Raw genomic sequence first — 69854 nt, 5'->3', positions numbered from 1 at the left:
ACCTAATATGAACTAATTAGAGGCCCAGTGCACGAATTTTGTGCACGGGGAAAGAGGTGTCCCTCTGCCCAGCCTGCACCCTTTCCAATCTGGGACACCTCGAGGGATGTCTGACTGCCCGTTTAGGCCTGATACAGGTAGGGTCTGGCCTAAATGGGCAGTCCTTTCACAATCCAGGACTGCTAGTCCCAACAACTCACCTTCCTGCCTTCCTGATTGCCCCTAACTGCTTCTGCCTACCAGCCTGATCACCCCCAACCCCACTCCCCTGCCAGCCTGATCGACACCTAACTGCTCCCCTGCTGGCCTGATTGCCCTAACTGCCCTCCCCTGCAGGCCTGGTCTCCCCAACTGCTCTCCCCTGCAGGCCTGGGTCCTCCCAAACTGCCCTTCCCTGCAGACCTGGTCGCCCCTAATTTCCCTCCTCTGCCAGCCTGCTCACCCATAACTGTCCTCTCCTGCAGGCTTGATTGCCCCCAACTTCCCTCCCTTGCAGGCCTGGTCCCTCCCAACTGCCCTCCCCGGTGGCCATCTTGGGTTAGCCATCTTGTGTCCACATGGGGGCAGCCATCTTGTGTGTTGGAGTGACCATCAATTTGCATATTAGTCTTTTAATAGATAGGATTACAATAGATAGGATAGAGGCCTGTTGCACAGGTGGGGCCAGCTGGTTTGCCCTGAAAAGTGTTCTGGATCAGGGTGGAGGTTCCCTTGGGGCATGGTGTTGCCTGGGTGAGGGGCCTGTGGTGGTTTGCAGGCTAGCCACCCCCCCACCCCCCCACCCCCACCCCCTGACCCAAGTGGAGGCCCTCGTATCTGAGATTTATTTATCTTCTATAATTGAAACTTGGTAGCCTTGAGCAGAGCCAAGCCTTCTGCTCATTCCATGGCCACAGCTATTTTTGTTGGGATTTATTTATCTTCTATGATTGAAACTTTGTAGTCTGGAGCAGAGGCTGGGCCTGCTAGGGCAGGCAGAAAGTTTGTCTTCCTCCATTGCCGGGGAAACCCAAGCCACCTGCTGCAGCCATTTTGGATTAATTTGCATACCCACTCCTGATTGGCTTGTAGGTGTGGCTTGTGGGTACAGCAGAGGCACAGTCAATTTGCATATCACTCTTTTATTAGATAGGATGGTGTTATCCTGACCACATGCCAATGCAGAATGGTAAGTGTTTCTGGAGGAGGAAGGGGCAATGATGAGCAGTAGGGTGAATTGGAGGTGGCAGCGTAGAGAAGGGCCTCAGGGCTGGGTTAGCCCGTTTCCATTCCCCAGGCCCTGCCCTCACACGTCTTCGCACACTGCACCTGCATCCTCGTCATGCCCACAGTCGAAGATTTCCTCCTGCTCACATTCAGCCAGGGCCTTCTCCGTCCCATTGCACCGGGCTACCTGAATGAACACAGGCTGGGCGTCCTCTGCCAGCGGGGGGTATAACACGGCTGCAGGGGTGTGCTTGGCTGCACCACAGCCCACCTCCCGGCACACCACGGCCACATCCTTCATGTCCCAGCCGTCATCACACACAGTGCCCCAGCGACCGGCCCGCTCCACCTCCACTCGCCCTTCACAGGGGTGCGCACCGTTCACCAGGCGGGTTTTGGGTGGGGGCTCTGAAAACAGAAGGGAGCAGAGAGCGTTCAGAACTGTGTTTATGTTATGTAATAGTTCGCATGGCTAGGGGAGAGGGTTTGTGGGCGGTTGTGTGTGTGGTCTGGGCTAAGGGGCTTGTGAAAGAGGGAGTATTGAGTTTTGGCTCTATCCCACTGCACGATCATCTCATAGAAACATCCCATCCCACCAAACGCCCCCACCCAAGAGCTCAGGGAAGGGTCTTTGGTCTCTGAGAGTAAAGGAATGTGGGGACACACAGATTTATGGTTTGATTCTCATGGGCTCGAAAAGATCTTGGGGAAAGAAAAGGATAGAGTGAGATCTTTCCTAGAAATGGAGAACAGGGGAAGACTTTTGGCCAACTGAGTTACTCATTTTCCTTTTGAAAATGCACCAGACCCTGTGGAACACTGCATCCACCACAGGTCCAGTTTCATTGCAGAGGGAGCGGGGTGAGCATGTGACTCAGTCTTGTTCATCTCTCATCTCCACCTGCTTGTTTACTGTTGGTTGGTTGGTTTTAAGTTGGAATCATTTTTTAAAAAATTCTTCTCGAGCAGAATGGAGGGAGGTAAGCCTAGCACTGTGATAAGTGGTCAGCCCTGTCTGTCTGAGAATTGAGCGAGTGGAGAAATTCAGGGGGAGGAGGGGGGGGGCAAAGACAGCACGCTTGCGTCCAGTTGCACAGTAAGCCATGCCCATTTCTGATCCTAGTCGGCCTCACAGGAATAGCTTCCAAAGTGTTCTGTGGTCAAAATAAAATTACAAATGCATTTCTAAGAAAACAAATAAAGATGGAAACTTTATATGTGCTTAAGAAATTAAAGAAAGAGCAACATCAAATAGAACAAAAGGAGGAAAGTTTTAGTGAAGATAAGATAAATAAATCAGAAAACCAAAAACCAAATAGATTTTAACACCAATACTAACTCTGGCTGCTTAAAAAGTGCAATGTAATAGGCAAATCTCTGGAAAATCTTATTAATAAATTCTAAGATCACGCAAACTATAAATGTGAAGAAAGCATAATCAAAATATGAAAGCTACTTAAAAATTAGTATTAGATAGTATGATGGTCAACATTATGTGATAAATTTGAAAATCTAGTAAAATGCCCCAAGTTTTTAAAAAATATTTTTAATTGATTTCAGAGAGGAAAAGAGAGAGAGAGAGAGAGAGAGAGAGAGAGAGAGAGAGATCAATGATGGAAGAGAATCATTGATCAGCCGCTTCCTGCATACCTCCACCTCCCTCCCTTCCCCCCTCCCCCCTCCCCCCCTCCCCCCCACTCCTATCCCCCTCCCCACCATCGGGATTGAGCTGGAAAGCTGGACAAATGCCCTGACCGCCTGGTTCATAGGTTGACACTCATTCATTGAGCCACACCAAGCTGAATTGCCCCAAGTTTTGGGCAAAAGTATCCAAATTATTTTTTTAAAGGGTAGGAAATTTGAAAAGGAAAAGGAAAAAAGATTTGATAATGGAGGTAAAAATCTACCAGGCTGAGAAATTTGTTAGGCCTAGTTCCAAATACTTTTAAGTAGTAGATAATTCAAATAATGTTTTAACAGCTGCAAAGTACAGAAAACATGGAAAGCTTCTGAAATCATTCCTATGAGGCTAACCTATCCTTGAAACCAAAACTAGATTAAAATATAGCTCAAGAAAGGAAACATACACATGAGAATACAAAATATTGAAATAAAGCATGAGCAAATTGCAGTCCTACTACCTATGATGACAGGATGCTAAGAAGGATTTACATCAGGAATTCAATAATTATTCCCCACTGATAAACCTATTAAATGTACTTTGCAATAATAAATTAAAGATAGATCTTATGACCATTATGGTGTATTAAAAAGAGTAGCAAAGAGCAAAGTTTCTTGATTCCTGGAGCCCCTGCCTAAAGTTTCATTTTTGGGTGTGACCTACTAGCGTGCGACCTCAGACAAGTGACAGTCTAAATCTTATTAGCAAAATGAGTGTTGTTGTGGAGATTAAATGTGGAAATCCCAGTAACGTTTTGAATTCCAGAATATGGTTTGTTCATGGCTTTTCTACCTTTTCCTACGCATGTATTGATATAAAGCTTAGTTGTATCTTCTTCCCCACTGAGCTGAATGTCCCTATTTTTCTCAGTGGGACCTCCCTCCTCTCAGGGATGTAGCCATGCCTCTCTTTCTTCTCTCTCTCTCTCTCTCTCTCTCTCTCTCTTTCTCTCTCTTTTTAATATATTTTATTGATTTTGTACAGAGAGGAAGGGAGAGAGATAGAGAGCTAGAAACATCGATGAGAGAGTCATTGATCAGCTGCCTCTTGCACACCCCCTACTGGGGATATGCCCGCAACCAAGGTACATGCCCTTGACCGGAATCGAACCCGGGACCCTTCAGTCCCCAAGCCGACGCTCTATCCATTGAGCCAAACCGGTCTCAGCTCTTTCTCTCTTTTTTAAAAAAATTTTTAATGTGTTTTACTGATTTTTTTACAGAGAGGAAGGGAGAGGACTAGAGAACTAGAAACATTGATGAGAGAGAAACATCGATCAGCTGCCTCCTGCACACCCCCTACTGGGGATGTGCCCGCAACCAAGGCACTATGCCCTTGACCAGAATTGAACCTGGGACCTTTCAGTCCACAGGCTGATGCTCTATCCACTGAGCCACACCAGCCGGGGCCATGCCCCACTTTCAATGCTAATTTATCCCAGCAAAGTGCCCTACAAATAGTATCTATTTCACACACACCTGATGATGCAAAGTTAAAGGGTCACTGGAAGGGCAAGGGGCAGGCCAGTGATACTGTTGGGAAAGAAAGCCTAAGAGAAAAGACGGACGCTCTAGTTCAAGCATGTCAAACTCCTGGCCCGCGGGCCACATGTGGCCCACAATGAGTATTTTTGCTGCCCAGCCAACATAACGGTATGTAAGAAGCGTTTTTAATAAAAATGTTGTAACTTAATTTTTATAATATCCTGTTACGCATAATTATTAATAAGGAACTACAACGTTCACTAATGACTGATTACTATAATCGTGTTGCATTCATTTCCCTTACGCGCAGACGCACCATTTCTCTCCGCTAATACTAGCAGCAAATATTTTAGCAACCGATGTCCATGTCATTCATCTTGGACTGAGTTGTTTGGTGTGCACAACAGGAAATATTTTGCTTTTGGAGAACAAGAGAAATAGGCTTATTTGCATGACGCTTATTAATTTGTGCAGTTATTCAGTGTCTGGTAAGTTAATGTCCAAGAAAAAAATATTAATTTTATTAAAATGCTTTAGTATTTTATGTTAACGATGACTCATTTATTTCAGCCCTTTGTATTCAGCAGGTCTCTATTAAAATAAACCTGCGTTTCTGTGAAAATTGAAGTTTCTGGGTTTTTTTTGCGGCCCACATAAACTCAAACCTTGTTTATTTGGCCCGTGTTAGCCTTTGAGTTTGACATGCTTGCTCTACTTGAACTCTGATTCCCTGAGGGACAGAGAAATTCAAGGACACATAAGCCATTGCTTGACCTCATATCCTACCTGAGACGTGGAGTGCCACCTCCTCACTGCGCTGGGCCCCCAGGCCATTGTCGGCCTCGCAGGAATAGTTTCCAGAGTGTTCTCTGGTCAAAGAGAGGCTGAAGGACGCTCTGCCTCCGGAAGGCACTGAGATGCTCCCCAGGGAGACATTCTTGTGATAAAACGAGTACAGAACAGGGGGGTGTGCTCTCCTGTCTTCGCACTGAAGCTCCACCGTGTCCCCGATAGCGGTGCGGGCCTCAGGAGCACTGATGGTGAGGACAGGGTGCGATGCTGGGACTGAGAGAAAGTGAAGCGTCCATCAAAGAGGGTCTCTCCCGCAGGTACCGGCTTTCACCCCACAGTACCCCCACCCGAGTGTTCTCCCAGCATCTCCCAGCCCGTGGATCCTTTCCCACTGCCATACCTCCCTACTGAGTGCTGCAGAGACCGTTTCAGAAGAGCTTTGACAACTTCTGGTGAGCAAGTCTGAGAACGATGCCTCCTGCCATGCCACGCTGCCTGCCTGGTCTCTCCCACTGTACCCCTTCTTTAGCTCCTCTGCTAATGCTGCTGCTCCCACCGCCGCCGCCACCACCATCATCGCCACGGCAACCCTCTGGGGCGCTCAGCCTCTTCCTGGCCCTGTTCCTGGTCACCCTAGGACATCCTACTGCAGCCCAGGGGACTGGCCCCGCGGGAAACTGCTCACTTCTCACGGTGATGTTCAGCGCCTCGCTGTGGATCAGGCTCCCGGTGTTCTGAGCCGTGCAGTAGTACTCCCCCGCGTGGCTCTCCCTGACGCTGGGGATCTTCAACTCTGACCTCCGGGAACGCAGACTCTTGCTCCCCAGCCTCTCCCTGGTGTCCACTCGGTGCCAGGAGAACGTGGTTTCCCCTGTGCCCGCAGCCACAGAGCAGACTAAGACAAGCAACTTTCCTTCCACGGCCTGCCCGCCCTGGGGCTGGGTCTCCAGCAGCACGCCAGACACGGGGATTCCTGTGGGAACACCAGAGGACAGGTGAGGACCTGGAGGGGCAGCCAGGGCCAGCGGCTGAGCTCCGTGGCAGGTAGGATTGTGGGAGACAGTTCTCATGCAGAGAAGAGCTTTCTGGGAGGAGGGAGCATGCTGAGGGCTCTCAGGCAAGCGCACCCTGCAGCCCAGTCTTCTGAAAACCTGACCTCTCACTTCCTGCACACTTGTTGGCCCTCTCTCATGGCTGCAGCCCAAAGGGATCTTTCCCTTCTGACCTCCGGATGCACGTGGGACAGAAGGATGGTGGGAAAGCACAGGCTGTGCAGTCCTCACCCAGCTCTGCCACGTGATCTTGGTAGGTCAGTTCATCTCTCTGAGCAGCAGTTTTCTTAACGATAAAGGGTGGATAATCATACCGACTTCATAGACTTTTCATAACAATAGGTATCCTATCTAGTAAAAGAGTAATATGCAAATTGATCATCACTCCAACACACAAGATGGCTGCTCCATGTGGTCAAAGATGGCCACCCCCATGTGGACAGAAGATGGCTGCTACAAGATGGCTGGCAGGAGAGGGCAGTTAGTGGTGACCCGGCCTGCAGGGGAGGGCAATTGGAGGAGACCAGGCCTGCAGGGGAGGGCAGTTAGGGGCAATCGGGCCAGCAGGGAAGCCGTTAGGCGTTGATCAGGCTGGTAGGGGAGTGGTAGGGGGTGATCAGGCTGGCAGTCAGAAGCGGTTAGGGGCAATCAGGCAGGCAGGCAAGCAGTTGGGAGCCAGCAGTCCTGGACTGTGAGAGGGATGTCTGACTGCTGATTTAGGTCTAATACCACGGGCCTAAATGGGCAGTCAGACATCCCTCGAGGGGTCCCAGATTGGAGAGGGTGCAAGCTGGGTTGAGGGACACCCCCTCCCCAATGCATAAATTTTATGCACTGAGCCTCTAGTACCTATATAAAGCAACTACTACACTGCAGATATTCTACAATTGGTCACTAATTTGATACCACTTTCCACTGGCATAGTTGAGGTAGGAAGTATAGCAGGGTGGATAAAAGGGTATATACCGCCCTAGCTGGTTTTGCTCAGTGGATAGAGCATTTCCCTCTGGACCAAAGGGTCCTGGGTTCAATTCTGGTCAAGGGACATGCCCAGTTTGCAGACTCAATCCCCAATAGGGGGCCTGCAGGAGACAACCAATCAATGGTTCTTTCTCATCATTAATTTTCCTATATCTCTCCTCTCTTCCTCACTGAAATCAAATACACACACACACACACACACACACACACACACACACACTAGAGGCCCAGTGCATGAAAATTCATGCACTGGAGCGGGGGTTCCTCAGCCCAGCCTGCCCCCTCCCTCAGCCTGGGAGTCCTCAGTCGTGGGAGGCAAGCCTTGGGCAGCCCTGGGCAGCTGGTCAGCCACCATAAGGCCTGCCTATGTCTTGGGCCCGCCCTGGGTGGCTGGGGGCCTGAGGAGACTGAGGGACTCCAGAGGAAAGCGTGTGGAGCAGCTGCCTGGGTGTTGGCCCAGCCTTGCCGCACCTGCCACTGAGGCGAGACTGAGGGGACTGGGCACTACCTTCTTATGGCTGTGTGTGCTCCCATCTTTGAGGGCATGGCAGTCAATTAGCATATTCCCTCCTTATTGGCTGTGGGCAGCGTCATCTTTGCGATGGTATTATGGTTAACTAGCATATTCCCTCTTTATTAGATAGGCTATAGCTATAGCTAGATATATATCTATATATAGATATAATTTTTTTAAGGGTATATACTGCCACCAGAGTGCTCAGGTTCAAATTCCTACTGTGCTATAATACTTACATGCTGTGTTCCCTTGGGCAGGTCACTCAACAGCTCTGTGCCTTGTTTCCTCATGTGTGAAATGGGAAGGATACCGGTACCTACTTTACAGACACTATTCACACCGGCATGTCACAGGGCTCTGGGAGCACTGAATACAACACTGCTCTGAGCAGCACCTTGTACTCAGCACGTTTCTGTTAGACTTCTCCTCTCCAGAGGTTTCTGAGGCTCAGAGGGTCCCTCTAGCACCGAGGACAGCAGCTCCCCCCCGCCAGCGCAGCCACTGACACTCACTGTGCACCTGGACGTTGGTCTGACGGCTCCGCTTGGAGACACTGCCGGATGCCGTCATTGCCTCGCACCAGTAACTCCCGGAGTCCTCCTGCCGTAATGCTAAGGTCCAAAAGCTGGAGGAGCTCTTGAGCTTTACGGTGTGGCCGTCCCTGAAGAGGGAGTACCGAAGCTGGGTCCCTGCCCTGTCTGAGGGGAGGCGGGTGTCACACGACAGGGTCACCGAGGTGTCCTCAATGGGCTGCAAGGAGCTGACCGTGAGGGAAGGTTCCGGAAACAGCTCTGCAGGGAAGAATTAAACAGAGACCAGTCAGGGAGCTGTGGAGCTCCTGTTGAGAAGTCCCTTGTCTTCTCAGCCCCAGTGAGCGGGACACAGCCCGGACTCCCCCACACACAGACACCCCTAATCTCTGCCTCTGCGGCCGTCTCCTCTGCCCTGCAGCCTGGGCCTCCCACACAGGCTCTGCTTTTCCCCAGACTTTCCCACTTGAATCGTGAGGCCCTCACCTTGCACAGTGAGCCTTCGAGAGCTTGATTCTTCTGTCCCGGTGAAGAAGAAAAATTTTGTCCTATCTGCCTTACAGAAATAGGAGCCGCTGTCCCTGGGTCTGGCGTTGGAAATGGTGTGGCTCGAGGCGCTAGAGTAGCTGTCTATCTGAGATCCATCCTTGTAGTACATCAGTTTCTTTATTTTATCGTTCTCTTCTCCAGAGCACCTCACAACCACCCTGTCTCCTTCGTAGGCATAGCGCTGCAGACTGATGCTGAGCCAGTCTGCAAAAGATGCAACACTGCCTGGAGCCACGTGGCACGCCCTGCGCCAGCCACGCTAACATCTGTTCCTGCAGCAGCCACAGGTTCCTTGGAATCTCCTGGCTCGTCTGGCTTCCCTGCTCAGCAAAGGTGAGTGCTATTTCTTTCTCTCTCTCTCTCTCTCTCTCTCTCTCTCTCTCTCTCTCTCTCTCTCTCTCTCTTTAAATATATATATTTATTTATTTATTGATTGATTTCAGAGAGGAAGGGAGAGAGATAGAAACATCAATGAGAAACATCAATATAAGAGAGAATCATTGATTGGCTGCCTCCTGTACCCCTCTCTCCCCCACCAGCTTACTGGAGATCGAACCTGGAAGCCAGGCATGTGTCCTTGACTGGCATCGAACCCAGGACCCTTCAAAGGACCGATGCACTATCCATTGAGCCAATCCGGCTAAGGTGAGCTCTGTTTCACAGACATCTTTTGTCTTCTGCACATCCTGCTGGCTTCATGTCTGTTTTTGATTTATTCAAGTACCAACAATATCCTGGACTAAATGTGCATGTAAACCAGTCCCACTTACATCTCCTTATATCCTTTCCAGATGACCTCTGTCCCCAGAGGTCAACTTCCTTTGCGTCTCTCATCTCTGAGACTCAGCCCTTTGTCACTCTCCCTAGATGGCACCACCGGGGCCACCAAGGCATCAGCCCAGGTCTACAATGGCAATCATTTAGAATTTTCTACGGGAATGCGTTTGGCAGAGGCTTCTGGGAATCTGCTTGTTGAGTCCTTGCCTCCCCTTGGGGGAGGGTGGTCAGCAGAGAGCTAAGGAGCAGCAAGTGGTAGTGGATGTGCCCTCGCAGGAAAAATCAGCAGCTTTAGAAGCTGGGAGAGGGGCTGGTGGACTGTTCTGGACAAGCTTGTGCAGCCCAGCTGGTTTGGCTCAGTGGATAGAGCGTCGGCCTGCGGACTGAAGGGTCCCAGGTTCGATTCCGGTCAAGGGCATGTGCCTTAGCTCATCCCCAGTAGGAGATCGGTGTTTCTCTCTCATTGATGTTTCCAGCTCTCTATTCCTCTCCCTTCCTCTCTGTAAAAAAATCAATAAAATGTATTAAAAAAAAAAAAAAAAAAAAAAAAAAAGCTTGTGCAGAGGGAGGAAGAGGAAGCCATCACAGTGCTTGGTGACCCTGCTCTGAACCCTTGGGCAGTTGGGGGGGGGGGGGGATTTTTTAGATGGCAACTGAGCTAGAAATTCAGATTCCAGTATCAATTTGGAATTGTAATACCTGGGTTAAATTTCAGGGAAAGTGTGTGCTCTAATAAAATGCCTAACCCCAGGCCTGACCCATAGACCATGCCCCTTTAGCATAGAGAGAGGAAGTGTCATAGCCGGTCTGGCTTGGTGGATAGAGCGTCGGCCTGTGGACCGAAGGGTCCCGGGTTCGATTCTGGTCAAGGGCTCCTCCCTGGCCTGGGCCCTGGACAGGGCTCAGACAGAAGGCAAATAATCAGTGTGTTTCTCTCACATTGATGTTTCTCTGCCTTTCCCGCTCTCTTCCTCTCTCTCTCTAAAATCAACAAAAAATATCCTCAGGTGGAGATTTTCAAAAAAGAAGGAAGGAAGTGTCCGGCCTGGAGGAGCACAGGGAGGAAGAGAGACCCAGGGCGGGAGAACAGGGAGGGCCGCCTGCCCGGGTATTCCTCCAGCCGGGACTGTGTGCAGAGAAAAGCAGAACCCACTCTCAGGGGCTTGTCTCAGAACAGACACCATCTCCTCATGGACTTCAGATCCCGTCTCCAAAGCAGAATCCGAAAGGAGGTGGGAGAAAACATTTAGAACTTCCACAGTCTAGCAAAGATTTCTCATCTTTCCATTTTGTGTGTGTGTGTGTGATTTTAACATATTTTTAAAAATATATTTCAGCCGAAATTGGTTTGGCTCAGTGGTAGAGCGTCGGTCTGCGGACTGAAAGGTCCCTGGTTCGATTCCGGTCAAGGGCATGTACCTTGGTTTCGGGCACATCCCTGGTAGGAGGTGTGCAAGAGGTCGATGTTTCTCTCTCATCAACGTTTCTAGCTCTCTCGCTCTCTCCCTTCCTCTCTGTAAAAAATCAATAAAATATATTTATATATATTTCAATATAGGAATCAGCACAATATGATGGAGGCACAGACTAACATTTGGTTCCTGACAGAGCAAAGTGGTCAAACCAGTTCAGAGACAACGGCTCTGTACCTTTTGGCCACTTGGAAAGTCCCGCTCTTAGACGGGGCCGTCCCAGTGACCGGCGGGGGCACTCATTAAAGAGAGAGAAATCTTAAGCCCTCATGAAGGCCCAACATTTCCTTTCTCTAGGTTGATACTGGGCGAGGTTTTTCTGTGAAGAGGGTAGAGATAAAACCAACTTGATTAAACAAATATTTGAAAATAGTTAAGATTTATGTCACCAATTTGGTAAGAATGACAGGGCTGGAGAGAGATGACAGATGATGAATTCCTGACTGTCCTGCGCCTGGAACAAGAATATGTCCGTAAGACATCCAGGCAAATGGCCGTTAATGCTGACATTTCACCTGGTCCCCGGAAGAAGGGGCAAATGCACATTCATACACATTTTACCGGAATCTCAGGAAGTTTCCTGGAGTGTATGAGGCTGACCCTGAGGCCCTGGAATGTGTTAATAACATTCCTGCTTAAAATTGCTGCAGTTATAATACAATTTATATAGTCAGGCATAAAAATGTATCAGATCTATAATAGTATGAATCCTCCCCGTAATAGGATACTTTCCCAAATAAATGATTAAAGAAGAAAATGTCACTTTCCAGCCTAATACACAGTAAAATCAAGTTTTCCTCTATATTTTATTACATTATAACTTTAATAATAATGAGCCCTAGCCGGTTTGGCTCAGGGGACAGAGTGTCGGCCAGCGGCCCGCAGGGTCCAGGGTTTGATTCTGGTCAAGGGCACGTGCCCAGGTTGCGGGCTTGATTCCCAGTAAGGGGGCATGCAAGAGGCCGCTGGTCCATGATTCTCTCTCATCGTTGGTGTTTCAATCTCTCTCTCCCTCTCCCTTCTTCCCTGAAATCAATAAATACATATTTAAATAATAATAATAATAATAATAATAACAATAACAATAACAATAATAATAATGGAAAACGAGTTGTGCCTGGATAGCTTGCAATCCGAGTAGAATGTCAAGGGACCGTCCTGTGTGAGGCAGAGCACTCCTGTTCCTCTGACTCCCTCCTATCACAGGGGGTGTGTCTCCCCGCTGCCTCCATTGCTCTGACGGGGCTTGGGAGTGCCGGTGGCCATACCCGGGAGCGTGCCTCTCAAGGGCACATTACAAGGTTTGCTTTCCCTTCATAGCAAACCTGTTTTCTGTCCGGGGGCTTACGCGTAAAGAGAAAATAACTTCCTGCTTTTCAAGCAGAGAAGAAGGTGAGGTCGGAGCGTTTGTACCATTGCGAGGACGGGGGTGAGGCCCTGGCCCCCACTCTTTTCACCCCAATTCTGGGCCTGATCCCTGCAGCCCTGTGCTCAGAGGCTGGAACAGGCAGTGCCTCCGTTGCCTGGGAGAGCGAGCGCCCATGGTTCCCAGAGATCTCAGCAAAGAAAAGAAGGACTCACCTGGCCGGACGCCGGCAGGGCCTGTGCGGGAAGAGGCGGGAGGTTAGGCTGCACCAGGATGGGTATGCTCTCAGACACACCCCGCCCCTGACTGCTTTCCCAGCTATTCTCTGCGTCCTGCTTTTCCTCTATCCCCACTCTTCATTCCCTTCTACCCTTCTTCCCGCGTTCCCTTTATTGCTTCCCCCCTTCATTTATCCCCTTTTCCTTCCCTCTCTCACAAACAGCACTCCCACAGAACCCAGTGCGCAGGCCCTGACAATTTATAAACGTCCTTCATCCCCCTTATCAGTTGTTGTAAACAACCCTTACCAGATGCTGGCTGCTCTGCAGGCAAATTCTCAGACGCTTCCCGTATACTTATTCCTCTCCCACCTCACCTTTCCAGATGTTATAAGACAGATGATTGTGTTTGAGACACATTGCCTGCCTGGTGGCAACACAGAAGCCAGGCAAGGCCAGGAAGGAGATGGAGGTGTCTCCTCAGACATCATGGGCCCCGCTCCTCCCTCACTTCCTATTCTAGGTCTGGCATTATGGTTGCATCTATATACTAGACTCATCTTTATCAGCAAAAGCCACAACCAGCAGGACTGCAAAGCCTGGCCAAAATGTAAGTTTAGGAAAGGCAGAGATCAGAGAAAACTGCGGTGTCTTGCATGGGAGAGGGGTGGAAGCCGAGTGTATGTCAGTGGTCTGGAAACAGAGTTTACCCAAACAGAACATTTCTCTGCTGTCCTGTAAAGGAGACTCCCAGGGACCAGAGCATTACTGAATGTGGAACAAAGGAAGGAGGAGTCGGCATTTGGAAAAGAGGTTTGCAGTCCGCTGTTTGCCCGGAGCCTTGCTGTGCCCGGCAGCCAATGCACAATGCTTAGGTAATCCTGAAGTAGAAGCTGAAGCCCCTTCGCACCCACCCAGCAGAGAGACCTGTGCCCTGAAAGAGGCGCTGAGCCCTGGCCCGGTTGGTTCAATGGCTAGAGCATCGGCCTGCAACCAAAGGGTCCCGGGTTCGATTCTGGTCAAGGGCACATACCTCGGTTGCAGGCTCCTCCCCTCCCGGGCCCTGGTCAGGGTGCATGCAGGAGGCAGCCAATCGATGTGTTTCTCTCACAGCGATATTTCTGTCTGACTTTCTCTCCCTCTTCCACTCTCTCTAAAAGACAATGGATATCCCTCGGGTGAGGATAATACAATATATCCTCAAAAATATCCTCGGGTCAGGATAAAAAAATAAAACAAAAGCGAACTTTAAAAAGTAAATAAACAGCCTTTTCCCGTTTGGCTCAGTGGATAGAGCATGAGCCTGCGGACTGAAGGGTCCCAGGTTCGATTCCGGTCAAGGGCATGGACCTTGGTTGCGGGCACATCCCCAGTAGGGGGTATGCAGGAGGCAGCTGATCAATGTTTCTCTCATCGATGTTTCTAACTCTCCCTCTCTGTAAAAAAATCAATAAAATTTTTTAAAGTAAATAAATAAATAAGTAAAAGAGTCCTGAGATGCCCACGCACAGGTGGTCCTGCTCCGGCCCCACCCGGTCCTGCTCTAGCTTTCCACCCACCGAGGGCCAGCAGCAGCAGCCACAGCAGCATGAGGCCGGAGGTGCGCAGTCCTCCCGGGCGGTCAGGGGCAGGGGCAACGCAGGTCCCGGAGCAGCGTCCGTCCGCACAGAGTGTGAGGCTGGGTCTGGGCACTGTGACTCCTCAGCAACTTTACAGAAATGGAAAACGGGAAGCAGATGAGCTCCGTGTGCCACTCAGCACTCTCCCCACCCACAGGCTCCCGGGCGCTGAGTCAGTCGCTGCTCTTCGCAGAGCTGCTCAGATACGTGCGTGCTGATCAGCAACGCTCCCGGCAATGTCTGGGGTCTGCATCCTAGAGCTGAGGTCCCTTTGGAGAAACGGTCCTACTTGCTTTGACGTTGTAGGTAGCGTTGGTTGAGCTCTGGAGCCGATAAATGTAAATCAGTTGCTGTTCTCTTTCCCGGGGAAATCCCCTTCACCACGCGGGATGCGTGCTGTGCTATGCAATTCCTAATATTGTGACACCATGGCAACCCTGTTTGGATGCTGCCACTGGATGCTGCTCGGTGGAAACCCACCCCGACCATACGAAGAGGCAAACAGAACTTTGTTAGACATGATGGTAGGAGCAGGATAACAATATTATTTTTTTAAATATGTTTTATTGATTTTTTTTACAGAGAGAAAGAGAGAGGGATAGAGTTAGAAACATCCATGAGAGAGAAACATGGATCAGCTGCCTCCTGCACATGTCCTACTGGGGATGTGCCCGCAACCAAGGTACATGCCCTTGACCGGAATCGAACCTGGGACCCTTCAGTCCGCAGGCTGATGCTCCATCCACTGAGCCAAACCAGTTTCGGCAGGAGCAAGATAATATTAGAAGGTATTATGGTCCAAGGACTCAGGAGGATGAAAATTCTTCCCAACCCAAGTCAATTCTGCCCGTGAGGTGTTCTAGAAAGAACTGTGCAGAATGGAAGAAGTAATAAAAATAGCCTCTGGTGTTAATTCTGAGACATTAGCTCCAAACTACTGTTACTGTGGTCTGGAGGCCTGAACACGCCCATGACAGACATGTCTTCTACTACTTCGACGTTTAAAAGAATAAATTTACTAGTAAGAAGAGAGCCCTAATACCAGGTGGAAACAGAATTCTTCCTAGAGGTTAAAATAAGGGACTTTAATAAAAGGAATTCCTTGCAAAGGGGAACAAGGTTAAAGTAAATGAAAGATGAGGAACCGCCCACCAGCCACAGTGGGACGCTGTTAGAGACTCCAGCACTGAAGAAGCCACGGGAAAACGGATTAAAAAGCCCAGCGGGGGTAACTCTGACAGCTTCCCGCTGCTTCCTCAGTGCTGGGGGCCACGATCATGGCAGAGGAGGTGGCAGTTACCCTTCCCTCCTCCCAGGGCCAAACTGGAATTACAACTGAAATACAGAACAAGCAACTCTAAAGAGTTAACTGGAGACGAGCTGAACAGAAGCCAGATAGCCAGGGATTTAGAGAAGAAGCCACATCAGAACTGATAGGAAGGTCTGAGACGTGAGAAGGGCTGGGCCCACTCCCAGGGCAGTGGCTGAGGCTCTGGAGTAGGGGTGTTGAACTCAATCAGAGAAGGGGCCAAAATCTAAAATCCAGCCTAAATCGCGGGCCGAATGGTTTACTGAACAGTCATAAACTGTCATTGTGATGGAAACGCAGCGGAGTGCAGTGATGACACCGCGGTGCGGGCCACATTGCAAGGCCTGGCGGGACGGATTTGGCCCGCGGGCCTTGTGTTTGACACATGTGCTCTGGAGGGATAGTCCTGCTGCAAAGGTTCCACCTGCGGGGTGTGGGATCTCAACCCCACACTGGCCTTCCCAGCCCAAAGCACTAGATCCCATAGGAGGCGCCCACGTAACATCTGGCCGTGAAAATCAGTGGGATTCTGCCGGCCAGAGAGGGATCCCACTCTGCTAGATACACGGGTGCCCTCTTAAAGGGCGAACAGACAAAATCTCATACACAGCCACTCCCCCGGGGTGTGTGGCTCTGGGGAGAGAACTGAAGCGACAGCCACCAGGCTCCCCATACTGACGCCCTCGCCCCTACCACTGGCCATGTTTTTTTTGGGATCCATATGGCATCAGCCTGGGGTAATGCAATCGCCCCACACTCGGGACATCCTGTCACCCTATCCTGCAAAGACCACACCCAGAGGACGAGTTAGCTGCCTGGCTTGGGGTGCAGAGGTTCAGGCAGACCCAGGGGTTGTCGATGACTGAGTTGAGGGCCGAAGCCCCTCCCTCAGCTTTCTCACGAACAAGACTGGCACCTCCCGCCGAAACCGGTTTGTAGAGCATTGGTCTACAGACTGAAAGGTCCCAGGTTTGATTCCGGTCAAGGACATGTACATTGGTTGCGGGCACATCCCAGTGGTGGGGGGTGCAGGAGGCAGCTGGTCGATGATTCTCTCTCATCTACGTTTCTAACTTTCTATCTCTCTCCCTTTCTCTCTGTAAAAAAAAATCAAAAAAAAAATCAATAACATATATTAAAAAATAAAATAAAAGACTGGCACCTCCCAGTCACCAGAGACCTGCCAGTCACACCTTCTGAGCTCCTGGAGTCCCCACCTCAACTGTTAGTGGGCCCCTCCCACCCCCTCCAACCACGCCCAAGTTCCCCAGGAGGCCCTCGCAGAATCTGGATAAACTGAGTGGCTGTGGGGGCCATTCCAACCAACTCCCCCCAGCCTGATGGACCCATTTCTCTCGCGGGAGGTCACCAGCCCACCCCCCACCGCCTGGCAGCCCGCCCGGAGAGCCCTGGCTCCTGGCAGAACCTAGGATGGGGGTCATTTTTTTCTCACCTGCCTGACGGGTGCAAAGTTTTCTCTTCACTCGGACAAATCTTGGTTTGTTTGGGCCTGGTAAGCTCTGGTAGCCAAACCCTGGTGACTCCCTGAGACCCTGCTCTCCCCCTCCCTCCCCTCACCCCCCCCCCCCACACACACACACACAAAGCTATGCAGGCACCCAGCAGGTGTATACCGGGCCTTCTGCTGAGTGGCCTGAGACCAGCACTGGCAATGGCAGTGAACCTGCATCCATCTGAGGAACACTGCTTGCTCCTACCTAGCGACTAAAGAGACTCTACCTCACGCCACTAGAGCGCCCCAGAGGCAGCCAGCTGGCAGGCAGGGGCAGCTGCACAAGATCTCCAGGTGCCTTGAGCCTCATGCTGACTGCCCCTGGGCCTGGTGCTGGTGGAAGCTGCCTTGGCATGCAGCTTCATCCTTCCCATGCACACCCAGGCTCAGGAGAGGCAGCCACAAGTGTGGATCGTTTTGTGGCTCCAAACAGCTTGCTCAGGGCCAGTCCCAAGCAGCATCGGACGCTGACCTGCACCAGGGTCTGTTTCAAGAGGCCCCAGAACCAGAACACCCAGGGGCCAACCACAGACAAGCTAAGAGCGGCATCCAATGAGCTTCACAAGCAGCAGGGCCAAAGGGACATCTCAGCAGGCACCAGACCCCACCGAGCGAATCTGCTTCTGGTGTCAATGCCTGCTCAGCAGCTTGTACGCTGTGATCTGCGTAGATCCTCAGGGCCAGCCAGCCTGAGGGCTGAACACACAGAAAGGGGCCATTAGAAATAAAGACTCGATTACAACACACACTGGGGCGTTCCTGGAGGACCCAGCTCAGGGGATCAAGGGCTCTGCCTCCCAGGACATAAGACCATCCCACCACGATGGGGAAACATAGCAGATCTGCCTCCTACATAGAAGCAACAACAGAGAGGAAGCCAAAACGAGGAGACAAATAAACAAGCCCCACATGAGGTAACAGGAGAAACCTCCAAAGAGAGAAATGAAATTGAGTCAAGCAATGGAACAGGTACAGAGTACAACCAACGATCATAAGGATGCTCAAGGAACTCCTGAGACAGCATCTGGGTTACAAAACAAAACAAACAAACACACAAAAAGGCTGTGGCTCTGCCCGATCGGTGTGGCTCAGTGGTTGAGCATCAACCTGTGAGCCAGGAGGTCACAGTTCAATCCTGGTCAGGGCACCTGCCTGGGTTGCAGGCTCCTGCACATCCTCCGTGGGGGACGTGCGGGAGGCAGCCAATCAATGATTCTCTCTCAGCACTGACATTTCTATCTCTTTCTCTCCCACTCCCTTCCTTTCCCTGAAATCAATAAAAATATGCTTAAAACAAACAAACAACAAAAATCTGTAGCTTTATCTCCTATGGGCTTCGGTCTCCCCAGCACCCAGAAGCCTCAGCACCTTTCATGGCTGGATGTTCTGTGGCTGCTGTTCTCAGCTCTGGTGTCTGGGCTGGGGGGGCCAGCCTGCGGTCGAGGCCTAGATTCTCTCAGGGAAACACCCCCTGCACCACCACCGCCTCATGGGAGCTGGGCCAGCCCCTCTTGCAACCTCACCTTCCGCCCAGTTTCCAAGTGGCTTCTGCCCTCCCTTGCTGTAAGTCTCCTCCTCAGCTGGACCTCAATTGGTAATTCCAGGTGCATGTTCCCCAATTTATTTCCAGTCTGGCCGTGGGAGGAGGTACAAGAAAGGTCTGCCTCCTCTGCCATCTTCCTTTGACTTTTATTTTATTTTATTGGTTTTGAGAGAAAGAGGAACTGAGATGGACAGAGAGATATATATTGGTGTGAATGTAAAACATCCATCAGCTGCCTCCTGCACACCCCCTACCAAAGGTTGAGCCCAAAACCTGGGCATGTGCCCCGATCAGGAAGGGAACCGAACTGGCAGCCATTGAACTGGCAACATTTTGATGCACTGGATGGTGCCCAACCAACTGAGCCACACTGGCCAGGACAAGAACAGATTTTAACTGATATCTTCAGAGCATTTTATTCTAAAAGCAGCAGAACATACATTTTTTTCAAGTGCAAATGATTAAGTATCAATAAATGTAAACATTTGAAATTACATCAATAAAATCCAGCAACCATTTATGATAAAACTCTCACCAAAGTGGGACTAGAGAGATCATACCTCAACTTAATAAAGGCCATATGTGACAAAACTGCAGCCAACATTATTTTTAACAGGCAAAAACTAAAAGCGTTTTCCTAAGACATGGAACGAGACATATATCACGTCCATTGATGGAAAGAATTAACATAGTTAAAATGTCCATACCACCCAAAACAATCTATAGATTCAACACAATTTCTATCATGATTCCAATGGTGTATTTCACAGAACTAGAACAAATATTTCAAAAATTTATATGGAAAAATCACACTACCTGATATCAAACTATACTATGAGACCATAGTAATCAAAACAGCATGGCACTGACATAAAAATAGACATATTGATCAATGGAACAGATAGAGAGCTCAGAAATAAATGCATGCCTTATGGTCAGTTAATATTTGACAAATGATGAAAAACATATAATAAGATAGAGTCTATTCGTTAAATAGTTTTGGGAAAATGGGTAGATATATGCAAAAAAATGAAACTAAATCACCTACTTGCACCACACACAAGAATAAAGACAAACTGAATTAAAGACTTAAACATAAGACTCAAAACCATAAAAATCTAGAAGAAAACATAGGCAGTAAAATCTTAGACATTTCACCTAGCAATATTATTTCTGATATATCTCCTCGGACAAGGAAAACAAAAGAAATGTGACTATGTTAAACTAAAAAGGTTTTGCATAGCAAAGGAAACCATCAACAAAGTGAAAAGACAACTCACTGAATGGAGGAACATAGTCGTCAATGATACAGCTGATAAAGAGTTAATATCCAAAACTCATGAGGAACTCATACACCTCAACACCAAAAACAAACACTCCAATTAAAAATGGGCAAAGGACCTGCCTGGACACTTCTCCAAAGAGGAGAGATGGCAACTAGACAGATGAAAAGATGTTCAACACCACTAATCATCAGAGACATGCATATTAAAACCACCATGAGATATCACCTCATATCTGTCAAAATTGTATCATCAATACATCAACAAACAACAAATGTTGATGACGTTGTGACTAAAATGGAACCCTAGCACTCTGCTAAGGAATGCAAACTGGTGCAGCCATTATGAAAAACAGCATGGAGTTTCCTCAAAAAAATTAGAAATGGAACTCCCATTTGACCCAGTGAATTTATCCCAAGAAATCTTAAATATCAATCAGAAAGAATGTATGCACCCTGATGTTCATAGCAGCACAGTCTACAATAACTAAGATCTGGCAACAGCCCAAGGGCCCATCAGTAGACAAGTGGATAAAAAAGCTGTGGTACACTTACACCAGGGAATACTATGCAGCAGTAAAAAGAAAGATCTCTTACCCTTTTGAGACAGCATGGAGGGACCTGGAGAGTATCATGCTAAGTGAAATAAGCCAGTCAGAGAAAGACAAGTATCACGTGATCTTACTCATACGTGGAATCTAATGAACAAAATAGATCCAGGGACATAGAAGCATAGAACGGACTGTAGAATCTCAGAGGGAAGGCAGGGAAGGTCGGTGGATGGCAAGAGATCAAATAACTTGTATGCATATATGAATAAGCCATGGACACAGACAATAGGGTAGTGAAGTTCGGGGGCGGGGGGGGGACTAGAAGGGGCCAATGGCGGGGGTGGGAGGTAGAAAGAGGGACATATGTAATACTTTCAACAATAAAGATTTAATTTGAGCCGAAACCGGTTTGGCTCAGGGGTAGAGCGTCGGTCTTTGGACTGAAGGGTCCCAGGTTCAATTCTTGGCAAGGGCATGTATGTTGGTTGCAGGCACATCCCTGGTAGGGGGTGTGCAAGAGGCAGCTGGTCGATGCTTCTCTCTCATTGAAGTTTCTAGCTCTCTATCTCTCTCTCTTCCTCTCTGTAAAAAATCAATAAAATATATTTTTAAAAAAAGATTTAATTTGAGAAAAAATTTTTTTTAAAGACTCCCAAAATGGAGCATTCAAGAATATCGTAAGTAGTGTATTTCCCTCACAGCTAGAAAGCTGGGCATCTTCTCACATATGGCCATTTATATGTCTTCTGTTCAGGCCCTTTGTCTGTTTTTTTTGTGTGTGTTTTTTTAATTGAATTATTGTTGTCATTGTTGTTGATTGGTATGGGTTCTTTATATATTTTGGGTGTTAGCCTGTTAGCATAGGTATCGTTGGCAAGTATCTCCTTGCATTCAGTTTCTTGCCTTTTTGTTTTATTGATGGTCCTGTTACCAGACTAAAGGGATCCTCTTGCCTGCATGCATCAATGCTCATTTAAGACAGGAAGAGGAGCTTGCGGCAAAGGAATTAAGAGTTTAGTGTTAGAAAGTGGCTCATGCCCAGAGACAGGTGGGCAAATGCTCAAAACCTGGTTCCCCATTGGCTTCCGGGTGATGGGTTGTGTGTCTAGGGCAGTTGGGGCCATGGTCAGGGTTAGGGTAGGGGGCAGGGGGTCAGTTCATTTGGTCCTGAGGTCAGCCATGGTGTCACTTCATCTCATTATGCCACTCTCTGGGCCTGGAGCTCAAACACAACTGAGACCAGAAATTATCTCTAGCTTGACTGAAACTCTATATTTGGGTCAACAAGCGGGAGGCTTTGTCTCCTCAGATTACTTGATGCTGACCAAAACCTGGTGTCCTGGGGAGTTAATGATTAACGAAGTGGCTGTGAAAGGGAGAGGGAGGCAGGCGAGTCAAGGTTCTAGGGGAGGCCCGTTTGAATATTAAGAATGAAGAAAAGGTCACATTAAACAAAGTTTATACACAGGTACGGTTTTTTTCACTGTGCAGACAATGCTACTTTAATGCAGTCCCATTTGTTCATTTTTATTTTTTAAATATATTTTATTGATTTTTTACAGAGAGGAAGAAAGAGGGTTAGAAACATCAATGAGAATCATCGACCAGCTGCCTCTTGCACACCCCCTACTGGGGATGTGCCCACAACCAAGGTACATGCCCTTGTCCAGAATTGAACCTGGGACCCTCCAGTCTGCAGGCTGATGCTCTACCACTGAGCCAAACTGGTTTCGGCCCCATTCGTTTATTTTTGCCTTTACTTCCTTCAGTGTCAATTTCCAAAAAAAATGCTCTCTGAAATTAAGGCCCATAAATTTAGTACAATACCTCCCTTGCCCGGTATATGTGTGAGTTAAATTCTAAGCTCTCTGCTCAGTGGGTAGAGTGTTGGCCCGGGGACCGAAGGGTCCCTGGTTCCCAGGTTCGATTCTGGTCAAGGGCATGCACCTCGGTTGCAGGCTCCTCCCCAGCACAGGCCCTGGGCAGGGCTCACGCAGGAGGCAGCCAATCAATGTGTTTCTCTCACATTGGAAGTTTCTCTCTGTCTTTCCCTCACTCTTCCACCCTCCCTAAAAATCAATGGAAAAACATCCTCAGGTGAGGATTAAAAAATAAAAATTAGTACTAATGTTTTCTTTATGTAAATTTTATTTTAGGTCTTATATTTAAATATTGAATCCATTTTGAGTTAACTTTTTGTGTATGGTGTCAAGTAGCAGTCTAGTTTCTTTCTTTTTTTTCTTTTTTTTTTCTTATGTGACTACCCAATTTTCCCAACACCATTTATTGAAGAAGCTATTCTTTCTTCGTTGTTTCTTTTTGGCTCCTTAGTTGCCTATATATGTGTGAGTTAAATTCTAAGCTCTCGCTCAATTCTGTTCCATTGGTCTGTGTGTCTTTTCCTGCCAATGCCATTCTGTTTTGATTATTGTAGCTTTGTAGTATATTTTGAATTCAGGAAACATGATACTTTAGGCTTTGTTCTTTTTTTCTCAGGGTTGCTTTGGCAATTCAGGGTCTTTCAGGGTCTATATATATAGCTGATTCTTCTATTCTATTTCTTTTTAAAATGCCTTTGGGATTTTGATGAAGATCGCACTAAGCGTTGGAGCATCTGGTAACCAACAGAAAAGGGATCCTTCCAGCACCCTCTAGCTCCACGTGCACCCTTTTCTCTGGAGAAGTCTCATCTCGCCCAGTTTGGGGCTTTCCAGCTTAGCGGGGGTACAACCTCACCCCAAACAAAAAGAATGGCAGCTGCCAGTGGAAGGGGCTAATGTGTTTTCAGAGAAAGCATGACCTCAGGAGCAGGAAAGCTCTTCTTTGTAGCCTTTGGAAAATGGGGCAGGACCAGCCATGGCAACTGACAGACATCTAATAACTTTGTGTCAGATAGACCGATACTACCCAGTGGCTAAGAAGAACAAAGAAATGGAACTCATGAAACCTCATATATACTAGGGCAGTGGTCAGCAAACTTATTAGTCAAATAAGCCAAAAAACAACAGTACAAAGATGGAAATTTCCTTTGAGAGCCAAATTATTTAAACTTAAACTTCTTCTAACGCCACTTCTTCAAAATAGACTCGCCCAGGCCGTGGTGTTTTGTGGAAGAGCCACAGTCAATGGGCCAGAGCCGCATGTGGCTCAGGAGCCGCAGTTTGCCGACCACGGCACTAGGGGGTAAAGATTCTGGGATGGCCTAGGCAGGACTTCTCAAACTTTAAATCTTGTAACCCTCTGAGGAATGTGGTGAACTCCCACCTGTCTTCTCTCCATGTCTGTGGGGTTCTTGTCCTAGCATTAAGAAGGGTTCTGCAATCTGGAGAAAGGCTGTGTGTAGATTCAATAAGGGGTCCAAGGACGAAAGATAGTTTTGAAAGGAATTGGTGGTCAGAGGACCTTCAGCTAAAGGAGCTAAAGACTACCCCTTGACTCAGGATCCCATGCTTTTTATGAACACAATGTGTCCTAAGACGAGGTGGAGACATAAACTTCAAAGGGTAGGGTTTACGGAGGCATTGTTAGATTGGGGAACAGCCCACAGCTATTCAGGTGTTTGGCCAACAGGAGGCAATAACATGCAGATTAAGATGCCCTAAACTGTCTTGCAGCAAGCAATCCTATTCAGGTTTGGGGGAGATGCTTTTTAGCCGTTCCAACAGGTAATTACATATGTGGCTCAGCCCTTGTTGAGCCCCCCAAGCTTCATTAACCTTTTGATGAAACTCTTGTAATTATGACATGCTGGAACTGGTTCCCGGCACATGTCTCCAGTGTGGAGGCTGTGGCCAGGAGAATGGAAGAGTCACAGAGGTGATAAGCAACTTCCCTCTGAAGCATAGTAATCCCTACTTTGGAAAACTGCTGTTTGAACTACTCTGTTACACTTAGTCCCTTATTCTGTAGGTCAACTCTGTTATTTTTAGACTGTAAAATAACTTTGTTTTTTGCTTTGACTAGAAAAGATAAACTTAATAGTCTGACCTTGCAAGCTAGCCATGTAACTGATAACGCTGATATTGATGACAGGTGCCTGTATTGATATGATATGTACTCAAAGTTACTATATAGATATGACAGGTGTTTGTTAGATATGATATGCTTTCAATGTTACAAGCTGTCCCACACAAAGAACTAGGAGGATATAAAAAGGAATACTCCCTCCTGTGTTTGTTCAGAATTTGACAGAGGTAATCTGCTCTGAACCTGTGGGCAATAAAGATGACTCCTATCTAACTGGCTGACTGAGGTGTCTTGTCCAGCTCGCTGACTTGTGATACAACACCTCGGCAGCAGGCCTTGCTTTGAAGTTCTATCATGTCTCCTGGAGCAGAGGGACCGTGAGCTTCAGAAAACAGGTTCTGTTAAATTTGCTCTCATCCTCTTGGAAACTTTGAAAGGAAACGTAGCCTTTCCCGTATCTCCAGCAATACTTCAGGCGGCAGACTTTCCGGGTGGTATGACCAGCCTCAGCTGGTACCTGCAATAGCCTCCCATTTCGCTACACAAGCCAGGTAATTGATGCTGACATAGCTTTTCAAAATATTCCTTTTTAAAATTTAATTGGGGTCCCAATGTCTACCAAGCCTGTGAAGGATTAGCTGGTCTGGGGTACCTTTGTCCTGTAGGTTATGACCATGATAAACATCTTCTCTTAGCTGTATTCCAAGTCTACCCATTAGCCAAAACCGGTTTGGCTCAGTGGTAGAGCGTCGGTCTGTGGACTGAAGGGTCCCAGGTTTGATTCTGGTTAAGGGCATGTACCTTGGTGGCAGGCACATCCCCAGTGGGGGGTGTGCAAGAGGCAGCTGGTTGATGTTTCTCTCTCATCGACGTATCTAGCTCTCTATCCCTCTCTCCTCCTCTCTGTAAAAAATCAATAAAATATATTAAAAAAAAAAAAAGTCTACCCATTAGCCCAGTTAGGCAGTGACAGTAACAGAGTCACTATGCTAAATTCTCAACATTGAGATGCCCCTTGCACTGATAAGAATTCCTATCTCTTTCCAGAATGGAGGGTAAGCAGGTTAAGGTAACAGGTACAAGTTTCAGAAGCAGCTATTATGCAGATGTTTCCCAGGAAGATGAGGCTGTTTTGGAATATTGAAACCCAGCAGCACCCCCCAATCATAGAAATAAACAAAGCAAAGTTAAAAGATTTAAACTGAGCCTAGCCAGTGTGGCCCAGTGGTTAAGTACCAACCTATTCCCAGTCAGGGCACGTGCCCACGGGCTCCATCCCCAGTGTTCGGCGTGCAGGAGGCAGCCATCAATGATTCTCTCTTATCATTGATGTTCCTATCTCTTTCTCCCTCTCCCTTCCTTTCTGAAACCAATTAAAAAAATTTTTTTAATGTAAACGGATATTTAGGACCAACTTCTGCTACCAGGGAGAGGGAACTGGAAACATGTCAGCAAGTTGCAGCTGCCTGGGGAACCACCCTCTCCAGTTAAAAAAAAAAAAAAAAAAGTCTACCATTTGTTTGGGAAAATCCCCAGTGCAGGATTTCCTTGTGCCCATCTAGGCCCATGCCAATCTAGGCCCCTGTAGAATCAAACTCAGACAAGACGAAATCTCTTCTCCTCGGGACTGGTGTAACTGTGGGCAAACGTGGAAGTCAGATTTCAGCAGGTATGTATCATGGTGTTCAGAACTGGGTTAAGCCAAAACTGGTTTGGCTCAGTGGATAGAGCGTCCGTCTGCAAACTGAAAGGTCCCAGGTTTGATTCTGGTCAAGGGCATGTACCTTGGTTGTGGGCACATTCCTGGTGGGTGGGTGTGCAGGAGGCAGCTGGTTGATGTTTCTCTCTCATCAATGTTTCTAGCTCTCTGTCCCTCTCCCTTTCTCTCTGTAAAAAATCAATTAAAAAATATATATATTTAAAAAAAAAAAAACTGGATTAATATCATTTTCAGTGTGGCTTAGTGGATAGAGCATCAGCCTTCGGACTGACGGGTCCCAGGTTCAATTCTGTCAAGGGCACATGACTAGGTTGCAGGCTTGATCCCCAGTAGATCCTCCGTCATTAAAATCTGAGCTGACTCCATAGCAAGGCCTAATGTTAAGGGCTTAGGAGATTAAATACTGAGGCTGGCCCAGACCCAGTTTCAATGGTAATAAGGTTAGAGCATTGTCAAGAGGCTTTCAAATAGTTGGTGGTGGATGCTCAAAGACAGTGAGTCAATGTCAAGCCCAGGTGCCTGCGTGGAGCAAGCAGGGCTCTCAGGGTAAATCTAGCTTTTGGATTGTGACTGGCAAAATCGTAAATGGCTATGTTATGAAAACTGCAACACCCGTGAAGGACAATGAACAATTGTGTTCCAGGCACAGCATCTTCCAGTTCTGAGAAAGTTATCTGAAAATGACAGAAGGAAAAAAACACTAAAACTGAAAAGGCCTATATTTATCAGCTCAAGGTTTTTTTAATCCTCACCCAAGGATATTTTTCCTATTGATCTTTAGAGGGAGAGTGAAGGGCGGGAGGAGAGGGAGTGAGAAACATTGATGTGAGAGAGAGACTCATACACTGGTTGCCTATGGCATGTGCCTGGACCAGGGCCGGAGATCAAACCTGCAACCAAGGTACTTGTCTTTGATGGGAATCAAACCCGAAACAGTCAGTCCTCCTGCTGATGCTCTAACCACTGAACAACTGGCCAGGCAGTTAAAGACTTTTTTTAAGCCTATCAAAATACAAATATGAGATAGATTTTTGCTTTTGGGGAGAGTGCAGGCCAGGCTGAGGAAACTCACCCCATCAGTGCACGAATGTTATTCACTGGGTCTCTAGTTGGTATATAAAAATGCCATTGACGCCAAAACCGGTTTGGCTCAGTGGATAGGCCTGCAGACTGAAGGGTCCTGGGTTCGATTCCAGTCAGGGGCATGTGCCTTGGTTGCGGGCGCATCCCCAGTGGGGGTGTGCAGGAGGCAGCTGGTCTCTCTCATCGATGTTTCTAACTCTCTATCCCTCTCTCTTCCTTTCTGTAAAAAATCAATAAAAATATATTTTTTAAAAATGCCATTGACTGTCAGATGTTAATTTGGTATCCTGCTACTTTGCTGAATCCATTTATTAAATCTAGTCCTATTTTGGTGGAGTCATTAGAATTTTCTATGTACAATATCATGACATCTGCAAATAAAGGCGATTTTACTTCCTCCTTCCTAATTTGGATGCCTTTTATTTCTTCTTTTTATCTGATCACTGTGGCTAAGACTTCCAGTACTGTGTTAAATAAGAATGGTGAAAGGGCCCTAGCTGGTGTGGCTTAGTGGATAGAGCATCAGCCTGCGGACTGAAGGGTCCCAGGTTCAATTCTGTCAAGGGCACATGATTAGGTTGCAGGCTTGATCCCCAGTAGGAGATGTGCAGGAGGCAGCCAATCAATGATTCTCTCTCATCATTAGTGTTTCTATCTCTCTTTCCCTCTCCCTTTCTCTCTGAAATCAATAAAGATATTTTTAAAAACAATTAAAAAAAATGGTGAAAGGGACATCCTTGTCTTATTTCTGTTCTTAAGGGAAATGTTTTTAGTTTTTTCCCATTGAGTATAATGTTGGCTGTAGGATTGTCATACATGGCCTTTATTATGTTGAGGTATGATTCCTGTATTCCCACTTTGCTGAGAGTTTTTATTAAAAACCAGAGGCCCAGTGCATGAATTCTCAGTGTCAATAGCAGTTTCTGGTAGATAGCATATAACAAATGACTATTTGTGGAATTAATCTGTTATCGTAGATATGTATGTCTGTCGTTCAGATAAGTGGACTTGTTGGGGTAAATATATATTCTACAATAAATATTGGAATATTTTAAAAGATCGTACCTCATGGAGCCGTTAAGTATGCTAGTATAAACAACCTTTTCCCGCAGCTTCAGCAAAATATTGTGTTACCTTCCCAAATCTGATAGTATTTCAGTGTAGGTAAGTTTACTTTTTAAATAAATCTGAGTGAGGCTGAGGGCCATTGATATTTTCTTTTTAAACGTCTGTTAATATGTATTTATGAAGTGAAATCAGCAGGATGGTTTCCCCTCATCTTGCCACTTGAATTTACATCAATTTGCACAGCTAGGTATCACCCAAGGGTTTCATTATCAATAAATGCAACCATCTGAGAAATGTGCACATTGCAACATCTGAAGGCCAGCGAGTCCGGGTGGTGGGGGAGGAAGTGGGGGAGCGTGGGGACCCTTGCGCGGCAGCTCCTGGGGGGCCCGGGGGAGGGGAAAGGGGACCGCTGCCTGCATGCCAGGTGCGCGGAGGAGCAGGGACACAGCTAGCGGTCCGTCTGGGATGGGAGAGGCCCGCGTCCTGGAAGAGCTGGCTCGCAGAGGGGCCTCTGGCACTGTCCCTGCTGCTATTGACAGAAACAAACACCCCGCGGAGCCCCCCACCCCGCCCCGAGGGGTTCAGGAGGCGCCATGGGGCGCTCCGCCCGGTGCAGCTCAGGACGCGCTGCAGCCGAGCGGTGACAGCGCGACCTCTGAGCGGCATCTCCCGCCGAGGCCGCCCGGGCCCGGGAGGCGGGGAGGGAGCCGCTGGGGGGACGGGAACCGTATGGGAGGCAGAGCCCCAGACGCCGCCGGCCTCTCCCGCCCGCCCGCCACCCGCCACGGCTGCGCCGCCCACAACTGTGGTTCCAGGGCAGCGGGGGGACGGGGCAGCGGGGGACGGGGCAGCGGGGGGACGGGGCAGCGGGGGGACAGGACTGCGGGGGGACAGGGCAGCGGGGGACAGGGCAGCGGGGGGACAGGGCAGCAGGGACAGGGCAGCGGGGGACAGGACTGCGGGGGGACAGGGCAGCGGGGACAGGACTGCGGGGGGACATTCCCAGGCTGGAACCCCTGCCCCGCACAGGCCCGCGCGGGCGGTGCCCTGGGAGCCGGGCCGGTCTCAGAGGAGATGACCCTCCCCGAGGACCCGGGCGTCTCAGCGCCGGGCAGGGACCCGGAGCCAGAGTCCCGGCTGCAGACGCAGCAGAAGGACAACACGAAGTTGGGCCTTGGACACGAAAGGAAGACTTTTTTCTTTTCCCCCTTTTTAAGAAACACTTTTTCTTTTCTTTTCTTTTTTAATATATTTTTATTGGTTTCAAAGAGGAAGGGGGAAGGAGTGATAGAAACATCAATGATGAGGGAGAACCATTGATGGGCTCGGCTCGCTGGTGAGGATGGAGCCTGCAACCCAGCGTGTGCCCTAGAGCAGAGTCAAAACCGGGGACCTTCAGTCTGCAGGCAGCGGCTCCACCCACGGAGCCAAACCTGCTGGGAAGAAAAGCTTTTTATACCACCTAACAGAAAAATGCTACGTACAGGTGTCTAAACAGAAGAAATCCATCAGATATCATGAATAACCAAGGAAACAAGGCAGCTGAGAAAACAAACTAGAAAATAAACTTAAATACATGGACACCTGTAATTTAAATAACAAGAATTAAAAATTGCAGTTCTGAAAAAAAAATTAAATGAGATACAGGAAAACAAAGCTAAGCAGCTTAATAAACTCAGAAATAAAACCAACAGAGGCTCATGCTCACGTCCTCTCTCTCTCTCTCTCTCTCTCTCTCTCTCTCTCTCTCTCTCTCCCTGTGATCTCCCTCTGTAGCTCCAGGTGTGCTCCGTAATTTCCAGGTTCTACTTCTCTACACACACACACACACACACACACACACACAAAAGGAATTTTTGGAAGAAGACTCTCTGTGTTACTAATTTGAAGACAATTCCCCAAGATGGCTGTGGAGTAGGTGGAAGCTACACACACACCACCTCCCAGTATCAGGCTTGATTTACAGCTAAATATATAGATGATCCGCCTGAATAAGCCACTGAAAACACACCTGAATAAGAGTATTACTCCAAAGGACTCACAGAAGAAGCTACAAGGAGACTGGTAAGCAGGGAGGAAATGAGGTGAGGGCTAGCTGATAAGCTGAGGGATATCTTGGCAGCAAAAGTCCCGCTGAGGAGAGTGGAATCTCAGCTCCACATGGGAGGGCCAAGGACAGGAGGAAGAGCCACAGCACCGGGTACCAAACTGTACTACAAAGCCGTCCTACTGGAAACAGCCTGAGCAGGGACAGGAGAGCCCAGAAATCAGCCCACATCGTTATGGCCCAGTAATTTCTGACAAAGGAGGCAAAGGCAAGCCATGGAGTAAAGACAGCCTCTTCAATGAGTGGTCTTGGGGAAAGTGGGCAGATACGTGCAAAAGGGTGAAACTAGATCAGCAACTCACACCACACACAAGAATAAGCTCAGGTCTTCATTACCTTACTGCGTGTCCATGGGCTGTGCATGCAAGCATGTAAGTTCTTTGGTTTATCTCTTCTCATCCCCCCAACCCCACATCGAGGTATGTCAGTCTGCTCCATGTCTCCCTCCTTCAGGTCTTATTTTGTTGGTCAATTCATTTTGTTCATTAGTTTCCACAAGTAAATGAGGGTCATGAGATATCTGTCTTTCTCAGACTGGCTTATTTCACTTAGCACAATATCTTCCAGGTCCATCCATGCTGTCCCAAAGGGTAGGAGTCCCTCTTTCTTACAACTGCACAGTATTCCATAGTGTGAATGTCCCACAGATCTCTTAGGTCCTGAACTTAATTTGTAACATTTTCTCCTATGCACATACTTCAGGTGCATAACTTGCAGTTTTGTTTTGTTGTTTCTCTCAATAGCTTGTAAGAAACAGGATGGGGCCAGTTTGAGCTGGTTCTTAAGTTACAAATGCACCTTTCTGTTCATTTCTCAATTGTGCAGAATAGGGACAGTAACTGCTCTAGCTGCTTACTGCAGATAAGGGAACAAAGGATGTGATTTAATTCTTTTAAAAAAGTTCATGAAAGCATAACAAAGTAGAATGGTTAGGGCTGTACAAACAAATGTCACCATCAGGAAAGCACAGCACAGTGTTTAAACTAAAACAATAGCAAGTTAAAATGGAGAGTTTAGTGACCTGATTAGCTTACTATAGTAACTCTAACTACAGTAACAGTTTAGGGTGACACGGGCCTAGTCAGGTCTCTTGGGCGGAAGCAGTCTACTTTTGAGATGTCTGGGTCTTCTCCTGGCCAGCTGGGATCTCGGCCATCCTGTTTCTTTTTAAAAGCAATTAAAGACCAGTTAAGGGTTCACAGGTGTTACTCATGGGTGGTGTATCCAAGGTTTGACTAATAGGACTTCACAGGGTCCACTCCACTTTGCTTGTAGCTGATCTTCAGGGTCTTGATTTCCCTCAGTCTAGACCAGCAGTCGGCTAACTGCGGCTCTGTTGACTAATGAGTTTGCCAACCACTGGTCTAGACTGCCTAAAAGAATGCCCAACACCCTGGACTTCTGCAGTGTAAGAAAGCACCCGTGGGTGTGGTACATCTACACATGGAATACTAAGCTGCAGTAAAATAGAAGGAATTCTTACCATTTGCAACAGCATGGATAGAACTGGAGACCATTATACCAAGCGAAATAAGCCAGTCAGAGAAAGATAAATATCACATGATCTCACTCATGGAATATAATGAACAATATAAACTGATGAACAAAAACAGATCCAGAGACAGAGAGGCATCGATCAGACTGTTAAACCTCAGAGGGAAGGTACGGAAAAGTGGGAGTAAGGGGGAGAGATCAACCAAAGACTTGTATGCATGCACATAAGCCTAACCAATGGACACAGACACCAGGGGGGTGAGGGCATGAGTGTTGGGGGAGGGGGGCAATGGGAGGAATAAGGACACATATGTAATACCTTAATCAATAAAGAAATTTAAAAATAATAATAATAATAATAAAGAAAGCATATGTGGGGACCTAGCCAGTCTGGCTCAGTGGATGGAGCGCGGCCTGCAGAACAAAGGGTCCCAAGTTCCATCCAACTCAAGGGCATGTACCTTGGTTGCAGGCTCCTCCCCAGCCCAGGCCCAGACAGGAGGCAACCAGTCTATGTGTTTTTCCTCACATCAATGTTTTTCTCTGTCTTTCCCTCTTTCTTCAACAGAAAAAATATTCCCAGGTGAGGATTAACCAAAAAATGAAGTATCTGTGGGAAACAGCTTTTGGCTAGCAATATATTTACACATAAAGTAGCACCCAGAGACTGTAGAAATTTTAAAGTATCTACTAGAGGCCCTGTGCACTAAAATCTGTGCCTTCTTGCAGTCTGGAAATCTTCAAGGGGATGTCCGACTGACAGCTTAGGCCCACCCCTAAGTCGCAGTCTGGCCTCCCTCTGCGGGAGGTGACCAGGCAGGCCAATCAGGGGATGGCACTGGCAGCCTAGCTGATGGCCCTGCCTGCCCTGGTTGCCCCTCTGCCACTGCTGGTTGCCACCACCCCCTGATTGCCACCTCCTCCTTCTGCCCACTGGCACCTTGCCTTGGCTGGCCTGGTGCTGCCTGCTTGCCAGCCCCACCTCCCTCACGTCCCCCAGTTCCTGTCCCCCTTACCACTCCTCCCCCCCCCCCCCCCGCACCAACCAGTCATTACACTGTTTGGTTGATTTGCATTTTATGCTTTCATTATATAGGAGTTTTTACAATGTGGCCGATTACTCTCAAGATTATAATAATATTCAGTCTTTTTTTTTTTTTTTTACTTTGTTTTTATTGTTGACACTATTGCAAATATCTATTTCCTACCCTTTGCCCACCTCCACCCAGCCCACCACCACTTCCCTCTGGCGATCCCACACTGTATCTGTGTGAATGGGGGGTGAATATATGTGCTTTGTCTCACCCCCTCACCTCCTTTTATCCAGTCTCTGCTGCCCCATCCCCTCTGTTCCATGTTTCTATGCCTCTGTTTCTATTTTGTTCATTGGTTGACTAGATTCCATAAAGATCGATCACGTGACTGGCTTTGGCTTTCTCTGACTGGCTTACCTCGCCAATTATAATGCCTATTCAAGCTGTCACAAAGGGTAAGAACACTGACAGAATTCAAAATCACAGGCTGCTTTTAAGTTTATCATATAATTTTCTTTTTATATTCATCATAGTTGTGTATTGCTATGTTTGTCTAAAGGAATAAAAGGTGGCATTTTCAACTTTAAAAAAATATTTCATGGTATTTTATTAATATTAAATAGGTATATTTCTAAATATGTACATATTTACAACGATGTATAAATGTCTGTACAAAAATAGAAAAATCTCTGCAGAGCTGTGATTTTTAACAATGCTCAACGTTTAACAATGGGGCTACTTGTGGTGTTAAATTATAGGGAGCACTTTAATTTTTTACATTTTAAGCTTTAAATTGTTTAAATTTATAAGCGTTAGCAAATGGTTGGTTTAAAATTAAAATACAAACTTCAAACCTATTAACACATGTTTTCACAACATTTGTGAATAAAAACTTATATTCACAAAGCTTCTAGGGCGGCAACAAAGGCAGGACATCGGATGTGGAGACAAGCACAAATATTCTTAGTACAAATCCGGATGGACCTGTGCATATAAAGCATGCTAACATTGAGCATAAGTGCAGTGATGTCTTATGTAACCTTGTTTTAATTCTGATCAGTGACTTCAAATGTGATGAGTCACATGTTTTATGGAGAAACGGGAAGATTAATGTAAGTGGTCAGTGCCATCTGAGCAGAAAAAGCTCCTGAACACCATGATGGTCACAGCTCTCTGTATGGAGAAGTCCCACGAAATCACTAACCGAGGGTTTTGTGCCCCCCAAGCCTCACTTTCCCTCCACCCCAAAGTCCTAAATTCTTTTATCCTTGCTTGTTTCCTCTTAGAAAAAGAAGTTAGAGCACAATTTGACCTGGGCCTGAAAGAAGCAGCAAACCTCCGGTTCTGGCAGCAGAGTCCTTCCCGTTTCTTCATTCATGGTGGGCCTCTGGGGCGGTCTCTTCGGGGCTTGAGCCAACCTTGCCTTCCAGGGGAGGTAGAAATGGTCCCGTGGAGGGCACTCCCCTGGATGAGGCTGCTGGAGAGCTGACTCCTCGGATCTCTGAAGAGCACACTGGTCCTGAGGCCGGGGGTCGCAGGGTCTCCCGTAACTTACATGGCATCTTCATAGTCGTCATCTGAAGTGCTTGCAGTATTCACTCTGGAGTAGATGGCCGAGGGGTCCTAGAGGCACAGGCACAGGGATAAGGCCGGAGCAGGGGACACAGGGAGAGCATGCCTCCCCCCGAGACTCTTTCCCGAGCAGCATGAAGGCACGGTGCACCGTGCAGCGCAGGGATTAGAAGTTACTGGAAGCCGAAACCGGTTTGGCTCAGGGGATAGAGCATCAGCCTGCAGACTGAGAGGTCCCAGGTTCGATTCCGGTCAAGGGCATGTACCTTGGTTGTGGGCACATCCCCAGTAGGGGGTGTGCAAGAGGCAGCTGATTGATGATTAACTCTCATCAATGTTTCTGACTCTCTATCATTTTCTCTTCCTCTCAGTGAAAAATCAATTAAATATATATTTTAAAAAAAAAAAGTTACTGAAAGACGGTGGCCCTAGGGCGGCCTTTTCAAAGGGTCTGCATTCCACTGGCGGGCTGCAGAGGGATGGCCGATGACCTGCAAACGGATCCAAGCACACGAGGCTTTCTCTCATTCCTATGGGCCATGGCGAGGCAGCTGGCATGTGTTTTCTGTTAAATGTCGGAATTTGGTATTCATAAACTAAATGTGGCATGCCACCTAAGGGGTTAACCAAGGACTTGAATTCTGTCCTGAGACCTTTGGCTGTCACACCACACGTGACAAAACTGCAAAGCACCCGCTGTCCCTGCATCCATGAAGATCAAGGCATTTCTGCATTTTATTAAAGCATTTTTGTATCATCAGTGATGTTATGGATTGTTCCAAGTTTAGAAACTAGCTATTTTTTTTAATTAATTAATTTATTTTTTTTACATATTTTAATGATTTTTTTGCCCCCCTCCCTCCCTCCCCCATATCCCCTCCCTCCCCATAGTTTTATGTCCATTGGTTGTACTTATATGCATGTATACAAGTCCTTCGGTTGATCTATTATCTCCCCCAGATCCTCCTCCCCTCCCCGCTGTAATTTGACAATCTGCTTGTTGCTTTACAGAAACTAGCTATTTTTAATTATAAACATCATTATTTAGCTTATTAATTTATATTTCTACTAGAAGCCCAGTGCACGAAATTCATGCACGGGTAGGGTCCTTAGGCTTGGCTGGCGATCAGGGATGATTGGGGCCTTTCGGCTGCCGACTGGGGCCTCCCTTCATCCCACGCTGCCCCCTGGTGGCGAGCACATGTCATTGTGAGCAATTGAACTCCCAACCTCCCAGTAAAACTCCAGAGGGGGACACTTTGCATTTTAGCCTTTTATCTAGAGCACATGTGTCAAACACAAGGCCCGCGGGCCAAATCCGTCCCGCCAGGCCTTGCAATGTGGCCCGCACCGCGCTGTCATCACTGCACTCCGCTGCGTTTCCATCACAATGACAGTTTATGACTGTTCAATAAACCATTCGGCCCGCGATTTAGGCTGGATTTTAGATTTTGGCCCCTTCTCTGATTGAGTTCGACACCCCTAATCTAGAGAGATGTGTTGTTTAGTTAACCTTACAGCACCAACTTATGTATGTACAGCTTGAGAATATTTCAGTATAACGATTTTTAAATAAAAATTGTAGACTACAGTTTAGTCCCAAACACCCATATGTCCATGGCTAAAATACATGTATAAGTAAGCCTCCCAAATGTCCCTCTACAGTGACACTTTGTCGTTATAACTGAATGTTTTTATCCCCACTGTGTGAGAAGACAATGGAATCTTTCCTTTTTCCTTAGTGACCATCGTTTTAAAAGTATGAGAACCAGCTGAAACCTCTTTGGCTCAGTGGATAGAGCATAGACCTGCAGACTGAAAGGTCCCAGGTTCGATTCCAGTCAAGGGCATGTACCTTGGTTACGGGCACATCCCCAGTAGGGGGTATGCAAAAGGCAGCTGATTAATGATTCTCTCTCATTGATGTTTCTAACTCTGTATCCCTCTCTCTTCTTCTCTGTAAAAAATCAATAAAATTATATATATATATATTTTAAAAGTATGAGAACCAGACCCCAGAAGAAAGAGCCTGGAGGAAGAACCATAGGAATTCCAACTCACCGTGCCCTGCACCCGTGTCCTCAGGGATGGTGCTGTGAAGAAAAGGGTGCATGCTGTGAGGTTGTACTTACACTTAAAGTCCTTCACGAAGTTGGTTTTAATAAAGGCTTCTTCCCCTCCTGTCTATTGCCCGTGGATTTATTTCTAGTAACACTTTTGCCTCATGTTTCTGCCTTTCACAAACACACTTCCCTTACTCTGCGGAGAAAAAGTAACAGCCTGGGGGCTGGAGGGTGAGTAGGCCCCTCCCGGCATTCATAGCGGCCAGCACTTCTGGGCCCACCATGTAGGACAACAGTAGCCACTGGGCGGCTGTGTCGGGTGCTGTGGAGTCCATAGGGCTCCTTGCGGAGAGAAGCAGCAGCCATCCTCTCCAGTGCTTGCACCCACCCGACTGCAGAGGGAGACACACACCCCTCGGTCAGGTCATGCAGCCTCGGCCTGGGTTCTCCTGAGGCAGGTTCCAGGCCAAAGGAACCTTCAGAGAGGCCCAGCAATGCCCAGGCAGCACCAAGGGCACAGCTCTGCACAGCCCTTTCTCGGTCCCAGGAAAGACAAAAGTCAGAGAAAAAGGCGCTCCCCCATGTCTTACCTGCTGCCGATTGCCGCTCCTGTTGCGTATGGTACACCAGGGAGTAAACCTCACCTCCGCTGACAACATTCACTGAAAGAGGGAGAAAGGAGGCATTGCCACCCAGTCCCTCCTGCCTGCCAAATACGCTGCTTCACACACACACCGCCTTCTCGGCCGTGAAGACGGGTGGTGCATCTGGCAGCGGGGCCAGGTATGATTGGCAGACATGACCCCACGGCCTCTTCCCCAGCTCGCTCTCCCTGCTTTGGTCCGGGTTGTTGGGAACCTCACCGTTTTCGTAGATGGGCTGCTGTTGCACTGGCGCTGCTGAGTTCAGATATGAGGATTCTCGGGGCGCGGGGCTGGGAGGGCTCCTGCAAACACAGAGACTATTGTCTGTGATAGCATTCCAGACGTGGCCATCTGAGATTATGAGGAAGACACTGAGAGGGGCCTGTTAGGAAGAGTTCTAAGGAGCACAGTGATTTCTGGGGAATCATCCATCCACACAGCTGTGTGGCAGAAGCCACAGCCCAACACCGGGGCTGAGGAAAACCCAGCAGAGTGTCTCTGGGCATACATCCCACAGGTGTCAGGTCCTAATTTGACTGGCTCACTGTGGCATTGCTCACACCAGGAAGTGCCATTCACATTACGGGTGCTCGGTAAGCACAAAATGAAGAAAATTGATTCACTCCAGATGGAAAGCATGTTGCTAGGTAGAGCAAGTGTCTTGAGGAAAGAAAATAAGATCATTGCTGAAGCCGGTTTGGCTCAGTGGTAGAGCGTCGGTCTGTGGACTGAAAGGTTCCAGGTTCGATTCCGGTCAAGGACATGTACCTTGGTTGCAGGCACATCCCCGGTAGGGTGTGCAAGAGGCAGCTGGTCGATGTTTCTCTCTATCTCTCTCCCTTTCTCTCTGTTAAAAATCAATAAAATATAATTTTTTTTAAAAAAAAGAAAGAAAGAAAGAAAAGAAGATCATTGTCTTGGCATGTATATGCTACTCTGATCTGGAAAAAAACACACCCCAAGAACATTATAACCAGATGAACAAAAAAATAGATCCTGAGGCAGTAAAGCATTGAACAGATTGTCAAATTACAGAGGGAAGGCTGGGAGAGGGGGAGAGATATCAACCGAAGGATTTGTATGCATATATATATATATATATATATATAAGCACATCAATGGACACAAGACACTAGGGGGTGGAATGAGGGCATGTGACAGGGGGTAGGAGAGGATGGGGGAAAGTCAATGGGGGGAAGGGAGAAGATATATGTACTATTATGTGTAATACTTTAAACAATAAAATTAAAAAAATAATAAAACACCTCTTTTGGCATAAACAATAACACACTAAAAAAAATATCAACGAAATATTGATATCCCCAGATGAAAGCATTCTAAAAATCTTTCCCTCTTCTAAACTTCTAAAGGACTTTATCATGAAAAACGTCGGTGTGTTCATTACTCTCTGGCCTATGTTACAGAAGTGTATATTTATCTATGATACTTCACGACTCTCAAAATGTGTATATATTTTCAGGCTTTTCAGCACTGGATGGAATGACTTGTAAACCTTCAGATATTGGTGAATCGATTGAATGAATGCATTGAATGAGTTAAAGCAATATAGCTTTCTTATTCTACAGATTTCGTGAAAGCAGTAAATTATGAAGAATGATGAAAGGATTTAAATTAATTTGTCAACATATAAAAGAAGAAGAGTAACAAATGAATATTCAAAGTTATCAGTGAGGGAACTGTGGAGTGGACGTTTTGGATATAATAAAAATATGGTTCGGCTGCCATGGCTCAGTGGTTAAGTGTTGACCTATGAACCAGGAGGTCACGGTTCAATTCCCAGTCAGGGCGCGTGCCCCCCGTTGCAGGCTCAATAACCAATGTGGGGTGTACAGGAGGCAGCCGACCAATGATTCTCTCTCATCATTGATGTTTCTATCTCTCTCTCCCTCTCCCTTCCTCTCTGAAATCAATAAAATATATATCTGTATTTTAATATGAAGAAAGCTCTTGAGAGAGGACCATTTAATTTTTATAAAATAGATTTTTCTACACTGTCCGTGGAGACAGAGAAAGCAGAGGCCTCACCTGGGTGGATCCCTGGCTGAGCGTCTTCCTGAAAGTCAAACACATGAGCACATGTCAGTGGGGGGCTCTCTCCATCCGTTTTTCCACCACATCCCCCACCACCTTCTCGGCTCCAGGAGCCTTGAAGGTGAGGACAGGCTTGTACGGGGCATGTTTGCCATGCCAGCACGCCTGCCACAGATGCCACTGTGTGCCCCAGGGACAAGCTGGCAGCCATTCAGGCCGGTCCTGCATTTTGCCTATAAAGAGACTCAGGTCTAGAAGAATTAAGTGAGCTTTCCAATGGCGGTCAATACCAAAGCTTAGACTTGAGCTCAAGCCTTTGAAGGCTTCATATCTATTATGTTTTTTTGCTTCTCATCTTACAACCACACCACCTCGTTTTATCGTGACAAGATCCCGCAGAGGAGGCACTGCCCAGCTCTGTGGTCGGCAAACTGCTGCTTGCGAGCCACTTGCGGCTCTTTGGCCCCTTGCGTGTGGCTCTTCCACAGAATACCACGGCCTGGGCGAGTCTGTTTTGAAGAAGTGGCGTTAGAAGAAGTTGGAGTTTAGCTTTCCGATCCGCCGTCTGCGGTGGAGTCGCCACCAAGATGCAGATCTTCGTGAAGACCATCACGGGGAAGACCATCACTCTCGAGGCTGAACCCTCGGATACGATAGGAAGTGTAAAGGCCAAGATCCAGGATAAGGAAGGAACTCTTCCTGATCAGCAAAGACTGATCTTTGCTGGCAAGCAACTGGAAGACGGCCGTACTTTGTCTGACTACAACATCCAAAAGGAGTCCACGCTTCGTCTTGTGCTGAGACTCCGTGGTGGTGCCAAGAAAAGGAAGAAGTCTTACACCACTCCCAAGAAGAACAAGCATAAGAGAAAGAAGGTTAAGCTGGCTGTCCTGAACTACTACAAAGTGGATGAGAATGGCAAAATCAGTTGCCTTCGCTGAGAGTGCCCTTCCGATGAATGTGGTGCTGGAGTTTTCATGGCCAGCCACTTTGACAGACATTATTGTGGCAAATGCTGTCTGACCTATTGCTTCAACAAACCAGAAGACAAGTAATTGTATTTGGGTTAATACAAGACATGAACTAAAAAAAAAAAAAAGAAAAGAAAAGAAAAAGAAAGAAAGAAAAAAAGAAAGAAAGAAGAAGTTTAAGTTTAAAAAATTTGGCTTTCCAAAGAAATTTCAATCATTGTACTGTTGATATTTGCCTCTGTTGACTCACGAGTTTGCCGACCACTGGCCCAGCCCTATCATAGATGGGGTGAGGAGCCCAAAAGTGCAAAAAAAAAAAAAAAAAAAAAAAAAAAAAAAAAAAAAAAAGCTTGTGACCTAAATGAGAAGCTCCTAGTGTCTTCTCCTGCCTCATCTCCAACTTGGTCAGTGGAGACCAAGAAACCAAGTTAAAGGTACAAACAAATATTTAATTGCCATTGGGGATAAAGTGAAAAATTAAATAACTCTGTACTCTGCTGACGAACACTGGAAGAGAATTGTAGGCTGTGTGAAGCCTCTTGGGGGAAAATGACATGTAAGCCCAGCCAGTGTGCCTCAGTGGTTGAGTGTTTACCTGTGAACTAGGAGGTCACGGTTCAATTCCCAATCAGGGCACATGCCTGGGTTCAATCCCCAATGTGGGGCGTGCTGGCAGCAGCCGAACAATGATTCTCTCTCATCGCTGATGTTTCAATCTCTCTCTCCTCTCCCTATCCCTTCCTCTCTGAAATCAATTTCAAAATATGTATTTTTTAAAATGACATTTAAACTGAAAAGTGGAAGAGACCCAGCAATGGGTAGTATGTGAGCCTGTGTGGACAAGCATTGGGGGGGGGGGGGGGCAGCATGTGATTTCAGTCTAAGGGGCAAAGGAATGGATGCATTGGCTTTAGCTGGGAGACGGTCAGTATAGCTGGAACTGCTCCCTGCATTTCCAATCCAGAGGCATATTCATTATTTAAATGGTTACATTTCGTATCAGATTAAATCACAGACTCCTTAGGGATCAGCTGGATTTCAGCTGATAATGCAAAGGGGATAGGAACGTTACTAACAACATCACACCACTCTGCCAGGTGCCATTCCCTGCTGCGCGCTGTAAGCAGATCTGTAGGCAGGTGACTCCCGCGGTGCGTTCATTCTTTACCGCATCCGTGTCACCAAGGCAGCCTGTTTCCGTGAAAGCCAAGGTCACCGTAACAACATACCAATCTCCACAAATACTCACCTGCTCTTCTCTTGAGCCAACAGCAAACTATCAGGGCCACGGCGGTGAGACCAAGGCTGCCGAGCAGCCCCTCAAGGATGGCTGGAGGAAGACTCTCTCCGTCCTCCGCGGGCACTGAGGAGAGAGACCTGTGGGTGAGCTGCCGAGGAGAAGGACTTCGATATGAAGAGCAGACGTCTTGAGGCCAAGGTCAGCCCTCCGCAGGGGGCGGGGGCAGTGAGACTTAGTCATCTGGAGACTTGCAGCTCTTCACAATGATGGAAGGACCAGAGGAGCACTCAGGCATGAGGCCCTCCAGGCCCCCTCAGAGACACCCCCCTCCCCCCGCCCAGCATCACCCACTGAACCCCATCTGGGGTATCAGCTGCAAAAATGGCCCCAATGAAGGCAGTGCAATGTTGTTAGTAGTGTTGTCGCTGAGAGAGGCGCTGGCCAGGACCGCCCGGGGCTGAGCGGTACCTGTGACGTGGAGTGGCACCACCTCGCTGCGCCGGGGCCCCCGGCCGTTGTCGGCCTCGCAGGAGTAGTTCCCGGAGTGGTCTGCGGTCAGGGAGAGGTTGAAGGATGCTCCCCCTCCGAAGGGGGCCGAGCGGCTCCCCAGGCGGACGTCCTCGTGGTAGAACAGGTACAGGATCGGGGGAGAGCCCCTGGCGGCCTCGCAGTGCAGCTCCACCGCCTCCCCCGCCGCCTTCTCGGCCCCCGGGGCCTGGACGGTGAGGACAGGCTGCGACACTGGAACTGAGGGAGACGGTGGGTGTCTAAGAGGGTGTCTAATGGGGGACAGACCCACCGTCTCCGCCCTCAGGGGCTCCGGCTTCCCCGGGTCGCCCCCAGAGACACTCGGAGCCCCCTGTGCCAGCTCCCGGCGGCTGGCGGGCAGGGCTGGCGGGCAGGGAGGCACTTACTTCCGACGGCGATGCTCACCAGCCCGCTGAGGCTGGGGCCGTGGCCATTGTCTGCCGCACAGTAGTAGGTCTCCTCGCCTTCTCTCACCGCTGGGACCTCAAACTCGGCGGCCAGGGAGGGCTGGGTCCTCTCTCCCAGTTTGGAGCCCAGGGGCCCTCTGTACCAGCGGAAGGTGATGTCCCCTGTGCCCCCAGCGGCCACGCAGACCAGCACCAGCGTCTCTCCCTCCATCACTCGGCCCCCCGGAGGCCGCGTCTCCAGGCTCACGGTGTGGACGGGGACTCCTGCGGAGCACAGGTGGCAGGGGAGCACTGAGGAGGGCGTCAGGGCCGGAGGGGGTGACCGTCCGGGGCGGCCCTGGAGAGAGTCACCCACTGTGTAGGTTAATTGGGGCCACCCACTGTGTAGGTTAATTGGGGCGGGGGGCCGGGGGAGAGGCAGGGGGTTCTGCTGCTTTGAACTTGGCGTTGTTTGGGAGGCGGGAGGCTAAGAAAGGCTCCATAATGTGACCCCGGAGGAGGCAGCCTCGCCTCCCTCCCTCGGACATGGCCCTCGCGCCACCTGCTGCCCCGCCATCACACCTCCTCCGGCACAGAGTGCTGGGCAGCGCTGCCCGCGGCAGGTCAGACCGCCTCTAGGTTGGGGTGTGTTTGTGTGTGTGTGTTGGGGGGGGGGGGATGGGGTGTGTGTGTGTAGGTATGTGTGTATGTGTGGTGTGTATGTGGTATGTGTGTATGTGTGTGTGGTGTGTGTGGGAGGGGGGGTGGGGGGGGGGGAGTGGGGGTTGTAGGTATGTGTGTATGTGTGGTGTGTGTGTGGTGTGGTGTGTTTGTGTGTATGTGTGTGTGGTATGTGTGTGGGGGTGAGAGGTGTGGTGTGTGTGGTGTGTTTATGTGTGTCTGTGTGTGGGGAGGGTGGGGTGTGTGTAGGTATGTATGTATGTGTGGTGTGATGTGTGTATGGTGTGTGTGTAGGTGTGGTGTGTGTGTGTGGTGTGGTGTGTGTGGGGTGTGTGTGTGTGTGTAGGCATGTGTGTGTGCGTGGTGTGTATGTGGTGTGTGTATATGTGTGTGTGGTGTGTGTGGGAGGGGTGGGGGGGGGGAGAGTGGGGGGTGTGTAGGTATGTGTGTATGTGTGGTGTGTTTGTGTGGTGTGGTGTGTTTATGTGTGTCTGTGTGAGGAGAGGGTGGGGTGTGTGTAGGTATGTGTGTATGTATGGTGTGGTGTGTGTATGGTGTGTGTGTAGGTGTGTGTGTATGTGTGATGTTTATGTGTGTGGGGGGTGGGGGGATGGGAGGGTGGTGTGTATGTGTGTGTGTGTGTGTGGTGTATGTGAGGAGGGTTGGGGGTGTGTAGGTATGTGTGTATGTGTGGTGTATATGTGTGGTGTGGTGTGTGTATGGTGTGTGTCTGTAGGGGGGTGTATGTGTGTATGTGTGATATGTATGTGTGGAGGGTGTGAGGGGATGGGAGGGTTGTGTGTGTGTGTGTGTAGTATGTGTGGAGAGGGTGGGGGTGGGGGTGTAGGTATGTGTGTATGTGTGGTGTGTATGTGTGTAGGGGGGTGTGGGGGTGTGTGGGGGGATGGGAGGGTGGGGTGTATGTGTGTGTGTGTGTGTGTGTGGTGTATGTGGGGAGGGTTGGGATGTGTAGGTATGTGTGTATGTGTGGTGTGTATGTGTGGTGTGGTGTGTGTATGGTGTGTGTGTAGGTGTGTGTGTGTGTGTGTGATGTGTATGTGGGGGGGGGGGGTGGGAGGGTGGTGTGTGTGTGTGTGTGTGTGTGTGGTATGTGTGGAGAGGGTGGGGGTGGGGTGTGTAGGTATGTGTGTATGTGTGGTGTGTATGTGTGGTGTGGTGTGTGTATGGTGTGTGTGTAGGTGTGTGTGTATGTGTGATGTGTATGTGGGGGGGGGTGAGATGGGAGGGTGGGATGTGTGTGTGTGTGTGTGTGTGTGTGTGTGGTATGTGTGGAGAGGGTGGGGGTGGGGTGTGTAGGTATGTGTGTATGTGTGTATGTGTGGTGTGTATGTGTGTAGGGGGTGTGGGTGTGAGGGGGGCATGGGAGGGTGGGGTGTATGTGTGGTGTGGTGTGTTTGTGTGTGTGGGGGGGGAGGGTGGGGGTGTGTAGATATGTGTGTGTGTGTGTGTATGTGTGGTGTGTGTGTGTGGGAGGGGTGTGGGGGAGGATGGGAGGGTGGGGTGTATGTGTGGTGTGGTGTGTTTGTGTGTGTGGGGGGGTGTAGATATGTGTGTATGTGTGTGTGTATGTGTGGTGTGTGTGTGTGTGTGTGTATGTGTGTGTGTGTGTGTCTCCATCACCAATGCTGGCTGTGAGCAGGTCTGGGAGGCCGGGCACCTGGAGAACACTGCTCAGGGCACAATGGGCACATGTTTGTCCGAGAAGGAGAGGGAGTCAGGAGCATCAGCCCTGACTTGCTACAACAGCTGTGATTTTGAATCAGAAAACGCCTTCTTTTCTATCCTTAAAATCCAGGCCACACTCTCTGCCCTAAGCCGATCCGTAGCAGCCTGTCCCACAAGCCTCTCCCGCCACCGCAGGCATCTTTCTCTCCGTGTGCTTTCATTCCCGCCACTCCTGTGCCACACGCCCTGTGTGCCACCACCGTGGTTCCGAGCGCCGACGGAGCAGCCACTACGGTAATCAGGGACCGCGTGCTATGCAGATTTTCTCCACTCTCTCCCGCAGCTGGAGACGCACATAAAGTTTGCGTGGAGGGATGGGAATATCGATGAGAAGGGAGGAGCCTGAGGACTCTGACAGAGGGCAGCCCGGGCACCGCTCCTATGTCCGCAGGAGCAGAACGAACGGACCAGCCAGCACGGCCAGGCAGGCTCACGCCCTTCGGGGGCCCCAGCACTCACTCCGCACAAGGATCTGGACTCTCCTGCTCCGGAGGGTCTTCGGTGCTGCCTCAGTAGTCCGAGCTGCACACCAGTAGGAGCCTGAATGAGCCCTCGTCAGGGCAGGGACCCGGAGCTCCGGGGAGTCGGTCCAGCTCGGCCCCAGGACGGACACATCTTTGAAGAAGCAGAACTGGAGCCGGATGCCTATCTGCAGAGGGGGCCGGGTCCTGCAGGTCAGGTTCATTGAGTTCCCCTCTACGGGCTGAGAAGGGCTGACTGTCAAAAACAGCTCTAGAGAGAAGGACGAAACACATATTCCAGGGCAGTGGCACTCAGAGTCATGTTGTATTCTTAGCATTTGAAACAAGACCGAGAGCCTGCCCTAGGCAGCGTGGCTCAGTGGATAGAGCGGAGGCCTGTGGACTGTAGGGTCCCAGATCTTATTCTGGTCAAGGGCACCTGCCTGGGCTGCAGGCTTGATCCCCAGTAGGGTGGGCAGAAGGCAGCCGATCGCTGATTCTGTCTCCTCATTGATGTTTCTATCTCTCCCTCTCCTTTCCTCTCTGACATCAATAAAAATAAGAAAAAGGGGGAGAACCAGCCAACGGGACAAACAGATCGCATCACCACCCGCAAGTGGGGTCCTGGGCTTCCCTCTGCCAGGTGCCCGCCCAGCACACCTGCCTCGGCGTGGCATCGCCTCCTGCCACAGGCAGCCCTGACCTCTGACTCGGTTCTTACTCACTGAGGTGTCTCTCCGTGAACTGAGAGCACCTTTTCTGGGGACAGTGCAGGGACACTGACAGCTGGCATTGGGGAAGACAGAGCTTGGAGCCTTTGGAAAAGTGAATACAGCTCACCCATCCTTGTCACAGGCGTCAGTGGTTATTTTCTTGTGTCTCCTTTCCCCCTGGCATCTCAGACTTTCTCTTTCAAAGACAGAGTGTAGAACCTGGAGGGTCTGGGAAAGACTTGGGGAAACCCAATTCCTTCTTTACTGATTCTCTCCTGCCCTTTTTATTGTAAAAGTTTATTATGAAAGAAGCAGGCTTGTACTTGCTTAGAAAAGTCCTCAGTCCACACGTCTACACAGCCTGTGTTCTGAGACTTTCTGTTTGTTTACTTTTTTCATAGGCACCTATGTCTGATGTTTGAGGGTGTTTTGTTTTGTTTTTTTCCTTTCCTTTCCTTTTCTCTTCTCTTCTCTTCTTCTGAGTCCCCTTTAGAAGCTGTGCTTTCAAGGAGAAAATTAAATCCATATCTTGAGCCTCAGGGGTGTATGCTTTTGCCTTCGGAGTTTTTTCCTGGATGAATTGAGGATGGTTATATTTGTATTCTGCTTTCACCTCATCTCCTTATGGTGAGGAAAGAAAGAGGTATTTCTTAGGAAAATGCTTAAAATTTCCCAAATAGCAGAGGCTCTGGGGGTTGAATAAACAAACCCCTGAATGGCCAGTGTTAGTCTATGGCCATACCACCCTGAACGAGCCCGATCTCGTCTGAATGGCCAGTGCTCTCGGGATTCTGGTGTTTCATGAGCTGCTGCATCAGATAAAAACGTGAGGGTCCCAGGTCCCCGAGGAGGTGTTTCCGGTTTGGTATCTGTAATCTTCGCCCTGGAATGCTGTACCCTGGGGCTTGGAGAGCATCAGCTCCAGAATGTGCGACCGGAGTTGCCCCGGGCTGGGGGGCGGGATGCCCTGCACAGTGGAGTCACTGTCTCTCCTTGGATGACTACAGTCCCTAGAGGCATGAGGAGCAGCACAGAAGTCGGGTCTGAGCGGAAAGGGGAAGAACACAGGTAGCTGGGCACCCGGAGGCTGCTTTTCTGAATGAGTCTGGGTTGAGGATGGAGTAGGTATCAGAAAGCCCAGTTTTCAAGGGTTTGGAGCTCAATCTTACAGGGTGAAGCTTATTTCAAACTAGAGGCCCAGGGCATGAATTCTTGCATGGGTGGGGTCCCTTGGCCTGGCCCGCAATCGGGACGATCGGGGGCCATCTTGCCCAGGCCCGATCAGGGCCTGTCAGCACCGGCCAGAGGGAGGGACCACAGGAGGTTGGCTGTGGGAGCCCTCTTCCACCAGGGGCCGTCCCTGTGTTGAGCATCTGCCACCTGGTGGTCAGTGTGCGTCATGCTACTGGCCAGTCATCCAGTTGCTTAGGCTTTTATATATATAGATAATTCTCAGGCGCAAAGGCTCATGGGAAATTCCTGGTGGCAGAAACTTTCATCACCCGGGGCACGGCTTAGGCGAGGACCAGGCTCTCGTGTGCCTTCACAGGAGTTAAAACGGGGCCAAGAAGAAGACGCCGTGGCATCAACCGGGCGTGGGTTAGACTTGGACAAACACCAGCCGAGGGGCCCAGCTGGAGGAGCCGGCTCCGAGTATCTCTCCTCACAGGAGCCCGAATCTGGGGTTCCCTCGCTGCATGTGCAGCCTGTGTCCCTGATGGGACAGCACAGCCTCATTTAACTTTGTGCTCAGTATTTTATATACAAAAAATAAAATAAAATAAAGTCCCGCCGAAACCGGTTTGGCTCAGTGGATAGAGCGTCAGCCTGCGGACTGAAGGGTCCCAGGTTCGATTCTGGTCAGGGGGCATATCCCCAGTAGGGAGTGTGCAAGAGGCAGCTGATCGATGACTCTCTCTCAGTTATGTTTCTAACTCTCTCTCTCCCTTCCTCTCTGTAAAAAAAAAAAAAATCAATAAAATATATTTTTAAAAAAAGTTCCGACACATGTTAGGTTTAAACACACTTCAGTGAAATACTTCTTCTGGGGGAGCTGGCCTCCTCTCTCCATCTGGTAAAGGTCAGACTTTCAGTGAGGATCAGAACAACGAAGCACGTTTGCAGAAATCAGAGTCCGAGAGAGGAACCACGCTGGGTGGCCGCTGAGGCAGCCTCAGAGCTAATGCTGGGAAGGAGTCGCAGCCCTGTTTTACGCTGTAGGTGGCCCTGGGTGGGCGGGCTGTGAGGTGCTCTCCAGGGAATGCGACTCCTGTCCCTCCTGGTGTAACATCAGCTGAGAAGTACACTGCTGCCTCGGAGCCCCTGAGGCTGCGAGGGCAGAGATTCTTTTAAAATCAGTCTTTAGCCGAAGCCGGTTTGGCTCAGTGGATAGAGCATGGGCCTACGGACTGAAGGGTCCCAGGTTCGATTCCGGTCAAGGGCATGTACCTTGGTTGCAGGCACATCCTCGGTGGGAAGTGTGCAGGAGGCAGCTGGTGGATGTTTCTCTCTCATCGATGTTTCTAACTCTCTATCCCTCTCTCTTCCTCTCTGTAAAAAATCAATAAAATATATATAAAATAAAATAAAATAAAATTAGTCTTTGAGAGAGGGTGTCTGGGTGGGAGGTAACCAATGAAAGACCTTCTATGCATACATGCAAAACCTATGGGCCCAGACAGTACGGAGGTGAGGGCCTGGGGCTGGGGCGGGCTGGAGGGAGTCAATGGGAGTAGAAGGAGACTTATGTGATACTTTCCACAATAAAGAATTCTGAAGACAATTGTTATAAAAATACATAAATAGAAATAAAATCAGTCTTGGGCACCCATGGCTTCTGTGTGCAAGCAGCATATCCCTCCCTAAGCTGGGACTTCCCAGGGGAAAAAAAAAAAGACTGTGGTTTTGAGGTCAGACCAGCACCTGCTCCCCAAGCTGAACATGCAAATATCAGGTGTCACAGAAACAGAGGTGAGCACAGCAGCCTGGGCCCGATGGGCCCCGGTTATTTATACACCTCGGAGGCCGTCACCAGATGTCAGACAGCCACCCACTGGCCTCCGGGGTGGGCCCACGTGTCAAGGTGCCCACAGACCATGGAGAGGAAGAAAGGGAAGTGCAACTCACCTGCCGGTTCACAGCGCTGAGCTGGGAGGGAATTTGGCAGAGGTCAGAGGTCAGTGCAGAACACCAAATGCAAAACCAAATGCAAAACCCACGCCACGCTTAATCTCCCAAAGAGCTTCCCAACAACAGACTCTCCTCCCCACCACCACCGCCACATCTCTCCCTGCCTCTTCCTTTACTCTTCCTCTTCCCTTTCTTCCCTCCTCCCTCCCTTCCTGCTGGTTTTTACCCTGCCTCCCTCCCTTCCTTTCTTCTTTCTCTCCATTCCTTTTCTCACATTCCACATCACCTGTAAGACACCTGCCCATAAGCAGCACAGAGTTCATTTATGATCTTAAAAGCCATTTCCAAGGACTTCTCTCACTTATGATTACAAGATGGCGCCTTTGCTTTAGAACTACTTCGCAGCTCCCTTCTTCAAGCCCCCCACTTCCAGGTCCCCCTCTCAAAGGCTGGGAGGACCCAGCTCTCATGCTGCCTCCTGTAACGGTAGACAGGACAGGAGAGTGGGAGGCGCCTGCTCAGGCCCGATCACCACTGACACTGCGCCCCCTGGGGAGCTCGGCTCTCCAGCCCCGTGGCCATGGTAAGAGGCTCTTCCTCTCACTCGCTGTGTCGCCCTGAGGAAAGGTCCCATCTCTCTCTGCGCTCCTTTGCTGAAGAAATGGGGACAATAACAGACTTGCCTCATAGAGTTTTGTGAGAATTAAATAAGTTGATAGCCGTAAAATGCTTAGAATGGTACCTAGAACTTGTTTAACATTCAATAAATACTCTCTCATTATTATTGTCATCTCTTTAAGCCCATGGTGGCTGAGATGGCTTCTTCCTTTAGGTTAAATGTTTATTATTTAAGAAATTAGTTCCTAGGGTCAACATACAGGTGGTGGATAGAAGAAAAAGTTGGATAAAGGCTTACATAGAAATCACATTTTCTTTATTCAGCTATACAACAAATACTACAAGCATTGTAGATGGCACTTAGGTCACAGGAATAAAGATGAACAGTAGTCTTTGTTGTCAACATTTTACATTTCAGAGGAAGAGAGCCAATAAGGAAAATAAATCAGAGAAATAAGTTACTAATGATCTCCTGATGGTCTTGACTCTCTAGATAGATGTCAATCGGGGAGAAACCTAAATGAAATTAGAGTGAAGGCCTACTGAGCATTTGGAAATGATCCTTTCTGGAGGAGACACAGAGCCCGGAAAGACATTAAGAAGGCATAATCTCTCCCCCCCCTCCCCCCCACAGAGGGGTTAGAAGGCCAGAGCATCTGGAATTGACCAGGGGGACTGACAGTGGTTGATATTGGTGTGAGAGCAGTAAGCAGGAGCCAGTCGGGGGATTTCTGGACTTGGTAATAGTTTGGGATTTTTATTTTAGACTAGAGGCTCGAGGCATGAAATTCATGCAAGAGTAGGCCTCGATCCTCCAAATTAAGACAGTTCTGACTTAATTTGCATTTGTAAAATCACCCTTACACTGTGAGAAGAATAAAGTACAGACGTACAGAGGAGGCAGGGAGAACACTAGTGGGAGTTGAATCTGAAAGAGTGACGATAATCACGGCCCAGGTTAAGGAGTTCTGGTGCTGTGAGGTGGCCAGATTTCAGTGTACATTTTGAAAATACAAGTGACTCGTGGATCAGATATAAAGTATAAGAGAAAGAGAGGAGTTAAGTACAACTCCTAGATTCTTGGCAACGGCGACTGGAAAAGTGGTGGGGACGTTTATGAAAATGGAGAAATCATGGGGAGAAACAGGTTACTTTTTCAGTGGTGATCACTTGGAAGAGCAGAGAATCTGTTTGGTTATGCTGAGTTTAAGATACCACCAGACAGCTGAATGGCCATTGTATACCTGAATATTGTTCAAAGGAAAGAGCAAATTTGGAGAAATAAGGCTGATTTTAAGTATTTTAAGCTTGAAATGAGATATAAAGTGACCAAACTGTATAACTGGCAGAAGTGAGTAGGAATGGAAAAGAGAAGTCTGGGTACCAGCCTTAAGAAGGTGAAACATTTTGAGATCAGTAAAGAAGCAGGTTATGAGTTAAAAGGAATGATAGAATAGAGTGTTCCAGAATATAAGCAAAAATGTATAACAGAAGACTGAGTGATCAACTATCAGATACTCCTGAGAGAGTGAATAAGATGAGAAATGCAAACTGAATCCTGAATGGGCACCCTACGGGTGGTTGATATTAGCAAGAGTGGTTTTAAAGGTGGGGTGGGAATTAAAGACTTATTTAAGTGAGTTTAAGAAAGCAGAAGAAGGAATTTTAAGGAGTTGGAATAATACAGAAGTTTCCAGGAATTAAAAAGGAGGGAGTGTTTGACTCTAAAGAGGGGGCTGACGGAAGTTTTGAAGTGGTGAAGTTTATTGAAGTTGTGGAAATGTCCTGTACTACGATTGCGCTGGAGGTCACATGACACTAAGTCTCTGTCAAACATCATAGTGTATTGAAAAAAGTAAAGCTTACTCTAATGTAAATTAAAAATAAAGTTTTAAACCAGGATGGGATGATATGAAGTCAAGATAGCAACTTACGGAAAAATGTATCAAGGGGGGCCAAGGCATGGTGGAGACATTGAGAAGTCACATTTCTATTCTTTTCAGATGAGATATATGATGGGAATAACCCAGATGAAGAAACGTTTTGAGGGGATCTGGCACCCAAGGCACAAGAGGGGAGTCCTGTCTCTGATAGGATGAAGAACAATACAGTCACGACAGGGGAAGAAAAGACGAGTACGCAACTATAGAGGTGGGTGAATTGATATCGACACAGCAATACGATGAGGTCACGTTCTTCTGGTGGCTTTTATTTTCCTAACGAAATATTAATCAAAATTATAAACTGGGACTAAGAAGGGATAAAGTTGAGAAGAAAAGAGTAGGTACCACACAATGGTCAGCAGGAATGGAAGAGCACTGATTGGGAAGGTGCAGGAGGATTGCCCGGCGCGGCTGATCACGGGTGGCCCCGCGTGTACAGGGAGGTCAGTTGGCAGGATTGTGCCTTTGGCATGAAGTCACACTCAGCTGCTCGGGCACGGGTGTGAAGCGTGCAGAAAGCTGTGTTAACCAGGAGACTGCTGTGGGGGAAGAGAGAGGAAGGCATATGCAAAGGAGCATTGTGATGGACTGCAGAGCCTAAGCTGACTGCTGTGAGAAGAGACGGTGCAGAGCGCAGTGATTCACGATGGAAACGTCGTCCTGGGGAGCTGGAGACAGAGCGTGCTCGGGGGATTTCTGGACTTGGTACAATATTCCTTTGAACAATATTCAGGTATACAATGGCCATTCAGACTGTGAGCTGAGACACAGTCTATTAGTTGTGTGGGGGAGGGGGGTTGGTGCTGAAAACAATGATTTTGGAAATAGGGAGGTCGTTAGTACTGTTCTAGGGATTGATGGCAGGAATGGAAGGTCATAAAAAGACAAAGATAAACAATGTTTATAGAAAGAAGGGCAAAGAACGGAGAGACCCATTTGTTGTATGAACTATCTTGGTGACTATTGAAAATACCAAAGATAAAATCATCAATTAAAAGTAGAAAGACAGCCCGGCTGGTGTGGCTCACTGGCTGAGCATCAACCTATGAACCAGGAGGTCAGGGTTTAATTCCCAATCAGGGCACACGCCCAGGTTGTAGGCTCCGTCCCCAGTGTGGGGCATGCAAGAGGCAGCCGATCGATGACTCTCAGTCATCACTAATGTTTCTAATTCTCTCTCTCCCTTCCTTTCTGAAATCAATAAAGAATATATAGAAATAAATAAAAGCGGAAGGACAGATGGTGAACACATCCTATGAGATAAAAGCTAAAATGATCATTTTCTTTTTAAAAATCTGGCTTTCCTGTATCTACCACTTTCTGCCCGACTCCACCCTCCGTTGGAAGTAGAGATCTAAGCATCCCCGAGCACGGCCAGGCAGAATCTTATCCTGCGAGTCCCACAGCTCTTCAGAAGACAGAGCCCCGGAGTGATGGAATCCCATACTCCGATCTGCGTTGTCCTACTCACCACAGAGCAACAGCAAGAGCGTCAGCAGCATGAGGGCGAGGTCGGGGACTGTGATTCGAGATGCTCTCTCGCCAAAAAAAGCATTTACCTCAGAGTGAAGAGGTGGGTTCCTCAGATGTTTGAGGAAGTCAGGACCGGAAATTACAAAAATAGAAGAAGAAACAAGAGTGCTCCAGTGGCCGGTTTCTATTCTCTGTCCCTGTAGAGGCGGGAAGATGAAAGGTGCCCTGCCAAGCCTCGGTCAGGATGCTGAGGGCCAGCCGGGGGCAGTAGCTGATAATGACTTGCATGCGAGAACCTCCCGGAAGGCCAGGGACCAGCACACCACATGGCGAGATTTGGACAAAATCCAACAAGCTCCACAAATAACAAATTGAAAGGATTGAAAACTAGGAATAGCAGCAGGCTCACAAATGTGTGGAGAACTCCACTCTCTTAATCTTTTCTTTATTTGTTCACTTATATTTTATTTTTTCATTTATTTTCTTTCTTTACTATTTCTGTTTTATTTATTATTTATCTCTCTTCTTTCCTTATCTGTTTTTTCTCTTTCTCTTCTCTTTTTCTGTTGTTCTTTTATTTAATACTAGGGACACAGTAATAAATAGGTGCATGAATTTGTGCACCTTAAAGGGAACTGTGGGGCCCCAAGGTTGTGGTGGGCACAGGAGCAGGCCTCGGCCCACCCTCGGTGCTTTTGCCTGGCCCCTCCCACCACGACCCCCAACCCCCTGTCTGCCAGCAGCCCCACTCCCACAGCCGCCATTGCCACACATTGACCACACAGAGCGATTGGGACAATGCTGTCAGTGGGTGCGAGTGGTGGCTGCTGTCCCGATTGCCCCTCAGGAGTAGCGGGAGGTGATCGGGGCCAGCAGTTGCTACTCGTACCCACTGATGTTGCAGAGCAGCGGGTTTAAGCAGTGGCCCTAGTGCTGGCAGCCGGTGTAAGGGCCAGGAGGGACCACAGTGTGCAGGAGCAAAGAATTTTCAGCAACCACCAGAGGCTTGCCCTGATGACAGCAACAGGTGCCTTACCTTGGTCTGGTGCCCTACTCACCTGCTCCACCATCCCACCATGGCCAACACCTGCCATGTTCCGCGCAGCCCCTGGTGGTCAGCACATGTCATAGCAACTGGTTGTTCAGTTGTTCTGCCATTCTGTCTATTTGCATGTTAGCTTTTTATTTTATTCATTATTATTACTGTTTTTATAGTATTGTTATTATTATTATCCCACTCACTACCTTTATTTTAATTTGTATTATTATTTTGTTTTCCCACTTTCTTCTTTCAAATTTTCTCTTTTCCTTTTTTTTTTTTTTTTCTTCTTTAATTCCTTTGGCTTCTTATCTTTTAGTATCCATACTTTTTTTTCTTAATCTTTTGTTGTTGTCTTTATTTCATTGTTGATGATAGTTTGGTTGTTTTTTTTTTGTGTGTGTGTGTGAGGTTTTTTTTAAACATTTTATTTTTTAATATTATTATTTCTTTTTATTGATTTTTTTTTCTTTTTACAGAGAAGGAGAGGGATAGAGAGTTAGAAACATCTATAAGAGAGAAACATTGATCAGATGCCTCTTGCATACCCCCTATTGATGTTTCTCTCTATTCCTCTCCCTTCCTCAACCCACAACCAAGGTACATGCCCTTGACCAGAATCGAACCAGGGACCTTTCAGTCCGCAGGCCGACGCTCTATCCACTGAGCCAAACCGGGCTCAGTTTTTTTTGTTGTTGTTGTTGTTTTTGTTTTGTTTTTTTGGGGAGGGGTTGCTTTTGTTTTCTCTTGATTTTCTTTTTTTTTTCAGTCTATGTCTGTGTAACAGTTGGCACGAGGTGGTTGGGGTTGAGCCGCAGAGTCAGCCAGCACGAGGGCTACACCCACCTACTAATGGACACCAGCAATCAAGAGCCAATCACAGCAGGAGGGCCCGCATGACCCATGCAAAGGACATTCCTACCACACCCAGTCAGAAGGCCAAGGAGACTCCACCCCTGGCTCCCACAAGATAATCACTGCAGCCACCTACCAAGGCGGAGCAGAGCAGGCCTGTCCATTACACAGAAACAAACAGACATAAACAGCAAAGAGGGGGCACAAAGAAACAGACCCAAGAATACAGACAAAACAGCTAAGTGAAATGGAGGCAAGCAATTTATTAGCAACAGAGTATGAAGTAATGGCTTTAAGGATGATCAACAGCATGAAAAGGGGCATAGAAACCATGAAAAATAACCAGTCAGAAATGAAGAAGGACATATCTGAAATAAAGATACACCGGAAACAGTAATAGTGGTTTAGACAAAGCAGAGAATCAAATCAGCGAATTAGGAGACAAGAAAGAAGAAAAAAATCACTCAATCAGAGTGGCAAAAACAAAATGTAATTAAAAATTTGAGGATAGCCCTAACTGCTTGGCTCAGTGGATGGAGCATCGAACTGCGGACTCAAGGGTCCTGCGTTCGATTCGGGTCGGAGGCATGTGCCTTGGTGCGGGCACATCCCCAGAAGGGGAGTGTGCAAGAGGCGGCTGATCGGTGTTTCTCTCTCATTGATGTTTCTCTCTATTCCTCTCCCTTCCTCTCTGTAAAAAATCAATAAAAAGTATTTTTTAAAAACCATGAGGATAATTTAAGGGGACTTTGGAACAACATGAAACTTAACCACATCCACATCAGATGGGGAGCCCAGGGAGAAGGAAGTAAGCAAGGTAGAGAGAACCTGTTTGAAGAAATAATAACAGAAAACTCCCCTAATCCGGGGAGAAAAAAGTCACACAAGAAAGAACTCAATTAAAAAAAAAAAAAAAAAATCTGACATTTTATCTTAATGACCTAGAAAAAAAATTAAGCCCAAAGTCAGAAGAAGAAAGAACATAATAAAAATTAGAGCAAAATTAAATAAAATAGAGAACACAAAAACAATAGGAATAAATCCATTTAACGAAGACCTGGTTCTTTGAAATGATTAACAAAATTGACAAAATCTTGGCTAAACTCACTAAGGAGAGAAAACAGCCAATAAACAAAATCAGAAATTAAAGAGGAGAAGTTACAAGACCCCACAGAAATACAAAAACCATCCGAGAATACGATGAAATGCTACAGACCACCAAATTCCATGACCAGGCCAGGCAGCGTGCACACACCAGGCTCCCCCACCCAGAGAAATGGACAAATCCTCAAACACCTCTAGCCTCCCCAGATTGATTCATAAATAATTGGAAGGTCTAAACTAATAAACAGTAAAGAAACTGAAACAGTCATCCAAAACCTCCCCAAAAGTAAAAGTCCAGTACTAGATGGCTTCACACAAAATGAATGACGGCTTCACATTTAAAAAAAAAAAAAAAAAAAAAAAAAAAAAAAGCCAAAGTCAGTTTGGCTCAGTGGATAGAGTTTCCTCCTGTGGACTCAAGGGTCCCAGGTTCGATTCCAGTCAAGGGCACATGCCTGGGTTGCAGGCACCTCCAGTTGGAGGTGTGCAGGAGGCAGCTGGTCGATGATGTTTCTCTCTCATCCCTCTCTGTAAAAAATCAATAAAATATATATATTTTAAAAAGAATACCCATCTTTCACAAAATCTTCCAATATAATAGAGAAAATACTTCCTGACTTAAAAGACTGTATAAGGTCAGCCTTCCCCTGCAGCGTAGCACTGCCCAGACTGCCGGGAGAGGGAGAGGCATCCAGCTGAGCGGTGCTGAGAGGGGGCAGAAATAGCAAAGCTCAGCCTGGGAACGCAGGCAAGGGCGGCCCAACTGCAAAGCAGAGCTACCAGGGGCTATGATGCGGGCACCCAGCCAGATGGTGCTCCCACTGCGGTCCTCTCATTAGTAAGACACACCCGGGCTGCCTGTGTGGCCTCGGGGCCATGGCGGAGCCCCCAGGAGCCTTCCTGGCCAGAAGGGAGCAGCGCTGATGCGGGCTAAGGCCAACACAGGCAGGCCTTTCTCCCAGGGAGAGAGGGAGAGCGGGCGGAGCACTGAGGTGTTAGCACATAGAGAAACCCCACGCGGATGCAGCTCTGACACACAGAAAAGCAAAAAGTCACCCCAAGCGTGCCCCAGGGAGCCCCATTTGCATGAGGCCACCCAGCCCCATAAAGAAAGGCCAGGCAGAATGCACACACCAGGCTCCCCCGCCCGGAACTCACCCCTTCATTCCAGGTGACGTGCCAGGCACCACACAAACCTGACTTCAGCCCTGGCCGCTTTGGCTCAGTGGGTAGAGCGTCCGCCTGCAGACTGAAGGGTCCCGGGTTTGATTCTGGTCAAGGGCACGTGCCCAGGTTGCAGGCTCCATCCACAGTAGGGGGCGAGCAGGAGGCAGCCAATCAATGATTCTCTCTCATCATTTATGTTTCTCTCTCTCTCCCTCCCCTCTCTGAAATCAATAAAAATATATTTTAAAAAACAACAACAAAAAATCCTGACTTCAACTGGCCTCCACAACTATTCAACATACAGTCTACTCAGAAACGATCTTTGAAGACTGGGAGAGATACACCATATAGGAACAAACACAGAAAGCAAAATGCAATTGAGAGTCAGAAGAATATATCCCAAATGAAGGAACAGGGAAAACTTTAGAGAAAAGCCCTAATACAGTGGTCGGCACACCGCGGCTTGCTCTGTTGACTAATGAGTTTGCCGACCCCTGCACTAGGCTAAACGTTACCGTGTGGTTGGAAGCTGTGAGGATTAGGCAGTTGTGACGTATTGTGTGCAAAGAGGTAAAGGGTAGTATATGACAGCGGTCAGCAAACATATTAGTCAACAGATCAGCATGTGGCTCTCGAGCCATGGTTTGCCAACCTCTGCCCTAATATAATGAGACTAGAGGTCCGATGCATGAAATTCATGCAAGAGTAGGCCCTGCTTTCCCCAGCTGCCGCACCAGCTTCCCTCCGGCACCCAGGACCTGCCCACCCACCCAGCCCATCAGTCAGTGGCCTGGGCCCCCCTCTGCAGGGCGATCACGGGGCAACAGCCAGGCTCACAACCAAGCGCATTGCACCCGCCCAGCCTATGCCAGTGGGTGTCATAGCGTGGTCCCGGATGGTCTTCCGATGGTCGTCCGGCTGTTTGGCCCTTTGGTTGATTTGCATATTATGCTTTTATTATATAGGATAATTAATTTACCTGATCAAGAATTCAAAGAGTAGCCCTAGCCAGTTTGGCTCAGTGGATAGAGCATGGCCTGTGGACTGAAGGGTCCCAGGTTCAATTCTGGTCAAGGACACATGTTCGAGATGTGGGCTCAATCCCCAGTAGGGGCCATGCAGGAGGCAGCCAATCAATGATTCTCTCTCATCATTGATATTTCTATCTCTCTCCCTCTCTCCCTTCCTCTCTGAAATCAATAAAAATATATATACATATTTTTAAAAGAATTCAAAGAGCAATAATCCAACATGGATGCTCCCAACACCACACAGATTTGTGGCCGAACTGCAGGGCAACTGCGGTGAGAAAATAGTGGAAGTGAAACTGGTGTGAGATATTGTGAACAGGAAACACAGAGAAAAGACAGAGCCACCTCTACAGGTCCTCCGTACCCCTCAGAGCAAAGGTCTGTGGGGGAAGGGAGAGCGGGTCAGAGCAGAAACATTCAAGGGGCTAGACCTGCGGCAGACCCAGCCTCTGAGCTTCAGAAGACCCGCCCCCGGGGCTGTCTGGGTGGCTGGAAGCCAGGCAGGGGCAGTGACTGACAGGAGTTGCACCATAGAGCCTACTGGGAGCCTGTGAACTGCACACAAACGGGCCGGCCTAACTTCTGAGCAAAATACACTGAGTGACGCGAATAGCAGATCCAAAGGGTGTACACAGAGGCTGGAATCCGTGGAGCCAAGCTCCATCTTTTTATTCCCTTTTTATTTATTTCTTATTGTTTTGTATATAATCTTCTTGTTTTGTTTTGTTTTTTTTTTAGATTTCACTTTGTTTCTGCTTCTCTTTTTCCTCTCATATTCCTTATTTCTATTTCCTTTTCTCCATCCATTTTTATTTCCCTATATCTTATTTTATTTTATTCTGTTTTTCTCTTGTTATTCCATATAGTTTTTACTCATCATTCCCTTTTAAAAGTATTATTATTTCACATATATATTTCTCTTCTTTCTTTCTATTCTTATTTTTCTTTCTTTTCCATGCCTTCTTTTTACATTCTCCTCTTTCATTTGCTTCTTTTTCCTTTAATTCTTTTGGCCTTTTGCATTATAATATTCCTTTTTATTTCCCTTTCTTCTCGTTTCTTATTTTTTTGTGTTGCTGGTGGGGTTGTTTTGGTTTATATTGTTGGTTTGCTTGGGGTTTTTTTGTTTGTTTGTTTGTTTGTTTGTTTTAACTGAGCTTACCCAACCGACCCAGACGGCCCTGGAGTGGAGGTGGTGAACAATCAGGGTCCCACCAGTCCCAGAGGAACGGAAACTCTTGGATAGCATTGCTCTTGGCTACGCAAACGCAGGAAACGCCTTGTGTGCTGGGACCGAGCCCCCAAAGGAAGGACAGCGCCTCCTCCTGGCCATGCCGTCCCGATCCGCAGAAAACCCAGCCACACGCGTGGCCTCAGCACCACCCCCAGGACCTGGGCGTTAGACGTCGTGAGCGCTCACACTGGGTTTGGGGTGACGGGGTTTGGGGTGACGGGGGGAGGATGAGCCTCCTCCCCTGACAGCCTGAGACCGGTGACCCACACGTGCACCCTCTGAGCCCGGACCGGAGGCAGCCTGGGTGCTGCCGGTGAGGACACAGGGTTGCAGGGTTTGAAGGATCGGCGCCGGCCCCAGGCCGATGGGCACCGAATCCCGGTCCGGCGTGTGGTTGCCTTGCTGCTCGCCCAGGGCTTCCAGGACCGCCTTCCTGGGGCTCGGTTCCGCCCGGATGGAACCCGGACTTCTAGGGCAAGCACATCCCGGAGGAAGGGATCTTTTCAGCCCATCCCCAGAGTCCTAGCCCCGGACCCCTCCCCCGACCCCGTGCGGAGCCCCCTCCTCAGCGCTGACACCGGGGTTGTCAGGCGGGGTGGGAGCCGCTGGGTGCGGGAGGTTTGGCTTGGTTGCTGGAGCTTTTGCCGCATCGCCTGGCGAGCCGGAGCCAGGCCACCGGGCCCCGCAGAGTTCGGGGACCTCAGACCTAAGGAGGCTGGGAAGGTGCGTTTCCCACAGGTGCCCAGGCCACCTGCTGTCTGTCCTGGCACCGCCCTGAGAGTCACTGGCGGCCTATCGATCCACTCAGAGATGGCTAGCCGGTTAAAAAAGAGATTAAAGCATATTTACAAAAACAAAAAAAAAGTAGGACTAGTAAATGAGGAGTCAAAAGGAATGCAGAGGAGCCTGCGGGCCGGTGCCAAACTTGGCTTCCGTTCACCAGCTTCACCTACACCGTCCACCCCACAAGAAAGAGGTTTATCGGGAACAAACGCAAAGCCAACCTCAGGCTCCAGCGGAGAGCCAAGTTCTCCGGGGCATCAGTAACTCACTCGGTGCCCGTGGGCGCAGCGCCCCCCTCCGCCTCCACCCCACCCGCGGCCGCCGTGTCCAGCTGGTCAGGCAACCCCAGCCACCTCCGCAAGCTTCCTCTCCCAGCCCTGGTCCTGGCTCCGCCTTCTCCTTTCTATTACCTCCACTTCCCCCTTTTTTTCTTTCTTTCTCTCTTTCTCTCTTTCTCTCTTTCTCTCTTTCTTTCTTTTCTTTTTTGTTTTGTTAAATTTGGGGTGAATAGAGACAATTCAATTTAAAAAGAAAATCCAACAGGGGAGAAAAAAGGGAATGCGCCCAACGTGGGGCTCGAACCCACGACCCTGAGATTAAGAGTCTCATGCTCTACCGACTGAGCTAGCCGGGCACTTCCGGAGGATGGCTGGTGAAAGTTCGACTTAATGTCATTCCCGCCAACAAGCGTCTACATGAATGACGTAACTGCCTGAGAGCAATGTCAGGTCCTGAATTTTGTGGATCCAACAGAAATTCAGGGCCGAGGAACCCGAAGCTTCAAGAGAGCGATGGGGGGCTGCGCAGGACCAGGTGGGCTTGCCGGGAAAGGAATTCTAAATGTTTCTGCAAATGCCTTTTGGACCGAGTCCCTTTGAGAATCCGGCTTCTGGGACCGGCTTCCGAGGCTGAGAAGCGCCGACCAGCCGCAGGGGCCGGAGGGGAGCGGGGACTGGCGCTCCGGGACGTTGGGGTGCAGCCCTGCTGCCTTCTCCCCTAATCCTGACACCCAGGAGGCCGAGTGGGGGGCTTCACGCATCCCTGGAACATGGGTCCAATTCGCTCTTCATCTAGGACACGAGTTTGGCTTTAAACACTAAAATCTTGTGTGTCCTAAGTAAAAGACCACGCTCGTGACGTGCACAGCTCCCCCCGAGATGGCGCGGACGGGGTTCCGGGCCTGGAGGAGGTGTCACTCCTCTCGAATCCGGAAAAAGGATTGAGCTCCCGCTTCCCCGGCGCAGGGAGCCTCCCTCTGCGCCTGCGCCACAGCTCAGCGCTCTGCGCCCCGAGGCTGCCCGCCGGGCTGGTGGGGTTCACCGGGGGCGGAGGGGGGAGAAAGTGGGGAGCAGCGGAGTGAGTTGAGGGGGAGACAATCATTCACCCCGTCGTAGGCTGCAGGTCTGCGACACCGCCTCGAGCGAATGCTAAGCTTGTTTAACTTCTAAAAGGCGAAGTAAATCCAGATGCCAAAACCAACCAAGACGACCGGCCTGACTCGGGTTCCAGCTGAGGTCGCTGCAGCCACCCTCCCACCACCACCACCACCACCACCACCACCAGCCTCACCGAGTACCACCCCCCCACCCCCACCCCCTGATCAGGCTGCCCCCTGCGAAGCCGCTGACGGCTTTGTGATCGGAGACGACCTCTGCTGCTCGTTCTATTTGCCTCGTTCCGGCGATGCGCCTAAGTCAGGACCCCAGACAAATCCTCCCACTCCGTCACCTCCAAGCTGCGCACCTCCATGTGGTTTTGAGCCCCCGAATCCCGCGGTGTGGGCACCAGCATCACCCCCTCTGCTGGGCGGCGCGCCCCGGTCCCGACTTGAGCTCTGAGTGGCGTTCCCAGTCGCCCCTCCTCCGGTCACTGCTCTCTTTCCTCTAAAAATAATAATAATTAATAATAATAATAATAATAATAATAAGCTACCCCACCTAAGGGTGCGAGAGCAGCCAGAAGGATTTTCCCATTTGCATCTCCAGTTTAGAAACTGGGATGGAGGGTGCTTTCCCGGGATGGGGGGCGGGAGGGGGGGGGGGCGGAGAGAAGCGAGCTGGTGACCGCGGGCGGCGGGAGGGCTGCGGACCGCTGCACCGAACTGTGCGGGCTCCGGAGCTGACTTCCTCATTCTGACCCCTCAGTCAATCAGTCCACCGCGGGGAATCGGGAAAAACAAATCTGACCAGCCTCTATTTCAGAATTTTTTCTAACCCTGCACCACCCAACACACCCCCTCCGCAAAAAAATAAAAACAAAAAGTTGCATATATAAGAAAAATGAAGCCAGATGCGTTGGCCGGGAATCGAACCCGGGTCAACTGCTTGGAAGGCAGCTATGCTCACCACTATACCACCAACGCAGCTTGGAGGAAAGGTGATTGTAAATTTCCTTTCCTATGAAGATTCCCATGGTAAGATTCGGTTTCGGCAGTTTTACTGTTATTTTGAAATTTATGTTTAAGGAGAAATAGGAAGAAAAGCTCTCTAGAATTTCTCATGTGACCATATTGAAAATTCCGGTCGTTTTTTTTATTATTTCACATGTTTAAGGAAATAAGTTTATATTATTTCACATGTCTAGACAAGTTAAGGCGCTTTATGGGGAGTTATCTCTGTATACATATGGTTGAGCATTTGAGAGTGTTTCCTTAGGGCAAATGCATGAAGGTAAAATTGCAATTGAAAACATATGTACAAGTTAAAGCTTTGGGTACCTATTGCCAAACTGCCGGGTGGAGAGAGATCACCACTTTTCAGTATTCAGTGAATGCATCCGTCAACTAGATGCCGTCATTCTTTCCATCTTTAGAAAGCGCAGGGTAACCATATGGATTCTCATTATAATTTGCATTTAACCTATTACTACTGAGGTTGATCATTTTTCATAAATAACAGTTCATTTTTAGACTTGCAAAGTTATATGCTTTGTTTCTTTTTTCTATTGTGTTTATATTATATATTATTTATGCCAGCTTATCATTTGTCTTCTACTTATTTATAGGACTTTTTGATGGACAGAAATATATCAGTTTTATTCTTCTTCGATTTGTCTAATTCAATATCAAGATAATTACCCACTAATATACTTTTCCTAGCTCTTAATTGTTCCAGTTCTTGCATTTAATTATCTTGCAAGGTGATACTTCTATGAATTTATCCTAAGTAAATATCTAAGTATACACACAAAGATATATTTATACAGATGTTACTTGTAATATCAAAAATAAAAAATAAAAAATGAGAGGGAGGACTAAAAGATTGACTGATGAAAACACATGAGTTGTTATATTGTGTTTTGTTTTTTAATTATATTTACATTGTGTGTTACTGGTGAAAGCATAAATCGCAGTGTTTGAATTTATTCCACAGCAGTGCAAAACGACATGTCCAAGACTATTTATGGCAGTATTGTTTGCAGTAACAATCAAATGGGATTCCATGCTATGGAATGAGGAGGTTATTCATGTCTAACCTGAACTATTTCTAAAATATATTGTTAAGTGAAAAGGAAACGTGCAGAAAGGCGTGAGTGAATAGACTGCTGTCATTTATGCAAGAAGGGGATCATATTTAAATATCTGTGTGTTCGTAAATATGCATATACTTGCATAAAATATTTACATTATAATTATGAAACTTTCAGCTTTGGGTGGATGGAAGGAGAAATTGAAAGAAACAATGTATCTGTAAGAATGAAAAAGGCAAGTTCCCTGACCGGGAATCGAACCCGGGCCGCGGCGGTGAGAGCGCCGAATCCTAACCACTAGACCACCAGGGACTGTGGTATGCGCTCTAAGTAAATACTATATCGTTCAAAATTGTACACATTGTCTCAACTACGGTAGTTGTTTTTTTTGTTTTTTTGTGTGTGTGTGTGGGTTTTTTTTTTTTCTTCAATATCGGCCTTTCTCTACAACAAAATTATTCATTGTTATTTCTTTTTTGAAGTAGAAAACCCGTGAGATAACTGCCAGCCTGGCTCCTGGAACTGAAGGAGGCTGGTATACATGCCTTCACAGTACTCAAGACCAGAGACAGCACATGGACACAGACAATGGGGCGGGGAGGATAGGAGGGGACCAATGGGGAGAAAAGAGGGGCATATGTAATAAAAAATTATTAATAAAAAGTATTAATAAAAGAAAAAATTATTATCAATAAAAATATTATTAATGAAAGAAAAAGTTCAGCGAAGAGAGGCTGAGAAAGGAAGATCTCAGCTTCACACAGTTCCAGTGATTCCCTGGACTGCAATCAGCAGGAAAGTAAAGGGGCTTTGCCCATTGACCAGGAACTTTTCCTTGAGGTGCAGCAAGGTCCCCGAAAACACGTGAGTTGTTAGGTCCAGCAGCTTCTCCATCTGCTGTCCACGTAAGAAACATTCAAACCTGTAAAGAATGTATTTGAGACAAACTGTCGACAATTGTCGGGAAGCAGAATCGCAACGGAGATACCAGTAATGCTCCGAGAATGGCACTTGGGAACCTCATTTGATACATTATAATCAAAAGAGAAGGCGCGAGCGGGCTCCGGGAAATTCATTGGCGCCAGGTGAGGGAGGCGGAGGAAGCAGCGTTGGGGAAACCTCTGGGATTGCATAAAAAGTAAAATGATAGCCATCCACACACCAAACTCTGCTGGCCAAAGCGGATATGACCTACGAGTCACTCATCCGTGGCTGCTTGAAAGTCACCAGGATTTGAGCCTAACTCGCTGGTGGGAGACTAAGAGAAGGGCGGGGCTTTGGAGCTTCACGTTTTTTAAAGAAGAGTAAGGAAGAGAGGGAGTGACGAGAAAGAAAAGAAAATTGGGGTGCATGTAGGCATGTAGTCCAGGGACTGAAGGAGATTTAAAAACCAAATCCATCAATGCATGCAAATTAACTTGAAAGAATTTGAAAGAGAGAGAAAAGAAAGCAAATGTGGACTGACAGGGGCCACATGCTCACCTGACTAGCTCAGGGAAGGCCTGGGGGACTCAGAGACCTAAAGGAGCCACAGAGGATGGTCTGAAAGGGCAACTTTCTGACTAAAGCGGTTTACAGCAGGTACTCAAGTCCTAGGCTGGAATCTCCCCTGACAAAAGTCATTCTTTACCTTGTCCAGGCCTGTCTCTTACGTCTACTGTCACATTCCTGTGGCATGTCAGGGTGCCTCCCTTTGCCCGGGTGGCTCAGGGCACAACCACTGCACCAGAGCGGAGGCCATAAATCCTCTTTATTATTGTTATCCTGTTCACTGTTGACTATTAAACTATCCTGGGCCCACCTATGTAAAAGAAGTATATGTCATCTATTAAAAGGTAGATTACTACAATTTTTATTAATACCTCCATCATTATACCAAAAAATACTAGGCAGGAACCTATTCCTGGAGCTTTAACTGTTTTTACTGATGGATCATCAAATGGGAAAGCTGCCTATCAAACAATAAATTCAGACCGAGTCATACTGACCAGTCACGCTTCTGTACAAAGAATTGAACTAGAAGCTATTAAGACTGCATTGCAGGATTTCCAAGAGCCTAGAGGTGGACTCCCGCCTGGCCCCCCACTTTCCCAAATTCTCTCTTTTCCAGTTTCTTCATCTTAGTGTGCGGCCTTCTCCAGAAACCGGACTCTGAGTGGGCCCTGAACCACGCGGGCCATGTTAAGGGATCCCACAGAGGAGGTGGAGGAGCTGGGGGAGCTGGGGGAGTTAGAGCAGCAGGAGGAGCAGGAGGCAGGGAAGCCTGAGAGCTGAGAACAAGACTCAGGGGAAGCAGGTGCGGCCAGAGGATCTACAATACGAAGACTGACCACACAAGGAGCACCTGCTGCAGGAGGCCCTGAGGGCCAAGAAGTGGTGGCACAGCCCCCCCCCCTCCCCCAGCTGCAGGACAGGCCTGGAGGGGTCTTCTCAGGCCGGCTTCGCGTGTGGGTTCTTAACTTCCTGTGGAAAGATTTCCCAGCAGGAGGCCAGGCGGTCCTGGCTGTTCTTTACAGCTGGGGACAGTGAGACAAGAAGGACTGAGCGGGAGGCAGCCACAGGGGAGCTCCATGGTCTCTGCCAGAACCCTCACTGGAAGGAAAGAAGGGCTTTTCGCTCACCGGGAGCCAGAGAGGAAGGAGCCTGGAGACAGGATCGGGGGAGAGGCCGGGGGACTGCTGCTGCCCACAGCTTGCCTGCGTGCACGTCTCGTGGGACCCTTCGAGTTCAGGAGAAATAAGAATTTCACGCCCACACAGCGGCCTGGGCCTGCGCTGGAGTGAGCCCACCGTGGGCCTGTGTCCTGAGGGCTTTTTATCATTCTTCCCCCCCCCAACCCCCTTGTGAATGAGCGTCCTAAGGGGAGTTCTCAGCAGGGCACTTGTCATTCGCTGACGCATGGAAACAAGTGCATCGGGGAGTTCCCGTTCTGCTTTGGTCTGCTTTCCTGCTTCCCTTCTTGTCTCGGGGCTGCCAGGCTTTCGTGAGTTTTCATTTCATTTGTGAATTTGTTCCCCCGACTTCACCCGCCCTGGGGTGTAGTTTGCAGCAATGGCATTACCTGGGTCTTTGCTCAGACCAGGGTGATTTGAGCGAGGTGTTCTCCGCTCGGGGAGGAGAGGGGTAAACTGCTTGCTTTCCTGTGCCCTTGGCTGGGGAAGACAAGGCCTTGCCATTCACAGGCTGGCTGTCGGCTTTCACATTGCCCCGCCTTGTTGCACTTTCTTGCCTCAGTTTCCCTATTCCGCTTGCCCAGGGATTTTCCAGCTTCTTACTCTCCTGCCTCGGGAAAAGCACACGGCCCGTGAGGTGGAGATGCAGCGGCAGCGGCAGCAGCAAGACCAGCGGCACCGGAACCTGCGTAAGACGAGGTGGCCAGGGCCCAGGGGCACCGGGAACAGCGGCGGGAAGGGCTAGACCCTGCCCGGGCCCGGCCTGCTGTGAGGCCCGAAGCCTCTCCCACTCGTGGCCGCACGGACAGTGGAGGCTGAAGGCTTAAGTCTGCGCAGACTCAGGCTCCTCCGTGTCCAGTGCACACGGGGCTCGAGTCATGTGCGCCAGAGAGAACGCCGTTGAGAATAGGGACCCAGATCCTTCAGACCCAGGAAGGGGTGATGTCCCAATAATTCCATAAGGGACGTATGCACAGGCGACCTGGGGTGCCTCGGCCAGAAATCTGACACGTACGACCCTAGGTACTAAATTAATAATCCACACGAGCATAAATCACACAGGAGACAGACAAGCAATGCAGGAATCACTCGTGGTTTATTTGCCAGAGTCCTGGTGGGTTCCAGACCTCGGCAGGCCCCCCGGGGATCCGCACTGACAGGCCCACACAGTTCACGGAAGACGTTGCAGCTGCAGCTCGGCTTGAGTCGAGGCCTCTCACAGCGGCTCAGGGTCCGAGGCTCGCAGTTCGGGGCTCGAGGCTCGGGCAGAGCTTTCACTGGTGCAGGCAGGGGGAGTGGAGAGGGACCCTCTGTGGAGGAGCAGAAGGGGCATCTCTGATCTTCTGTGGAGCTTGCTCTTTGTATGTGTCTTCAGTGCTCAGATGTGTCTTCGGTGTGTCTTATCAGCAAGTCCCAGGAGCCCTGCTATCCGGTCTTACATATGGGGTACAGATCACTTTATCTATTTCCTACATACAGGTCGCTCAAGGGTGCTTATCAGTTTGTTTACATTCCATTCCATACTTTCAGATATCACACTTCAATTCCACACTTTAATACTTATTCAATATTATATTTATCCTTATTAGTAGTATTGCTATAGCAGCTGAACCGGATCCTGGCTCCAGCTTTCTTTTGTGAGGCCAGAAAGCCCCCGAAACGTTGCAGGGTGCGGGATGAGGGGGCAGTGAGGAGGGAATGAGGGGGCTCTTCCCTGGCCCCTTCTCCCCTCTCCTGTTGAAGGAGCAGGAAGGGAGTGGCCTTGGGGACTGCCCATACCAATCCAACTCCCACGCTGGAGATGGGATGGAGGGCTCAGGGCCCTGGGAGAGAGGGCAGCTTCAGGCATGACTGCAGTGGAATTACTCTAAGGTGATTTGTAGGAAGGGTAGAAGTTAGAATGTAAGTCAACATACACATTTAGAATTCTAAGATAACCGCTGAAAGAGAGAAAAAGTGTATAGTATACTAAGAGGAAGACGTGGAATGAGGCAGGATGATGTCAACCTGGAAGGCAGGAGAGACAGTAAAACCAAGAACTAAGTGAGGCGCATAGACAATACAGGGTTACGTGGTGGGATTAAACCCAGGCCTATAGGAAATCAATGAATGAAACGAGACAAAACTCAGATGGATTTTATGGTATGTGGATTATATTTCAATAAAGCTGTTAATAAAATAAAAAAAATAAGGCTGAAAACTCCCCCAAATTTGGCAGAGGGATAAACCTACAGATTGAAAAACATGAGCAAACCCCAAAGAGGATAAATGCAAACAAATTCATGTCAAGGCGCATCATTGTCTAACTGCTAACAGCTAAAAAAATCAAAGAAAAAATTATTGAAAACAGTGAAAAATGACACATATTGAATGACAGCAAATTGCTTGTTAGAATCCATGGAAACCAGAAATGGCACAAACATTTTTCAAGTGCAGAAAGAAAAGACTGTCATTCCAGATTCCTATATCCAGTAAAAATACCCTTCGAGAGCAGAGAAAAGACATTGTCTCCCCGTGCCAAGGCTATAGGTTCAATCCCGGCCCTTCCACTTTCTGGAAAGAGAGAGAGAGAGAGAGAGAGAGAGAGAGAGAGAGAGAGAGAGAGAATCAATGGGGAAAATATCTATCAGTGAGGATTAACAAAAAATAAAATACACAAAATTTCTGTTAAACATCAAAATCAAGACATTTCTCAAAATAAAATATGATTGTGATATCAAAAAAATGAAATTAGTGAGGGGAAAATCCTAGAAAGATTTTTGTAGCTACAGACAAAATTATCCTAAAAGTTATATGGGGAGGCAAAGGAACTAGAATAGCTAAAACAAATTTTGAAGAAGAAGTGGGAGGAATCGCTTTCCCATTTTACTTAAGACTTTACCCAAGATTTATTAAAAGGGAAAATCAATTGAATGAAGAATAGCATTTTTAAAAAGAACTTATTAATTTTACAAAGAGGAAAGGAGAGGAATAGAGAGTTAGAAAGATCAGTGAGAGAGAAACATTGATCAGCTGCCTCCTGCATGCCCCCTACTGGGGATGTGCCCAAAACCAAGGTACATGCCCTTGACTGGAATCGAACCTGGGACCCTTCAGTCTGCAGGCCAGCGGTCTATCCACTGAACCAAACCAGTGAGGGCAAGAACAATAGCTTTTTAAATATGCATTGCTGATGAAACTGACATTCATAAGCAAACAAACAAAAAACCTTAACCTCAATCTCGGACTTGATACAAAAACCAACTCAAAGTAGATCATGAACTTAAGTGTGAAGCATAAAACTTTTAGAAGGGCTAGGCAAATATTTGACACCAAAAGCATTCTCTGTAAAAGGAAAAGCTGATAAAATAAACTTCATCCAAAT

The 69854-nt window shown here is 48.3% G+C and overlaps 2 protein-coding genes, 3 non-coding genes and 1 pseudogene across 6 annotated transcripts; 1 reads left to right on the top strand and 5 right to left on the bottom strand.

Moving 5' to 3' along the window:
• Positions 1–1094: 1094 nt before the first annotated feature.
• On the bottom strand, positions 1095–14381 carry FCRL6 (Fc receptor like 6). 2 transcript variants are annotated; one of them, XM_036442677.2, is made up of 7 exons: positions 14185–14381; positions 12623–12643; positions 8730–8996; positions 8226–8504; positions 5849–6136; positions 5158–5436; positions 1095–1614 (listed from the first exon to the last, which is right to left on the bottom strand). In XM_036442677.2, exons 1-7 carry the CDS (start codon positions 14213–14215, stop codon positions 1286–1288), a joined length of 1494 nt encoding a protein of 497 aa, XP_036298570.1. In that variant the 5' UTR covers positions 14216–14381; the 3' UTR covers positions 1095–1285. The 2 variants fall into 2 exon arrangements, with proteins under 2 accessions (XP_036298570.1, XP_045438928.1); XM_045582972.1 differs by lacking the exon at positions 8730–8996 and having other exon boundaries at positions 1096–1614; positions 14185–14375.
• Positions 14382–34468: 20087 nt separating this feature from the next.
• LOC118721661 (Fc receptor-like protein 1) lies at positions 34469–53554 on the bottom strand. The gene is made up of 10 exons (XM_045583408.1): positions 53136–53554; positions 49101–49121; positions 45260–45532; positions 42374–42658; positions 41928–42206; positions 41449–41651; positions 39243–39270; positions 37143–37214; positions 36551–36582; positions 34469–34540 (listed from the first exon to the last, which is right to left on the bottom strand). The coding sequence occupies exons 1-10, from the start codon at positions 53164–53166 to the stop codon at positions 34469–34471; spliced, it is 1296 nt and encodes a 431-aa protein (XP_045439364.1). The 5' UTR covers positions 53167–53554.
• On the top strand, positions 39813–40367 carry LOC118721550 (annotated as a pseudogene).
• A 7357-nt stretch (positions 53555–60911) lies between the features above and the next one.
• On the bottom strand, positions 60912–60984 carry TRNAK-CUU. Its single transcript has one exon. It is a non-coding gene; the product is annotated as a tRNA-Lys (tRNA).
• Positions 60985–62640: 1656 nt separating this feature from the next.
• Positions 62641–62712, bottom strand: TRNAG-UCC. Its single transcript has one exon. It is a non-coding gene; the product is annotated as a tRNA-Gly (tRNA).
• A 1346-nt stretch (positions 62713–64058) lies between these two features.
• Positions 64059–64130, bottom strand: TRNAE-CUC. The gene has a single exon. It is a non-coding gene; the product is annotated as a tRNA-Glu (tRNA).
• Positions 64131–69854: the final 5724 nt, after the last annotated feature.

Source organism: Pipistrellus kuhlii, unplaced genomic scaffold, assembly GCF_014108245.1.
Source record: "Pipistrellus kuhlii isolate mPipKuh1 unplaced genomic scaffold, mPipKuh1.p scaffold_m20_p_18, whole genome shotgun sequence".
Lineage (NCBI taxonomy): Eukaryota > Metazoa > Chordata > Mammalia > Chiroptera > Vespertilionidae > Pipistrellus > Pipistrellus kuhlii.
The sequence above is the reverse complement of the archived record's forward strand: the minus strand, read 5'-3'. Positions and strand labels throughout refer to the sequence as shown.

What these genes read in the sequence shown, in the direction of transcription:
- LOC118721661 (XM_045583408.1), bottom strand. Translation starts at nt 53,166, where the DNA reads ATGCTGCTGACGCTCTTGCTGTTGCTCTGTG. An exon ending in TCAGCCAGGGATCCACCCAG is followed by an intron (nt 37,215 to 39,242) that starts GTGAGGCCTCTG and finishes TCCCTCTTTCAG; the next exon opens with TGAATGTTGTCAGCGGAGGT. An exon ending in GGAGCGGCAATCGGCAGCAG is followed by an intron (nt 36,583 to 37,142) that starts GTAAGACATGGG and finishes TTTTCTTCACAG; the next exon opens with CACCATCCCTGAGGACACGG.
- FCRL6 (XM_036442677.2), bottom strand. Translation starts at nt 14,215, where the DNA reads ATGCTGCTGTGGCTGCTGCTGCTGGCCCTCG. An exon ending in GACCAACGTCCAGGTGCACA is followed by an intron (nt 6,137 to 8,225) that starts GTGAGTGTCAGT and finishes GTGTTCCCACAG; the next exon opens with GAATCCCCGTGTCTGGCGTG. An exon ending in GCTGAACATCACCGTGAGAA is followed by an intron (nt 5,437 to 5,848) that starts GTGAGCAGTTTC and finishes ACTTTCTCTCAG; the next exon opens with TCCCAGCATCGCACCCTGTC.